The sequence below is a fragment of the Moschus berezovskii genome, chromosome 18 (genome assembly GCF_049115385.1).
Source record: "Moschus berezovskii isolate FMDL1 chromosome 18, NW_MosBer_1.0, whole genome shotgun sequence".
NCBI lineage: Eukaryota > Metazoa > Chordata > Mammalia > Artiodactyla > Moschidae > Moschus > Moschus berezovskii.
The window spans coordinates 37,215,961-37,288,049 of NC_142477.1; the positions used below are offsets into that span (position 1 = coordinate 37,215,961).

Sequence of the window (72,089 nt, forward strand, 5' to 3'; positions counted from 1 at the left end):
CAAACAACATGCAATTCAGGTTCTAAACTTTTTGGCAGAAAGGGGATATAAAGTCTCCCGTGCTAAGGCACAGATGGTCAAGACAATAGTCACTTACCTGAGAGTTCAAATTACACACGGGTCCAGGAGGCTGTCCTCTGATCAGGTACAAGGAATCCTCCAGTTGCCCTCCCCCATGACTCAAAAACAATTGCGAGCTTTCCTGGGGCTAACTTGGTATTGTAGAATCTAGATACCCAACTATGGTCTAATTGCCCAGCCCTTATATGAAAGCTTAAAGGGACAGGATGATTTCAATCCCACCGATGTGGGGAACTCCTCAAAAGAGGGCAGAGGCTACACTGAAGCAAGCCTTAACTCAAGCACCTGCCTTGAGGTTGCCAGACCCAGAAAAAGAATTCCAACTTTATGCCTACAAAAGAGAAGATATCTCTCCCTGCCTTCGAAACTTTACAGCTATTACAGCCCTGATAGAAGATGCTTTAAAACTCTCTCTTGAGGGCAAACTATTTTTACCAGCCACCAAGTGAAACAGCTCCTGAATCAGAGAGGCCATTTATGGATGTCTGATCAAAGGACCCTCAGGTATCAAGTAGTGCTGATGGAAAATCCAGGCCTCACTATATCCCCTTGTGAGGCTCTTAACCCAACTATCCTCCTGCCTACCCCCAAGGGCTCTCCCCCCTTTCACTCTTGCCTAGAAACCTTGGAGCACTAGACAAAACCCTGAGAGGGATTTCTGGAAGATTCTCTGACCAATCCTGAGGAAATATGGTACACTGATAGAAGCAGCTTTGCGTTGGATGGAAAAAGAAGAGCCGGATATGCAGTAGTCTCCAATTTTGAGACCATAGAGGCTAAACCTTTGCTACCAGGTACTTCAGCCCAACTGGCTGAGCTCATAGCCCTGACTCGAGCTTTAGAGCTGGGAAAAGGAAAAAGAGTAGCCATTTACACTGACTCCAAGCATGCCTTTCTGGTGCTACATGCACATGTTGCTGTTTGGAAAGAAGGAGGCCACTTGACCACCCAAGGGTCCCCAGTCAAGCATGGTGATCAAATCCTTAGACAATTGGAGACAGTCCATCCGCCTGCTGAGGTTTCAGTCTCCCACTGTAAAGGACAGCATGAAGGGAGCACAGAAGTGGCATGAGGGAACCAAGCAGCTGATTAGGCAGCTAAGAGAGCAGCGTTACAGAACAACAAATTAGTAAGCATTGCCACCTTAGTTCCACAGACTAATTTGCCAGAAACTCCTTCATATACTGAAGGTGAGACTCTTAAAGCTAAGAGTGAGGGCTTTCGAGAGGAATATATGGGCTGGTTCTAAAAGGAGGGACTCCTTTTTCTGCCTGGGGCCCTCTAGTGGAAAGTTGGTTAGCTCCTTACGTGCCACCACTTGTTTAGGGGAGAAGGCCCTCCAAAGATTACTAGAAAGGTCTTTCAGAGGAACAGGCCTCCAAACAACTACAAGGCAAGCAGTCTCCTCTTGTCCCACTTGCCAATTAAACAACCCCCAAGAAGCTCAAAAACTCCAGCAGGCCCAGCCCATCCAACAGTGTGGAGCCTACTCAGAAGAGGACTAGCAGATGGGCTTCACCCAGATGCCAGTTTCTCAAGGGTATAAATACCTACTGGTCATGATATATACATTCACAGGACGGATTGAAGGTTTTCCCACCTGGACTGAGAAGGCTGAGGAGGTGGTAAAAATATTGCTCCATGAAATCATTCTGAGATTTGGTCCACCCAGGTCATTACAAAGTGACAGTGGGCATCATTTACTTCTAAGGTCACCCAAGGGGCCTCTAAAGCATTGGCATTATTTATTGCCTCCATTGTGCCTGGAGGCCTCAGTCTTCAGGAAAAGTAGAAAGAACCAACCAATTCTTAAAATCAGCAAGAAAAACGGTAACCCAGGAGACCTCCCTCAGATGGAAGGAGGCTTTACCAATAGCTGTCCTCCACACACGTGTTGCCTCTAAGGAACGGGTTGGTCTTAGTCCTTATGAGATGCTATATGGGAGACCTTTTGTTTATGTCAATGACCTCTTCCTAGATCCAGAGGCTCAGACCCTCCAGTCTTATACCGTGGCCACTGGGCAGTTCCAACAGGATATACCCTTGTGGGGTGTGAACCAGGACCCAGAAGATTCTAAGGAGTCACCACTATATGCTCCAGGGACTCAAGTCCTAATTAATGTCCGGAAAGATGGGTCCCCAAAGGCTCAACTCCAGCTCACATGGAAGGGCCCCTACCCTTTAGTACTTTCTATCCCCACAGCAGTCAAGGTACCAGGGCAAGACTCCTGGATTCACTACTCATGAGTCAAGCCATGGAAGAAAACATAACAGCACAGTCAATACACCTGTGAGCCCCTGGGAGATTTCAGATACCTATTCAGGACTACAAATGAGTGCCATTCTAATGAACACCCCCAAAATTAAGTTTCTGGGGATAAGATTTCTTAGGATAGCTCTAAGGAGCTAACACAGCTTGGCAGGCGTTGTACTCCAAAATAGAGAGGAGACAGATCTCCTGATCCCTGAACAAGGAGGGACTTGAGGCATCTTGAATGAGACGTCCTGTTTCTGGGTAAATCAGTTCAGTTCAGGTCAGTTCAGTCGCTCAGTCGTGTCCGACTCTCCGCGACCCCATGAATCACAGCACGCCAGGCCTCCCTGTCCATCACCAACTCCCGGAGTTCACTCAAACTCATGTCCACAGAGTCGGTGATGCCATCCAGCCATCTCGTTCTCTGTCGTCCCCTTCTCTCCTGCCCCCAACCTTTCCTAGCATCAGAGTCTTTTCCAGTGAGTCAACTCGTCGCATGAGGTGGCCAAAGTATTGCAGTTTCAGCTTTAGCATCAGTCCTTCCAATGAACACCCAGGATTGATCTCCTTTAGAATGGACTGGTTGGATCTCCTTGCAGTCCAAGGGACTCTCAAGAGTCTTCTCCAGCACCACAGTTCAAAAGCATCAATTCTTCGGCGATCAGCTTTCTTCACAGTCCAACTCTCACAACCATACATGACCACGGGAAAAACCATAGCCTTGACTAGACGGACCTTTGTTGGCAAAGTAATGTCTCTGCTTTTTAATATACTATCAAGGTTGGTCATAACTTTTCTTCCAAGGAGTAAGCATCTTTTAATTTCCTGGCTGAAATCAGCATCTGCAGTGATTTTGGAGCCCCAAAAAATAAAGTCTGACACTGTTTCCACTGTTTTTCCATCTATTTCCCATGAAGTGATGGGACCAGATGCCATGATCTTTGTTTTCTGAATGTTGAGCTTCAAGCCAACCTTTTCACTCTCCTCTTTCACTTTCGTCAAGAGGCTTTTGAGTTCCTCTTCACTTTCTTCCATAAGGGTAGTGTCATCTGCATATCTGAGGTTATTGATATTTCTCCCAGCAATCTTGATTCCAGCTTGTGCTTCTTCCAGCCCAGCATTCCTCATGATGTACTCTGCATATAAGTTAAATAAGCAAGGTGACAATATACAGCCTTGACGTACTCCTTTTCCTATTTGGAACCAGTCTGTTGTTCCATGTCCAGTTCTAACTATTGCTTCCTGACCTGCATACAGGTTTCTCAAGAGGCAGGTCAGGTGGTCTGGGATTCCCATCTCTTTCAGAATGTTCCACAGTTTATTGTGATCCACACAGTCAAAGGCTTTGGCATAGTCAATGAAGCAGAAATAGATGTTTTTCTGGAACTCTCCTGCTTTCTCCATGATCCAGCAGATGTTGGCAATTTGATCTCTGGTGTCTCTGCCTTTTCTAAAACCTGCTTGAACATCTGGGAGTTCACGGTTCACATATTGCTGAAGCCTGGCTTGGAGACTTTTGAGCATGACTTTACTAGCGTGTGAGATGAGTGCAACTGTGGTAAATACCTGCAGCTAAATTAAAGAAAGTCTCATGGTCCTCAAGGAAAACATTCAGATCCACAGGATCTCAAAGAATGAGCTGGAGAGTTCTCGGGGTGGCTACAATCTCACTTTGGGGAATCCTTCACTTGGCAAGGGGGAATTTGGTGGTGGCTAATGTCCCTACTAATCCCTGTTATCACCATATTGATGCTGCTTATGATTGCTCCATGTATTATCAACTGTCTAACCTATTTTGTCTCTGCCCAGGTCAACAAGTTACAACATGCAGTGACAGTTCAACAAGTATATATAAAATTTTACCCGACCACAGGAAATATCACTCACCCTTAGATGAGACTAGCAAGAGGGGGAAACCCAATGCCCCTTGCCATCCCAGCTCAGCAGGAAGTACCAAGAGAGACCTCGATGCCTCTATTCCCAAGAATTGGGCCTCCCATCTCTTGAGGGAGAAATGTTATGTAGTTAGAATAGGAGAAGGGAATCCAAAATGGTGGTGGCTAAAAGACAAAGCAAGGAAAAACCCACGAAAAGGCAACAAAATAAAATCTTAGGACCTGAGTGAGAACCTCAGGTGAAACAAAGCCCTCCTGGCTAGCCTAATTTACATAGGGCAGGCTCAGGGGGAGGAGAAAAAACAAAAAAAGGAGCCAAAATGGAGCCTCTCTCTTCTTTTGGGTTGGCCTGCCCTCATGCCTTATGGATGTATTTTCCTTTGCTTGCCAAATAAAACTGAGCTGTAACCAAGCCGTAACACTGGTCTGCCATTTCAAATCTTTGCTGCATTGAGACAGAACCGAGAAATTACACACTCCTCCGATAAAACCATAGTGACTTATAATTACATGATTATTCAACTTAATTAAAAACATTCTAAAATAGTACATTTAACAAAAGTTGGTTTATTTCCATGTAATGCTTATTACATTTTTCTCACCTCAATTTTATTTAAAGCCAGGTCAATATCTTACTCTAAATCACTTTATTAGTAATGCATGCTTTTTAGATATAAAGTCCTTCTGGGAAACATGCAACATTCAATTATCTATTGGCAATGCACTTCAAGGAAAGTTTCGAAATTTTTAAAAAATAAACTTCAACCCCATGACCCCATACCAGGGTGGGGTGGGAGAGGGAAAATACACACAAAATCACAAAGACATTACAGTCAAGCACCTTAGAGCTAATATCCATTTCACTTTAAAATAACACTGCATATGGATTCAGGAAGAATTTCAAAATATTTGAAGATCAAAAGGAAAGAGTCAAAGACTGACATGAATGTGGAACACATTAAATTAGTTAACAGGGTAGCTCTCATTCATTATTTCCACTTCCATCTATAGGGGGTAATCAAATAAAAGTAAGCTTACAGTTAAAAAGCCTTTGTGAATATTCAAATTGTAAAAGAAAATAAATTTAAGAGATTGTTACTTCTAAGGGAATTCATTATGTAATATTTCTTAGATGGAAATCTCTGTAACACATTTTAAATATGATTCAACATCAAGGTAAATTCATATTCCAATAATTATTTGCTTAAAGTTCACTCATTTGGGGTTCTATCATCAGAACTTATGGCACATTCTCATGAGTATAGTTTTCGTGGCAAATTTAATCCTTTGAGAATTGATTTTGGGGGAGGAATAGACAAAAGTCTAGCTGCACAGCTGCTCTGTGAAAATTGATTAAATATGGTAAACAAAGAAGTCATATAACTTTTGGAAATATACAGCTTTTTAAAAATTCTTGGCCCCACTATGCAGCTTGTGGGATCTTAGTTCCCTGATCAGGGATTGAACCCAGGCCTGGCAATGAAAGCACTGAGTCCTAACCACTGGACCACCAGGTAATTCCCATATAATTTTCTATTTTTAAAAAAGCTTAAGCAATTGTATTATATGTCTGCTAAGTGAAATGCCCTTATATTTTGTACACATCAGTTTGACTGCATATGACTGAGTTTACAGTTCCTTAAATACTCCATGCCAGTGTGTGTAAAGAATATTAGGCTAATTTCTAAGCTGACAGAAAAGTAGGTGATTACATTTGCACAATATGAACCTACACTCACTGCAGGTCAGAGTCAACAGAGCTCTATCGTAATGTAAGAAATGCAATGGAAAAAGAGTCCATCCGAAAATCTAGACCCGATAAGAACAGTTTTGGATCATAGGAAAATTCTATTCCAAAAATACAAGCCATTAGAAGTCAAGATTTAATTATAGCAGTATCCTTATTAAAAAGGAGTCAATTATTTGTGAGCATTGTGAATACTTCTACTATCTAAAAGCTATCTGGAATTACTAAAAAATATCTACTTTATTCATGAATATTGACCCACTGGATCAAAGTGTTACTCCCCAGTATACACTTTACAAATATTTCTGGTACCTTGATCCAAGCAAGTGCCCCCTATTCTTTTCTTGTCCCCATCATAATCATTGCACCCAATTCTCTGAAATGCTCCAAACCTTAAGGGTTCCTGAAGGCTGTTATTAGAGCAGCCAAAACTCTTTGCAAATGACTTTTCTGATGGGAACAATCATGTCTAACCTATATGAAGAGGGGAATTCTCTTTTAGGTGCCTAGAAAAGAGCAATAAAGGTTGCTGGGTGTATTAGTCAAGGTCTTTTGGGAAGACTATTTTGTGGTTTATTCTTCTGAGCCCCTGAGTCATCCCACATTATTGATGTATCTGTACTGTGATTAGCAATGTAACCAATAAAAATGTTTTTAAATACAACATGTAGAGCCATCAACTCTAAAATCCCTTGGATCATGACAATACTATCTCAGGTATAAGTCTTCCCCAAAGTGGAGCTGGTCTATTCATAGTTTTACTTAGTTTCAAAGAGCAGGAAGCCTGCAAAGGTAGAGAAGCGCTGGTGGTCCCCATGAAGAGCACCATTGCCCATTCTCAGCCACACCTCATCCCCTTTGGCCAGCTTCAGCACTGCATGGTTGCTGGATGTATCTGATTTCCCCTTTGTTTCATAGCTAGAAGGAAAAAGAAAAAGCACCAACTACTTAGTCTTTGAAGAGAACAGTCAGCTCTTAACCAAAATCTATCCCCCTTCTCTCCCAGAGTCCCATACATTTAGGTATAATCTGGATTAGATTCTCTAAATGACATGTGAGCAGAAATTACATGTGCCACTTATAGAACTGGCCAGTAAAACTCCCACAAACAATCCCTCTTGATCTTTCCTCATTATGACTGTGTGGAATGCTAATGACAATGACCAGAATGAACTTGGAAACCTTTTGTTGAAGCTTGAAGATTGTGGCATGAAAAGAAAAGGAATTTCTATCATGTTCAAGCCCTTGGGTCAATGCTAGAGCAGTTCAATCCACCTTAACTAACTCTAGAATTTGTATGTAAAGAAGTGTGCTGCCCTAACCCAAACTAAAACATCTTGCATCAGTTCATGGTCAGGGATGGAACAATGAGGAAATAGATATTGTGGGCTTCAAAGCTGGAGATTCCTGTCATGTTAGAGAAAACCATTTGGGAAAATGTGGTGACTTGGGGTAGAATGTCTGATGCAAAAAATGTTCTACAAGCTTGTTGTTCTTTCCACCTTCTGACTGTGGCAATGGTAATGACCAGTGAAATTTTGGGAGTCAGTTTTACAGATGGCACAAAAGCTTTTACCAGCCCACATCCCTCAGAAACCGGTTGGAGCAATCCTCCACGCAACTTCTACACATCCCCCTCCTCTCTTTCTACTCCATCCTTCCCCAACCTGAAACCAGCCAAGAAAAATAGAATTCTAATATGTTCAAGCCACAATCTTCTAGATCTCTTTGCTGTAGCAGTTTCATCTATCTAACTCATCTTTTCTCTTTTGGCTTTTCAAATACACCATCTTACTAGAGGCCAGGTTCCAAAAGAAAAAAAAATGACAATCTCCACAAATCATCGAAAAAAAAAAAGATAGCAAACACAAAGTTTTTTCACAGTTTCTCAACACCCATTTATGTAATTATGGGAAAGGTGTTGGCTCTCTGACTCTGCTCTACATCTTAAGCTTACATCAGAGCAAAGTACATTTTTTCTTTTTTATATGGACTTTTTTCCAAGGAGCCTTAGGGCCAGGTTGCTAAGATAAATGTCAGAGTTGCAGCACAGCCTAAAGAGGGAGACTGGTTTCCAACTCTTAATCTGCCAGCTCCAGGGATGATAGAGAAGGCCATCAAGAGAGCTAAACTCTAGGCAACGGGAGCGGAGAGTAGGGAAGGAGAAGGAAAGACTGAGAGAGAAGGAAAGAAAGAAAGAGTTAAGAAAAGCATGCAAATAATTAGTTATGATGAGCATTGCTAGTAATTAGCTCAAGACCTCTTATCAACCTGCATATGCTCAAGTTTATCAGATTCACTGCCCCACAAAGAGTAATGATAATCTGACCATATACTGGTATATGGGAGCTCTGGATGACAACAAAGTTTGTGCTGGTCTCTGTTGAATCCTATTCACGTCCTGACATTGGCCATCCTTTGAGCAAACAATGGCAGCATGGATACCTACAATAGGAAAGACCGCTTACCTGTACATGCTGAAGACCGTGTTGCCATTGTGCATGAGGTATACATACACTTCCTCAACATCCTCATGCTTCATCATGCTGAAGGTGAAGAAATACACACCTGAAAGAGGCAGATATGAATCCACATTTATGTTAACTATTGAGCACTGGGGACTGGGGCTTCACATTCATGCCACTGGACTTCACATTTCATTTGCTGCTATTCTAAGGGGTATGTAGGTTCTTTTTTTTAAATTTTTTTTGAAAGTGTAAATGTTACTCGCTCAGTTCTGTCCGACTCTTTGCAACCACATGGACTGTAGCTCATCAGGCTCCTCTGTCCATGGAATTCTCCAGGCCATTTCCTTCTCCAGGGAATCTTTCCTTCCCAGCAATTGAAACTGGGTCTTTCATATTGAAAGGAGATTCTTTACCATCTGAGCCATCAGGGAAGCTCATTGTGTGTGTGTGCACATGTGTGTGGATGTGTTTTGGCTGTCCTTGGTCTTAGTTACAGCACTCAGGATCTTCAATCTTCATTGCGGCATGTGAGATCTTTAGTTTCAGCATGAGAACTCTTAGTTGTGCCATGCGGGATCTAGTTCCCTGACCAGGGACTGGACCTCAGGCCCCTGAACTGGAAGCACAGAGTCTTAGCCACTGGACCACTGGGGAATTCCTGATATGTAGGTTATTCTTGGCCTTTATTCCTATGAGTATCCGTTTATCTGCTTGCATCTTCAAACTGCTTTAAATTTTTATGAGACTTTCTCAGTGCATAGAATAAGGTATAAAAGCCTATGCCCCAGGTTTACAGTAACGACCAGCAGCACCTTCCTCATATATGGACACAGTAAAGAGCCCAGCATGGAGGCACCCGTGGCCTTCTGTGGCCTGACAAAATGACCCAAGGACAACACTGCCATTAACCAAAGATAAGGAAGTCATATAGCACAGAGAAATGTTCATCACTTCTAATGGCTGCAGCAATCTCTCATGTTATTCATTGTAAGTAGGTGAAATTATGTACAATAAATAGATTGAACTTTGAGCAGCATGACCTTGCTACTAAAAATGTGAACACTTTTCATTTAAAAAAGACCAACACACTTTATGTTAGTTTTCTTTTTAGGGCCTAGGGTTACTAACTGAAAGCAACTTAATATACCTAATTCACTTTAAATACCAGTTTAAAAAATATTTTCACTGAAAGATTAAGAGGAATTCAGTAGTAGAGAGACGAATGAAAAGGAAAATCTTCCTGACTTCAAATGATCTTGGTTTTGAGACTGCATTTTAGAAAGAGGAATAAACATAAAGCATCACATTCTTATTGATTTCCATGTTACAGGTTTAAACTAATGGCCTTGCCTTAATGCATTTGAGCTGCTATAACAAAATACAACAGACTGCTCGTGTTCAGTTGCTTAGACATGTCTGACTCTTTGTGACCCCATGGACTGTAGCCCGCCAGGGTCCTCTGTCCATGGGATTTCCCAGGCAAGAATATTGGAGTAGGTTGCCATTTCCTCCTCCAGAGGGTCTTCCCAACCCAAGGATTGAACCCAGGTCTCTTGCATCTCCTGCACTGGCAGGCAGATTCTGCCACTGCGCCACTTGAGAAGCCCCAAACAGACTAAGTATCTTAGAAATATTTCTCACAGTTTTGGAGGCTGGAGTTCCAGGACCAGGTGAGGGCCCTCTTACAGGTCACTGAGTTCTGGTTGTGTCCTCTCATAGCAGAATGGGTTAGGAAGTTCTGTGGGGTCTCTTCTCTGAGGGCACTAATTCAATTTATGAGAGTTCATTGTGATGCCTAATACCATCACCTTGGGCATCAGGTTTACAGTGTGTGAGTTTTGGGGGAACACAATCAGACCATAGTATACTTTGTGAAAGAAAAACCCAGAAACATCTGGAAGGAAGAAAAAGCACCACACAGTTCTATGCTGTTTTTAAAAAGTGCAATCAAGTAAAAGAGAAGCTATAAGGCTGCCATGTTGATCCATCTGCCTCTGAGTCAACTTGAACCACATACAGATGTATCAATTCAGTTGTTCAGTCACTCAGTCATGTCTGACTATTTATGATCCCATGGACTGCAATACACCAGGCCTCCCTGTCCATCACTAACTCCCGGAGTTTACCCAAACTTATGTCCATTGAGATGTATGATTTTGCTTAATTTAGAGCCAGGCTTGCATTTTCAATGTGCTGAGAATAAAGGATACAGTATAAAAATAAGCCATGCCCATTCATATGCCTAAAGATGGATCTACAGATGAAACATAAAGGCAGATAGAAATCAAAGACTCAAATAAAACAATTTCTATGTGTGCAGTTTTTTGCATTTTACAAACTTCTTATTACTTACACACACAATTTTCAATGCCTCAAGAAGATAAAGTGGGAATCAAAATGACAGAAAAAAAATTACTTTTCCTGAAAAAAAAATGATGACTGCTTTTAAAAAAATAGATGTAGAGTTATTTTTAGAAACACTAAAAAACCAGATGGCAAATAAATGAAATGACTAGAATTGGAAATATAAAAGTGCATCTATATTACATTCACACATGGCTTTTCTCTGCAAGGGAACATACTGAAACCAGAGACAATATATTTTCACTCTGGTTTTCACATCTTCATATGAAATTCAACCTTCTCTGTCCCATAACTCTCAAATGGTCATTTTATAATCAACTCAAAGTTTAAACAGTAAAGTGGGAGTCTAATGATGGTTGTTATTGTCCAAATTATGTCCAGCCCCCAAAAATTCTAAAAACCAACTAAATCCTTGAGCTTCAATTATAAAATCATTGAAAGCAATGGAACCACTCATTGGGCATATCTGGAAGTGTTTAACAAAACAGTTACAGGAAAATTTAACATAAATCTTCAGAGCAGAACATCACATAAGAAGGTTTAAAGCTGACTGAAGGGTGATGAAAGATTGCTTCTATCACTTCATAGGTCAGTTCATTTCTGACTTCATCTGGGTAGAAAAATAAATCAAGGCACACATTAAAAGCATTTGTGACAAATCTAACATGGCCACTGCCTCCATCAGAATTTTCTTCTTTTCCTTCTCAATGCCATAGACAGAGACAAAGAAAATTGAAAACAAGCACCAGAAATATCCATTCTCTGCAAAACTAGGAGACCAGAAAGAAAATCAATCAACTTAAAGTATCAGTTAAGTGCTGTCATATATCAGTGATAGCAGGCAGACTCACGTGGAGCAACATGGAGGTTGGGCAAGGAATTTTGAGGAGGCCAAGTGGCAGCAGCAGAGAAGGCAATGGCAACCCACTCCAGTACTCTTGCCTGGAGAATCCCATGGACGGAGGAGCCTGGTAGTCAGACACGACTGAGCGACTTCACTTTCACTTTTCACATTCATGCACTGGAGAAGGAAATGGCAACCCACTCCAGTATTCTTACCTGGAGAATCCCAGGGACAGCAGAGCCTGTTGGGCTGCCATCTATGGGGTCGCACAGACTTGGACATGACTGACGCGACTTAGTAGCAGCAGCAGTGGCAGCAGATCTCAAACAATTCCCAGAAAAGTGCCCTCCCCCCACCTCCAATACAGAAGGGTCACTCTGAAGTACTGATGTTGAAAAGAAGCTCCCTTGAGCAGAGCTGAAATAAAGCAAAAGTTATGTTTGGGAGGAAGTTTGCCAGATAAAGTACAGAAAGTGTGAAAAGTCCTTCTGCAGTGGTGGACCCTGGAATCTGCCAGCAAATAGGAGGCAAAGGAACTGGCAAGTGCAAGGCTGGCTTCATGTTTTTCTAGACCCGGTGTAGTCTGGAAAGGCAGAGGAGTGTGGCCACACAGAGTGGCTGTAGTTAAAAGAGATGGAGAGTACTCGCTTCGGCAGCACATATATTAGAATTGGAACAATACGGAGAACATTAACATGGACGCTGCGCAAGGATTACACATACATTTATAAAGCATTCTATATTAAAAAAGAGAGAGATGTGGAGTCCCCTGGCATCAAGGGAGGAACCATTGAATTACCAAGCCAGGAAGTATGCTGGGGTCCCTTCCCTTCTTTCAAGAAACTACAGCATAGTGCTGATCTAAGAAACCCATCAACCATCAGTTAATTTTAGAAAGTAGAAAAGAACAAAAATTATCAATAGATAAAGAATACTCAACAAGAAGAAATGTTGTCAGGTGGGAGATGAAAAATAAAACCAAAGATTCCATCATGGGTTTAAAAGTATGTTAATGAAGCAAATCCCTCTGTGAAAGAACATTGTAAAACAGAACGTGGAAACCCATGGTAGAAATGATCAGACAAGAGGCAGAACTGAAAACCAGAATGACAAGACTAATGTAAAACACAGAAAAGCTTAAAATAGCACCACAGAAACAAGGCAGAAGAGAGAAGGAACTGGGAGAAGCAAAAGGAGAATTAATCCTAGGAAGAAGCAATTAAGCATATGCAGGATATGTGTGTTGGCCGCTCAGTCATGTTTGACTCTTTGCAGCCCCATGGACTGTAGCCCATTAGGCTCCTCTATCCACAGGATTCTCCAGGCAAGAATACTGGAGTGGGCTGCCGGGACCTCCTCCAGGGGATCTTCCCAACCCAGAGATGGAACCTGCATCTCTTGGGTCTCCTGCATTGGCAGGTGGGTTCTTTGCCATTAGTGCCACCAATGGAAAAAAGCAAACATGAAATGGAAGTAAAGAACACCAAAAAATTAGAGAAAATAATACATGTAGAAGACAGACTAAGGAAAGTTAAAAACTTTAAAGAAAGTGTAATCACAGTTCTTAAAAAAGTTAACAAGTGTTGTACTAAGATGGACAAGGTACTGTTTGTGAGCACATAAGAGTATTTGATATCTGACATTGTTTGGAACCGCTAGTCTATGATGATAAAAATCTAGTTGACTTTTAATTGGTTTTATTATAAATGAAATATGCTATAGACAATATACCCCATTATTGATTTCCTAACACAAGACAAACTACTCCCAATGCCACCTCACCTTAGTACAACAATGAGAAGAAAAAACTGTATTTATATTTTAAGATATAATTCAAAGAAACTTTCCTGGGCAAAAAGAAGGGTTCCATACACATAATGAAAGGACACAGCAGGAAAATTTGATCCAGAATGATTAACATTTCTTCTAGAAAAAAATCACTAAACTTTGAAGATAAAGAATTTTTCGGGAAGTCAAGCAAAAATATTAAGTCATTTATAAGAGGAAAAAGTTCAGATTTATGTTCACCATCGGAGAAGGCAATGGCAAGCCACTCCAGTACTCTTGCCTAGAAAATCGCATGGACAGAAGAGCCTGGTGGGCTGCAGTCCATGGGGTCGCTATGAGTCAGACATGACTGAGCGATTTCACTTTCACTTTTCACTTTCACACTTGGAGAAGGAAATGGCAACCCACTCCAGTGTTCTTGCCTGGAGAACCCCAGAGACGGCGGAGCCTGGTCGGCTACCATCTATGGGGTTGCACAGAGTCGGACACAACTGAAATGACTTAGCAGCAGCAGCATGTTCTCCATAAAATGCCAGACCAAATGGTTCTCCAGACCAAATGCCAGAAAACAGGACCAGAAAAATATATATAAACTAAGATTTTTATTTGCAGCCAAGGTTATAACAGTTTAGAGCATGTAAAGTCTTAGAAAATACTGATGCCATAAGCTTTTTTGAGAAAATAATTAAAGGACAGGAATACTGGAGTGGGTAGCCTATCCTTTCTCCAGGGGATCTTCCCAACTGAGGAATCAACCCGGGGTTTGCTGCATTGCAGGCAGATTCTTTACCAACTGAGCTATTAGGGAATCTCTAATTAGAGGACAACATTTAGCTAATAAAGAGATGTCTGGGAAACTTTGGCAAAATGACTAATGGTGAACAATGAATATATATAACTACAGGATAAGTCAAATTATAGAAGAGGATAATGTTGGTAAACTAAAATGCAATTATTTTATACCTTGACAATGTACAAATTCAACCAGCAAAAGTTAAAAATTAAGAAAGCGAGAAAGAATAAGCTCATAGACTGGCTTATTTGTAATAATATATATAATATTACATGTTATATATGCATACATAATACTATCCAAAAGAAAACTGAAGAAGCTATAATGTATTAAACAAAGTCGTTTTGCTGTTTTAGTCGCAAAGTCGTGTCCAACCCTTTTGAGACCTCATGGACTGTAGCCTGCCAGGCTCTTCTGTCTATGGGATTTCCCAGGCAAGAATACTGGGTAGCCAGTCCCTTCTCCAAGGAATCTTCCTGACCCAGGGATCGAACCTATGTCTCCTGTTTGGCAGGCATTGGCAGGTGGATTCTTTAACGCTGAGCCACCAGGGAACAAACAAAGTAGACTTCAGAAATATTATTAAGGACAAATAGAAACATTATATGATGATAAAGGGCCAATTCACCAATAATCTAAATTGTTTTTTAACTCATGAATGGATAAACAAACTATCGCCACTCAGTGAAATACATAACAAGAAAAAGGAACACACTGCTGATTCATACATAGACATGGATAAATATTAAATTAATTTTGTTAAGTGATTTATATTCTACTATTTAATACCAAAAAACTGTATGACAATTCCATTTATATGATATTTTAGAGCTCTAGGGATGGATGGAGGAGCCCGGTGGGCCACAGTCCATGGGTTCGCAAAGAGTCAGACACAACTGAGCGACTTCACTCACTCAGGGATGGAAAATCAATTGGTCATTGTCAGGGGTTGCAGTTCACAGGGGTTAACTACAAAAAGACAGCACAAGGGAATTGGGGAGATGAAAGCTTGTTCTGTTTGAAACTATAGTGATGGAGACATGCCTCTATGCACTTGTCAAAACCCATAGAGCTGCACATCACAAAGAATACATTTTGCTGCCTGCAGAATTTTAAAAGCTCAAGTAGAATATCAGAGAATCTCAAAATAAGATTATGACAAATGAATCTAATTGTATTATAAAATCAATGAAGTAACACAACTAAAGGGTATGAGGAAAAAGATGATCAGTTTTAAGGGTTTCCCAGGTGGCTCAGCTCTCCCTGCCAATGCAGGAGATGTGGGTTTCATCCCTAATTAAGGAAGATCCCTTCAAGAAGGAAATGGCAACCCACTCCAGTATTCTTCCCTGGGAAATCCCATGGACAGAGGAGCCTGGTGGGCTACAGTCCATGGGGGTGCAAAAGAGTTGGAGACAATTTAGTCACTAAACAACAACAGCAAGGGTTTTAAAGATGGCATTTTTGAATAGATACCATAAAAACAAACAAAAAAAATGTACACAAAAATTACACCTTAGTTGGTAAATTTATTTTTCATGGGACATGGGTGTGCAATTTTTAAACTACTTTATTTGTATATGGCTGCTGCTGCTGCTAAGTTGCTTCAGTCCTGTCCGACTCTGTGCAACCCCATAGACAGCAGTTCAACAAATAAGTAAATATATTACAGATTAAGAGAGTTAGGGTTCTCCTTGTCAAAGAAAAAGTTACAAAGAAACAAAGAAGATGCTAGGATGAACCCAGGGGTGCTGGATTTGAGTCAGAGGTATCAGAATTAACTCATGTTTCTTTTTGTTTTTTAACACACAAGATAGATAGAAAAATAAATATAGTTATGCATGCACTCATGATTAGTATGTATGTATATTTCCCAGCCCTGCCCATGGATAGAACCCAGAAGCGGTGACATCTTCAGAGAATTGAGTATGTTTAGCATGGGTCTTTGTTTCTAAATACTACTCCCCGACAAAAGGAACCAGGGCTTCTTGGAAAAATGAGTATTGCCAGAGCTGGGACAGAAGAAAATGGAATATGAGCTTGAAGTAGCTCGTGGCACAAGAAGTAAGAAAGTTGTTGGTGACTGAATAATAACTTCCACATATGCTCATGTCTGGGCTTCCCGGATGGTACGAGCGGTAAAGAATCTGCCTGCTCATGCAGAAGGTAGATATAAAAGACCTGGATTTGATCTCTGGGTTGTGAAGATCCCCAGGAGGAGGGCAGGGCAACCTACTGCTGTATTCCTGCCTGGGAAATCCCATGGACAGAGGAGTTTGGTGGGCTATGGTTCATCGGGTCTCAAAGAGTTGGAAAAACTGAAGTGACTTAGCATGCACGCATGCATACTCATGTTCTAAAATCCCCAGGATCTGTGACTGTTGCCTTATATGGCAAAAGAGATTTTGCAGGTATGATTAAATTTAAGGTTTTATGATGGGGAGCTTATTCTAGATCGTCCAGATAGGCCCAAGGTAATCACACCATCTCTATGAAAGAGCCAAGGAGGTCAGAAACTGAGAAGACAAAGTGATGTGGCAATGGAAGCAGAGCCTGGGATGTTGTGGGGCTGGTGACAGCCTCTGGAGGTTGGAAGAGGCAAGGAACTAGAGCTTCCAGAGGAGCCAGCACTGCCCACACCTTGACTTTAGCCCAGTTGAACTGATTCTGAACTACCAATCTCCAGAACTGTAAAAGAATAATTTTATGTTGTTTTAAACATAGTTTGTGGTCATTTGTTTCAGCAGCAATAGGAACTGAGTACAGAAGTACTCAAAACAAATTTTTAATGTTTTTAAAAAATGATGCGACCTTCCTTGGGGGTCAAGGCGAAGGGATGAACACAGCCATGACATATTTAAATTGCAATTAACTCAGTTATGACATATTTAAATTGTGAGAATGTAATCTTAAGGGTTTTTCAAGTCGGAGATAACTGTGCCCTCTCATTGAACTCTCAGTTCAAATGAGCGTTAAGAATATAAGTAAACATGGTCGTCGTTTTTAAAAATGTTTTTGTCTTTTAAGATTCTAATTCATTTATTTTGAAATCCAACAGGGAAAAAAATTATCATTTTATATATATATATAGCATATATACACATATGGGTGTATGTATTTACACACACATATACATATGTGTATGTTTGAAAGTGAAAGTGTTAGTTTCTTAGTAATGTCCGCCTGTTTGCGACTCCATGAACTATAGCCTGCCAGGCTACTCTATCCACGCAGTTCACCAGGCAAGAATACTAGAGTGAGTTGCCATGTCCTTCTCCAGGGGATCTTCCTGACCCAGGGATCAAACCCGCATCTCCTCTGTCTCCTGCATTGGCAAGCAGGTTCTTTACCACTAGCGCCATGTGGGAAACCAGGAACTGCAGATTAACTGTACCTACAACAATCAAGATGATGTTGGCCAGATGACTAAAGATGACTGTCAGAGCTGACTGTGCTGTTTATGCAGGTAATCTCCTCCTTCTGTGTATACAAGCTCTTGCCCCACTGGTTGTCTGGGGTGGGGGTGGGGATGGGCAGTTGCTGGCATCTGAAATAAAGCTAACTTTCCTTTCCACCCCGGCCTGTTTATTGGTAGCAAGCAGCCAGACTCCCCCACCCCCCAACTCTTTCGGTAACAGGTTGACATTTCCTTCTCTAGAGGATCTTCCTGACCTAGGGATGAAACCTGAGTCTCCTGCATGGCAGGCAGATTCTTTATTGTCTAAGCCCCATGTATGTGTATATATGTGTATATTTATATGTGTGTGTGTATGTGTATACACATATATGTGTATGTGTGTATATATATGTTTTACATATATATGTATGTTTTAACCAGAATCACAGAGAACTCAACTCCCTTTATGTCTTTCTTTGTTCCCTCTCCCTTCCTTCCCTTTCTCCCCTCTTTCTCCCTTCCTTCCTTCCTTCCTTCCCCTTTTTGGTTGCTAGATTGATTAATCCACTCATTTATTTTTACCTCTCACCTGATACTGGGGCCCCAAATCTCCCGGTCATGACATCAAAGAAGTTTCCGATGTTGGTTTCAACACTGCTGAAAATTATCCCACTGTTCTGATTGGTGAAGTGAGTTGCCAGGGAAGCCATGAATGCAATCTAAGGAAAGAGTTAGAGGTTAATTAAAAGGCAATTTATCTAAGAGAAACAAGGTTTCAGGACAAGTATTATTTCGACATATTTGTAACAGCAAGAGTGGGAATAATATGAACATTAATCTATGGAGAAAAATTGAATCATGGTGATTTTTACCATTTTAATGCTATGCAGCCACTGGAATGACAGTATATATCAATAGCTGTGAGCACGGGTTTCAGTGAACATTAGACTTTAAAAGGCTTTTTGAGATATTAAAATTCTATTAGCAAATAATACTGGAAATTTTTGACAAAATCTTCTATGTACAGTTATTAAATGCCCATTGGCATATACTAAAGGATCTGAAAAGTCCTTCAGCCAAACAACTTTTTAATTTTGTTTACCCTGTGTTTTTTCCATAAAAGACACCTGTGACATTATGATTTATGATAAATATATATTTAATATTTGTCCCTCAGTTTTGACAGAGACCTCCTAAAATCCTCAGAATTTCCTAAGTGTTAAGGGCAATCAAGGTGTATTTTGTTATGTTAATGAGGTAACTTTGGAGGAGGGTCTGGTTGCCTGAGAGTTTTGAACTCTTAATGCCTCCTGATGAAAGTGAAAGAGGAGAGTGAAAAAGCTGGCTTAAAACTCAACATTCAGAAAACTAAGATCATGGCATCTGGTCCCATCACTTCACGGCAAATAGATGGGGAAACAGTGGAAACAGTGACAGATTTATTTTCTTGGGCTCCAAAATCACTGCAGATGGTGACCGCAGCCATGAAATTAAAAGACACTTGCCCCTTGGAAGAAAAGTTATGACAAACCTAGATAGCATATTAGAAAGCAGAGACATTACTTTGCAACAAAGGTTCATCTAGTCAAAGCTGTGGTTTTTCCAGTGGTCATGTATGGATGTGAGAGTTGGACCATAAAGAATGATGATCGCCGAAGAATTGATGCTTTTGAACTGTGGTGCTGGAGAAGACTCTTGAGAGTCCCGTGGACTGCAAGGAGATCCAACCAGTCCATCCTAAAGGAAATCAGTCCTGAATATTCATTGGAAGGACTGATGCTGAAGCTGAAACTCCAATACTTTGGCCACCTGATAGGAAGAATTAACTCATGGAAAAGACTCTGTTGCTGGGAAAGATTGAAGGTGGGAGGAGAAGGGGACAACAGAGGATGAGATGGTTGGATGGCATCACCACCTCAATGGACATGAGTTTGAGTAGGCTCTGGAAGTTGGTGATGGACAGGGAGGCCTGGCGTGCTGCAGTCCATGGGGTCGCGGAGAGTCGGACATGACAAGCGACTGAACTGAACTGAACTGAACTGAGCTGTGCCTCCCATCCCATACCTCTCCCCTCCCAGTCCTTCCCCGACAGATCTCTGTGGAGAAGACAGGGTCTGGACAGCGAATCCTGTAGCTAGTGATTTAATCATTTATGCCTGAATAATGAACCCTCCATAAAAACCCAAAAGACAAGTTTTGGAGAGTTTCCAGGTTGGTGAACACATGGAGATTTGAGGAGAGTGCCTCTCAGCCCCCTTTCTCCATACCTTGCCTTATGTATCTCTCCCATCTGACTTCTCTTCAGTTTCATCCTTCTATAATAAATTGGTGAGAAAGTAAGTAAAATGTTTCTCTGAGTTCTTCTGTGAGCCTCTTTAGTACCTTAATCAAACCCAATGAGGGGGTCATTTGGAACCTTTGATCTATAGCCAGACAGAAGCATAGGTGACAACCTGAACTTGGATTGGTGCCTAAAGTAGGGGAAGGGTGGAGCAGTCTCAAAGGGCTGAACTCTTAAGGGTCAGAATTGAGCTGAACTGTAAGACATCGGCTTCCCAGGTGGCGCTAGTGGTAAAGCATCCACCTGCCAATGCAGGAGACATGGGTTCAATCCCTAAATCAGGAAGATCCCCTGGAGAAAGGAATGGCAACCCACTCCAGTATTGTTGCCTGGAGATTCAGATGGACAGAAGAGCCTGGTGGGCTACAGTCCATGGGGTCACAAAGAGTCGGACACAACTGAGTGACTTAGCACACACGCACAGGACATCTAGGTGGTGTTGGAGAATTGCTTGGTGATGTGCGAACAACCCACACATGGAAACTGTACCACCACTGGAGAGTCACATTTGAAAGTCAACACCAATCCCCTGTCCAAAGGAGTATTGAAACTGAGTGTGAATTAAATCAATACATTCTTTTTTTAAAAAAAAAATTATTATTTCTTGGCTGTGCTGGTTCTTCATTGTTGCATGTTCTTTTCTCTAGTTCCAAGGACTGGGGTATACTCTCCAGTGTGGTGCATGAGCTTCACATTGCGATGTCTTCTCTTGTTGCAGAGCATGCGCTCTTGGGTGCACAGGCTTCAGTAGTTGCAAAAGGGGGCTTGGTAGTTGCGCCATGGGCTCTACAGTGCTGGCTCAGTAGTTGTGGAACACAGGCTGTTACTCTGTCACATGTAGGATCTTCCCAGGCCAGGGATCAAACCTTGGTCTCCTGCATTGGCGGGCAGATTCTTTATCACTGAGCCACCAGAGAAACCCCTAGATCAGTAAGTTCTTTAATTTGGGGGGATTATCTTCTTGAATGAATGGAAGTTTTAAGGGAGAAGAGTGAGAGAAGAAAGAGCAAATAACGTGAAGTTCTGAAAGACTTGGGGTAGAGTGGGAAGGTGGGCCTGGGAGAATCAACACGGAAAGGATTCGGGCAGTCAGAAGGACCACATGAGAGCACTGGATGCAGAAAGATGAAGGAGGGGAGACATCAGACGAAAGATTTAGGAATGGGGATCAAGGGGCCAGAAGTTACCCTCCTTTACAATCTGCCTAAGGTCAATCTTCTGTCCTCTTTAAGGCTTCCTTTAAAATGTGTGAATGTAGTTCTCCCAAAAGATCATATTATGGTTTTAGGGTTAAGAAGCTGACAGAGCAAAGGCAGCAGTTGCCAAGGTGTTCTCCCTTAAACTGGCTACTACAGGGCCACTTAACTGGAATATAACCATTCACAGATTTGGGTTAATTTCCAGCCTTGAGAATGTTTATCATCCATGGTATTAGGTACCTACAGCCTGGACAGGGAAGCCTGGTGTGCAGCAGTCCATGGGGTCACAAAGCGTCAGATACTGAGCAACTGAATATCAACAGCAATAACCTGGGCAGCTGTATCTGTGTCCTTTTCTTTCTAAATTTATCCTGGCACACAGACCCCAGGTGACTAAAATTATTAAACAACATTCATTAAAAAGTTATGGAGACGCAAACACTGGTTGAATAACACACAGGACCTCTTAGTTTACCCTTAAAAAAACCTGAGACCCAGAAAAATGATGGAATGTATCCAAGGGCAATCAACTACCACATGTGCTCAAATAAAGGGCAGTTTTCCCCTCTTTGATCTTTCAGATAGAGTTACTGTACTTTCTAGTTCTTTCAAAGTTTCTCATGCTACAGTATTGTCCAAGAAAACATTAATAATCTATGAAAGAAAGTGGAAAGTTTTATTAGAGCCAACCTGAGGATTCTAACCCAGGAGACAGTCTTTCAGAAAGCCCTGAAGACTGTTGTGAAGAGGTAAGGGGGTCGGGGGAGAGACCAGCGTGTATGTGGTTTTGGTGAAGGGGCACGTGTCATCAAGCACGCAACTCAGTAGAACGTGACTCCCATTCTCGAGGACCAGATGTCTTAGTCATTGGTTTCAGTGCTTTTCTAAGTGTGGGAAGATGTGGGAAACTGGGTCCATAAGATTCTCTCCTGGAAAGGTTTAACTGTCTGAGGGCCATCTGCCAGTTTTCCCAGAGCACTAAGTACTTCATCCTGATCTTCACCTTGAATTCCTTTCAGGGTATATTGTAGGTCAGCGACTGCAATGGCTAATAACTTGGTTCTTATAGAACTGGCTGGTGGGCAACACTCTTTATTTTACAGTCCTTTCCCTTTTGCCCTTAATTTCAACCAAGGTTTGGGAAGCATTTTGTGACAAACTGTCCCATTGCCCTAGGGATGCTCATTCCAAGGCCAAGCCAAGATTTCCTTGATAAGACACTCCATGTACTGTTACTGGATAAGGCCCACTTAACAGTAGCCAATAACCTCTGGACCACCTGCCTTACTAGTCTGTAATGGTCCAGGAAATGGTTCCTCCTTGTGGCTTCTTCCCGTATTTATTACAATCATTGATCTTCAGTTCAGTTCAGTTCAGTCGCTCAGTCATGTCCAACTCTCCGCGACCCCATGAATCACAGCACACCAGGCAGGCCCCCCTGTCCATCACCAACTCCCGGAGTACACTCAAACTCATGTCCACAGAGTCGGTGATGCCATCCAGCCATCTCATTCTCCGTCGTCCCCTTCTCCTCCCGCCCCCAACCTTTCCCAGCATCAGAGTCTTTTCCAGTGAGTCAGCTCATCCCATGAGGTGGCCAAAGTATTGCAGTTTCAGCTTTAGCATCAGTCCTTCCAATGAACATCCAGGATTGATCTCCTTTAGAATGGACTGGTTGGATCTGCTTGCAGTATAAGGGACTCTCAAGAGTCTTCTCCAGCACCACAGTTCAAAAGCATCAATTCTTCGGCGATCAGCTTTCTTCACAGTCCAACTCTCACATCCATACATGACCACGGGAAAAACCACTGATCTTACAGAACTGTTTATTTGATCAATTGTTTCAAGTTTCCTAGTCATCACTGCTTTTATCAGAGACTCAGTCACACACTGGTAATGCAAGAAACAATAATCTTGTAAAATAGGTGGAATACAAGTAATATAGCTAGTAACATTAAGGTTGTTAAGTAAGTAGTGTTATCTTCTAAGGAGTTACATGTCTGCTGTCAAAAGAAGAGAAATTGAGCTTTATGGTTGAGTAGGTATTTCTGCCACTGGCGTGGTCTGGTTAACGCATAATGCAGATGTACAATGCACACTAGATGGGAGAGAGGAGGCCCAAATTGGCAGAGAGAATACTATGTGTAAATTTTCCTTGACTTGCTTTAAAATATAAATTTTATTTCATTAGTATATTCTCTCAATTACTTAATTTTAATCACAAGTTACTAATCACAGGAAGACATTTCAGCCAGAAACAAGCAATATAAAATGCTAGTTTTCAGTGTTGATAGGTGTTTCTTGGAAGAATCCATTTTTAAAATATTAACTAAATAAATAAATAAACAACTCATACTTAGTAATTTTCTTGGTGTGACCTATCTCACATTTGCAAGTTTTAGGTGTTACTGACAACAAGAATTTTGGAAGATCACTTAAAAGAGAAATAACAGATAAATGGGTAGTTGGGCTTGAGATTAAAATGTCCAATGATAGCCTCATAAATGAATTTTTAAAACTTTAAGCTGAAGTGAATATGGTCTGGTCTGGAAATCTATAGGTGAAGGACTCAGAATGTCTTTAGTGATAAAGAAGATACTGATGAGAAAATTTAAATAAAAATTAATGCCAGAAAAGTCGATTTGATAAAAAGCAGTATTTGTGCATTAGTATCTATCTGTGTGACCTAAACATGAAAATGTAACAAAATTGAAAAATAAATGGGATGGTCAAATGTCTAATAATATGTCATGCATCTAAAAGTTTATATATTCAAGTTGCCAAAAATCTTTTTATTGCATATATCTTTTCATTTGGAAAACGGAAATTAGCTGATGCTCAGGGTTACTCTGTATTTGGTCTAAAGAGGGTGCTGAATTTCACCCTTCACACATTTCTCTTCTCCCTAAGAATGATTTCAAAGCATTTTGACAGCATCGGTCTTAGGCAAATATCCCGTGGTGAAAAAATTGAGACGAACAAATTGAGACAGGGTTTATTTACTCAACACCGAGGATGAAAAAACACTCAAACCTTCTGACTCCTGGACCCTAAGAGTCACTTGGAGACGTGTCAAGATGGTTTACCTGCAGTTCTGGTGGAATCCCTGGGTAGCCCTTCTCTCCTTTGGGGCCATGCTGCCCACGCTCCCCTCGTGGTCCCAGGTCACCTTTGTCTCCTTTCTCACCTTTGGCCCCTTCGTGGCCAGTGGCTCCATTATTGCCATTGTTCCCATGGTTTCCTTAAACAACCAGACATCATCACATGAGAAAGCCTAGTCACTCATACTCACTGTATATTTTTATAGAAACATAGTTCCTTTCTTCAAAAATACAGATTCAATGGCAAAAGGGGACCATTTGAAACAAGCCTAAACACAGCCATGAGGTCATCATGGAATAGGATCTCTCTCAAATGGAACAATGAAAACAGATTTAGATACTTTTAAGTCTCCAGATTCTAAAGCCTATTTTTCCTATAAAGCAAGACTTGGAAGAACAGTTGCATAGAAGACTGATTATCAAAGGATCCTTAATATCAGCAAAGGTTAGAAACTACCTAAATGTCCATCAATACTGAAAGGGTAAAATTTTAAAATGGTAGGGAATTCCCTAGTGGTCTAGTGGTTAAAACTCTGTTTTCACTACAGGGGGCATGAGTTCTATCCCTGGTCAGGGAACTATAATCCTGCAAGCTGTATGGCACAGCCAAAATAATAATAATAAACGACTTAGCGACTAAATAATAGCAATCTTTTTTCTAAGTGGATGTAACACAAGTGGTTTTTGTATCATCCTATATAATTTTCTGCATTTTTAAAAATTTCTACAAGAACATGTACCACTTTTGTAACTGAAGGAAAAGTAAAATCATTGATAAAAATTATAACAAAGCAAAATTTAGACAATGATTTCTACTCTTTACTCAGAGAATTTCTACACCTCTTCCTTTATTTTTACACTTGTTGAATTCCAGGCCCTTCTGCCATTTATTTTGTGTGCCACCTTTGTCAGGTTTCGTAACAAGCTTGCAATTCTTCCATACTGATGAACTTTGACTGTATTTGCAGGCTAATGTGCTGATGACAAAACTGTTTCTAATGGGAAACATGTAGTCAAAGCCAGTCCATCCTGTAGCCTCAGAAGAGTGTAGACCTAAGAAGAGTTTCGGAGGGTCTGAATGTTCCCTATCCCTAATCATTGCACCTGCTGCCTGCTGCCCGTGATGGTCAGTGACATAGGTTCCAAGCTACTAGTCATAAAGTCTAACACAGCACTTGCTTGTTCTATACTTGGTTTTGTTTGATAAGCCTCTCAAAGGTATGAAGAAATATTAAGTCTCATTGTTTTTTAACATCAATGGGAGTAAGAGAAGAGTAAGAGGACTTCTGCCAAACCTTGAGAAAAAGTTTTACTCCCGGGAATTGACCTGGAGACAACAGAATCAGATAGGTCCTCAGATTTGGAGGTTGTGGACACAGGGGACCTGGCTGCCCTCTCCTTGCCTGACCCAGGAGGCTAGTGAGATCCCCAAATGATCCATGCCTGGGATCCCACTTAGTAGAGATGGATGGCTCTAGAGGGGCCCAGTGGAACTCGACAGCACACCCTATGCCGCCATATGGTGCTGGAGCCCAAAAATGTTCCCATGAGTCCAAAAGAAGTACAAAGATCAGCTGAGAGACAGCTGAGCATGGAGTGCCTAGAGGCTAGGGGAAGACAAAGAGCTAGACCTAGAATCAGACAGAAGGATGCGTCATTCAGTGGAAAGGACTGTGAAGATGACTATAACCCAGGCCAGCAATCTCTCCTCCCCACCCTCACTTCCCAAATCCCCAGAAGGCTAGATCTAGAGTGCCCTATGGAGCACACAGTGGCAGAAACACTGAAACAAGAGTATGAACCTGTGAAGCTCCAGTGATTCCACATTCCACGCTGGTGAAGGGCCTCCTGGCGTGTAGGCTGGGGTCCCAGTATGCCTAATGCCTGTGGGATTCTGTGAGTGGTATGGATAATAAATACTATGTCTTATATACTTCTACCTCATGAACTCAGTAAGCTTAGTTGCCTACCCCACTCTCTTTTGGATTTTCCATGCGTGAGTTCTGGATCATACACAAGCGATCCCAGATCACTGAAGTTCACCCCTGGCTCCTAATTTGGTATGGTCTGCAAGTAGACTGGAAATAACGCATCTCTCTTATCCTTACCTGGAATGCCAGGGGGACCGGGAGGTCCAGGGGGGCCTTGGTAGCCTCGGAAGCTGTAGTCTCCATGGCAACACTTGCTGCAGTCTGGGGGCAGTCCTCCGGTTTGTGGAGACTTAAAAAATAAAAAGACACAAAGAGGAATTTCAAAGAAAGGTACATGTGAGTAATTAGAACTTTTGAATTTCCTCTGGCCTTGGTCCCTAGGTAAGTTTAATTCCAAACAACCCACAACAACATCAGAAAAGAAGGTGTGGGGTGGGTATGTCAACGGCAAAGGAATCAGGGAATAGCTCAGGTGAGGTGATGATCAGAAGGCAAAGGAAACAAGAGTGGACAGAATAGGCTCCTTGGAAAGTGGGAGTGGGAGTGGAGGATCGGAGTAGTGTTTCTAGAAAGTATGCTCTGGAAGCTATGGGAAAAGAGAAATCTTCTTCAGAAGTAGACTTGGAAACATTGCTTTTCTTTTCCAACTGTCTATAGTCTCAGACATAACTAGACTGAGTAGATGACCCACAAATGATAAAATTACCAGCATCAAATACAGTAATTAAGACTATGTATATTCATGATACTACTGCGTTAAAAGTCCTTAGAAATAATAAATTGCAACTCTATTTTTTCCAGTAGTCACAGAACACAAAAATTGCCTTAGAAAATTAAGATTCATGACTCCAAAAAGTTATTATTATTTAAAACTTGAAACAATTTCACTTTTTTAAACTTCTGCCTTTAACATGCAGGTCTGTTTCATATTCCACTTGAAAACTTAAGTGATTATTTCATTCCTTGAATCAAGATTGAATGTCCATTGAGTCAGTGATGCCATTCAACCATCTCATCCTCTGTCTTACCCTTTGCTTCCTGCCTTCAATCTTTCCCAGCATCAGGGTCTTTTCCATCAGTCAGTTATTTGCATCAGGTGGCCAAAGTATTAGAGCATCAGCATCAGTCCTTCCAATGGGATTGACTAGGTGGATCTCCTTGCAATCTAAGTGACTCTCAAGGGTCTTCTCCAACACCATAGTTCAGAAGAATCAATTATTTGGTGCTCAGCTTTCTTCATGGTCCAACTCTCACATCCATACATGACTATTGGAAAAACCACAGCTTTGACTAGATGGACCTTTGTTGGCAAAGTAATGTCTCGGCTCTTTAATATGCTGTCTAGGTTTGTCATAGCTTTTCTTCCAAGGAGCAAGCATCTTTTAATCTCATGGCTATAGTCACCATCTGCAGTGATTTTGGAGCCTAAAACTATAAAGTCTGTCACTGTTTCCATTGTTTCCCCATTTCCGTTTGCCTTGAAGTGATGGGACCAGATGCCATGATCTTAGTTTTCTGAATGTTGAGCTTTAAGCCAGCTTTTTCACTCCCCTCTTTCACTTTCATCAAGAGGCTCTTTCATTCTTCTTCGCTTTCTGCCATAAGGGTGGTGTCATCTGCATATCTGAGGTTATTGACATTTCTCCCAGCAATCTTGATTCCAGCTTGTGCTTCATCCAGCTCGGTATTTCATATGATGTACTCTATATATAAGTAAAATATCAGGGTGACAATATACAGCTTTGACGTACTCCTTTCCTGATTTGGAGCCAGTCTGTTGTTTCATGCCCAATTCTAACTGTTTCTTCATGACCTGCATACAAATTTCTCAGGAGGCAGGTAAGATGGTATGGTATTCCCATCTCTTAAAGAATTTTACACAATTTCTTGTGATCAACACAGTCAAAGGCTTTGTGGGTAGTCAATGAAGCAGAAGTAGATGTTTTTCTGGAACTCTCTTGCTTTTTCTATGATCCAATAGATGTTGGCAATTTGATCTCTGGTTCCTCTGCCTTTTCTAAATCCAGCTCGAACATCTGAAAGTTCTCGGTTCATGGACTGTTAAAGCCTTGCTTAATGAATATTCAGTTCAGTTCAGTCACTTAGTCGTGTTTGACTCTTTGTGACCCCATGAACCACAGCACCCCAGGCCTCCCTGTCCATCACCAACTCCCAGAGTTCACTCAAACTCATGTCCACAGAGTTGGTGATGCCATCCAGCCATCTCATTCTCTGTCATCCCCTTCTCCTTCTGCCCCCAATCTCTCCCAGCATCAGACTCTTTTCCAGTGAGTCAACTCGTTGCATGAGGTGGCCAAAGTATTGCAGTTTCAGCTTTAGCATCAGTCCTTCCAATGAACACCCAGGATTGATCTCCTCTAGAATGGACTGGTTGGATCTCCTTGCAGTATAAGGGACTCTCAAGAGTCTTCTCCAGCACCACAGTTCAAAAGCATCAGTTCTTTGGTGATCAGCTTTCTTCACAGTCCAACTCTCACATCCATACATGACCATGGGAAAAACCATAGCCTTGACTAGACGGACCTTGGTTGGCAAAGTAATGTCTGCTTTTTAATATGCTATCTAGGCTGGTCATAACTTTCCTTCCAAGGAGTAAGCGTCTTTTAATTTCATGGTTGCAGTCACCATCTGCAGTGATTTTGGAGCCCCCAAAAATAAAGTCTGACACTGTTTCCACTGTTTCCCCATCTATTTCCCATGAAGTGATGGGACCAGATGCCATGATCTTTGTTTTCTGAATGTTGAGCTTCAAGCCAACCTTTTCACTCTCCTCTTTCACTTTCATCAAGAGGCCTTTGAGTTCCTCTTCACTTTCTGCCATAAGGGTAGTGTCATCTGCATATCTGATGTTATTGCTATTTCTCCTGGCAATCTTGATTTCAGATGGTGCTTCTTCCAGCCCAGCGTTCCTCATGATGTACTCTGCATATAAGTTAAATAAGCAGGGTGACAATATACAGCCTTGATGTACTCCTTTTCCTATTTGGAACCAGTCTGTTGTTCCATGTACAGTTCTAACTGTTGCTTCCTGACCTGCTACAGGTTTCTCAAGAGGCAGGTCAGGTGGTCTGGTATTCCCATCTCTTTCAAAATGTTCCACGGTTTCTTGTGATCCACACAGTCAAAGGCTTTGGCATAGTCAATGAAGCAGAAATAGATGTTTTTCTGGAACTCTCTTGCTTTCTCCATGATCCAGCGGATGTTGGCAATTTGATCTCTGGTGCCTCTGCTTTTTCTAAAACCTGCTTGAACATCTGGAAGTTCATGGTTCACATATTGCTGAAGCCTGGCTTGGAGAATTTTGAGCATGACTTTACTAACATGTGAGCTTCCCCACGCCCAAGGTCAGGGCAGTGGCCAAGAGGAGCTGTCCCACGTCCAATAGGCAGTGGCTGCGCGGGCGCAGGAGGGCCGAGAGGAGCTACTCCACGTTCAAGGTCAGGGGGGCGGCCTTGAGTAGATACCCCTCGTCCAAGGTAAGGTAGAGCAGCTGCACTTTGCTGGAGCAGCTGTGAAGAGATACTCCACGACCAAGGTAAGTGAAACCCAAATAAGACGGTAGGTATTGGGAGGGGGCATTAGAGGGCAGACACACTGAAATCATAATCACAAAAAACTGGTTTATATGATTATATAGACCACAGCCCTGTCTAACTCAATGAAACTAAGCCATACCGTGTGGGGCCACCCAAGACGGGCATGTCATGGTGGAGAGTTCTGACAGAATGTGGTCCACTGGAGAAGGGAATGGCAAACCACTTCAGTATACTTGCCTTGAGAACCCCATAAACAGTTTCAAAAGGCAAAATGATAGGATACTGAATGAGGAATTCCCTAGGTCAGTAGTTGCCCAGTATGCTACTGGAGATCAGTGGAGAAATAACTCCAGAAAGAATGAAGGGATGGAGCCAAAGCGAAACAAATACCCATTTGTGGATGTGACTGGTGATAGAAGCAAGGTCCGATGCTGTAAAGAGCAATACTGCATAGGAACCTGGAATGTTAGGTCCATGAATCAAGGCAAATTGGAAGTGGTCAAACAGGAGATGGCAAGAGTGAATGTCGACATTCCAGGAATCAGTGAACTAAAATGGACTGGAATGGGTGAATTTAACTCAGATGACAATTATATCTATTACTGTGGGCAGGAATCCCTTAGAAGAAATGGAGTAGCCATCATGGTCAACAAAAGAGTCCGAAATGCAGTACTTGGATGCAATCTTAAAAATGACAGAATGATTTCTGTTCGTTTCCAAGGCAAACCATTCAATATTACAGTAATCCAAGTCTATGCCCCAACCAGTAATTCTGAAGAAGCTGAAATTGAACAGTTCTATGAAGACCTACAAGACCTTTTAGAACTAACACCCAAAAAAAATGTCCTTTTCATTATAGGGGACTAGAATGAAAAAAGTAGGAAGTCAAGAAACACCTGGAGTGACAGGCAAATTTGGCCTTGGAGCATGATATGAAGCAGGGCAAAAGCTAATAGAGTTTTGCCAAGATAACGCACTGGTCATAGCAAACACCCTCTTCCAACAATATAAGAGAAGACTCTACACATGGACATCACCAGATGGTGAACACTGAAACCAGATTGATTATATTCTTTGCAGCCAAAGATGGAGAAGCTCTATACCGTTAGCAAAAGCAAGACCAGGAGCTGACTGTGGCTCAGATCATGAACTCCTCATTGCCAAATTCAGACTGAAATTGAAGAAAGTAGGGAAAACCATTAGACCATTCAGATATGACCTAAATCAAATCCCTTATGATTATACAGTGGAAGTAATAAATAGATTTAAGGGTCTAGATCTGATAGATAGAGCGCCTGGTGAACTCTGGATGGAGGTTCGTGACATTGTGCAGAGACAGGGACCAAGACCATCTCCATGGAAAAGAAATGCAAAAAAGCAAAATGGCTGTCTGAGGAGGCCTTACAAATACCTGTGAAAAGAAGAGAAGCGAAAAGCAAAGGAGAAAAGGAAACATATAAGCATCTGAATGCAGAGTTCCAAAGAAGAGCAAGGAGAGATAAGAAAGCCTTCCTCAGAGATCAATGCAAAGAAACAGAAGAAAACAACAGAATAGGAAAAACAAGAGATCTTTTCGAGAAAATTAGAGATACCAAGGGAACATTTCATGCAAAGATGGGCTCGATAAAGGACAGAAATGGTGTGGACCTAACGGAAGCAGAAGATATTAAGAAGAGGTTGCAAGAATACACAGAAGAACTGTACAAAAAAGATCTTCACGATGAAGATAATCACGATGGCGTGATCACTCACTTGGAACCAGACATCTTGGAATGTGAAGTCAAGTGGGCCTTAGAGAGCATCACTACAAACAAAGCTAGTGGAGGTGATGGAATTCCCATTGAGTTATTTCAAATCCTGAAAGATGATGCTGTGAAAGTGTTGCACTTATATGCCAGGAAATTTGGAAAACTCAGCAATGGCCACAGGACTGGAAAAGGTCAGTCTTCATTCCAATCCCAAAGAAAGGCAATGCCAAAGAATGCTCACACTACCATACTAATGAATATTAAATGTATTCAAATATGACTCTGAGTTCAACACTTGCTTATTCAATGATAAATGTCTAAAATTTGGGCTTACTGTCAAGGAGGTAGAAATTTGGCAGAAGTTGAACGGCAGAAGAGTTAGAGTCACTCATAAAACTTTGAGTCTCTTCTAAATGGGCAACTTTTAATTATAGATAGCATAAAAAAAACTTGTGGAAACTTTCCTTGTCATCAATTAAAAATCAAAGGTTTTTTGAACATAGCATATTGTTGCTAAGGGATTCATTTTTTAAAAGGAAGGGATGGGGTGAGAGAGGAAGGAAGGGAGAGAGAGAAATGAAGAAAAGGAGGGAGGAAGTAGTCATTTAAAAATTCAAGTTTTCTCTGTCATTAGAAATCCAAGCAGAACAATGAATCAGTGCTTCACATTTTTGCACCTCTAGACTTTTATAGCACAGCAAATTCTGCTCTATACTCTGTAATGGCCTATATGGGAAAAGAATCTGAAAAAGAATGCATAGAACATCCCTTGTGGTCCAGTGGTTAAGACTCTGCCTGCCAATGCAGGAGACTGGTTTGATCCCTGGCCAGGGAAGATTCCATGTGCTGTGGGGCCTGTGGGTCACAACTACTGAGCCCATGGGCCTTAGAGCTGATGCTCTGCAACAAGAAAAATCCCCACAATGAGAAGCCCAAACACCACAACTAGAGAGCAGTCCCCACTCACAGCAACTAGACAAAGCCCGTGCACAGCAATGAAGACCCAGTGGAGCCAAAAGTAAAATAAATAAATAAATAAATAAAATTTGAAGAAAGAGTGTATGTGTGCCAAGTTGCTTCAGTCATAGCCTACTCTTTGCAACCCTACGAGCCCTCCAGGCTCCTCTGTCCATTGGATTCTCCAGGCAAGAATACTGGAGTGGGTTGCATTTTGTCCTCCAGGCCACCTTCCCAACTCAGGGCTTGAACCAGAGTCTCATATGTCTCTTGTATTAGTAGGCAGGTTCTTCACCATTATCACCCCCTGGAAAGCCCCATGTCTATGTGTATGTATTACTGATTTACTTTGCTGTACACCTAAAGCTAACACAACATTGCAAATCAACTCGACTCTGATAAAAATTATTTTAAAAATTTAAATTTGCATGAACAAAACATAAAACAAGCTAGAACTTTTTCCCTGACTCTTACTTTTTAAACAGGTTCCCACTTAGCTATAATATTAAGAAGCAAATGCCACATCTGTAGTCCAGCAACAGCTGCAACAGTTCAGAGCCCAAACTCAGGGTTTCAGGAGCTAGGGTTTGGACCAATCTGCTGGCCTAGTCTTCAGTCCCTCAGACCCAACCCTGGACAGGTATGGAAGTCTATGAAAACCTTCTACAAAACTGGTGGAGGAAAAGAAAATTAGCCAAAGCAATTGGTTAGAGACAATGGATTTCAGACACTTGGGAAGTCAGACACCACAGCACTGCCCCACCTTCTAATCCAAAGATGAAATCTGAGGAGTAAGTATTCTGTAATTTTCTGGTATGATTTTGCTAATATGAAATACAGATTTTCAAGCTCCAAGAAATTCTAAACTCTGCCAATAATGAATTTAAGGGACGGAGACGGGTGGTGATGAGGGAAAATCCTGAAGTGGAACCATTTATTTAAAAATAGAATTCAAAAACTGAGAAAACTAAGAATGTCAGAAAGAGAACTGGACTGGAACCAGAGCTCCCATTACAGATCCGTGTGACTTTCCTGAAGTCATTTTCTCCTAGACATCATTTTTCTTGTCCACTAAATTAGAGGACTGGGAAAAGTGGTCATGAAACTTCCTTCCAGCTCTATAATGCAAGCAATGATACTAAAGTCTCTCCCAAAGCCTCAGATGGTGACTTAGAAAGCTTTTGTTTTGAAGTCTAGTGTCTGGGCACAGGAAATTAGCTCCAAGAGATGAGGTACACACCCAAGCACTTTGAGAGCACAGTTGTTGTTTAGTCGCTAAGTTGTGTCTGATTCTTTTATGACTCCATGGACTGTAGCCCGCCAGGCTCCTCTGTCTGTGGGATTTCCCAGGCAAGAATACTGGAGTGGGTTGCCATTTCTCAAGGGGATCTTCCCCACCCAGGGACTATCTCCTGCATCTCCTGCATTGCTAGGCAGATTCTTTACCACTGAGCCATCAGGGAAGTTGAGAGCACAGGGCTGCCACCAAAACAGGAAGAGATTTCTGGTCACTATGTGGGCCCCCTCCTAAGAATCCCCTTGCAACATTTCACAACATGGTCCTCCCTCTGGCCTGGTCTTTCAAAAATCAATCAAATGGAACAATGTCTGTGAGCCTTAGAACAAGTTGGACAGGATGTGTTAGTTGAGAAGTTTTCTCCCAGGTAAGGGAGATTCACATACTAGGTAGTTCTATATATCACCTTGCTATCGACTCTTTTCCCAAAATTAGGTCAAATTTGAGCACGAAGTTCATGCAAATGTGTGGTATGGGAGGAAAAAGGTCCCTAAGACAAATTCTATCTATTCTGTAGATGGAGGCCTAGGGGCAGCTACCGAGAATGAAGCTCTACTATTGGGAAGTGACTTCAGGAAAGAGGGTCCACAGCTCCTTCTGGGGAAAGGGAAAAGCGAAGAGAAAGAAAGTGAAGGGAAGTGGAAGAGGGACAGACAGGCACCCAGGAAGAGCAGGGAAGGTTGGTAAAGGTGGAAATGGTGAAAAGCTGCAGAGAAGAAAATGCCAGGAAAAGGGAGTGAGGGGCTCCCTGGGAGAGTGGTCCCCCACCTCTGCACATCTTTGCACAAACCCTGTGGCCAGAATCCTCTTTTAGAATACAAACCTGACTTCACTGCCCTGCTATGCACGAACAAAACTCCTGCTTGCAAAATAAGGTCTAAGCTTTTTAACCGGTCAACAGAATCCATCAAATGGCACTAAAATCATGGGTGTCTTCCTCCCACAGCCCAGGCACGCCACCGACACCCACTCCTCCAGGCTCTCTCAAGGCTCTTCCTGTCACACAAATTTATTTTATCTTTTCTGTGAATAGCCATCTTTTTTGTCTCATCCTTTGAGATCTAACTCAACAGCCACTGCCATTCTGGCCCTTTCCTCCCAATAGTCTTTTGTGTGTGAACTTTATCACGTGGTATTGAATTCAGTTCAGTTCAGTCGCTCAGTTGTGTCCAACTGACTCTTTGCGACCCCATGAATCACAACACGCCAGGCCTCCCTGTCCATCACCAACTCCCGGAGTTCACTCAAACTCATGTCCATCAAGTCAGTGATGCCATCCAGCCATCTCATTCTCTGTCGTCCCCTTCTCCTCCCGCCCCCAATCCTTCCCAGCATCAGAGTCTTTTCTGTTAATTTATCCCCACAAGAGCCCTTCAGAACTGTTCAGCAGTAGAAGCTTGAGTGTATCTATCCCCATCCTAAAATGTGACTCACAGGAGAAGAACAGGGAAAAGATTGGTGAAGGAAAAAAAAAAAAAAAAGATTGCTAAAGGAGTGAATGAGGATTAAGAGAAGAGGCGGGGAGTGGGGGGAGTGAGGAAAGAAGGAAGCACACAGAAAAATCCTAAATTCAACATGGGGCTCCATATCCATGGGCAGAGAATTTTACTAAAACTTCTAGAGTATCAGTGGCTAAATCTCCACAGTAATTCCTGTTGGGGGCTTATTTGAAATACTGCAGGAATCCGAGGGAGTTTAAAAGCACCCCCCTTCAAAAAAAATTAAAAAAGGAAACCCCAAAGTGGCTCCTTACCCACCTCATCTGATTTTAATATGCTAGACGCCTAGGGCCACTAGCAGGTAGTATGGAACAGAAATGTAAATTGAATTTCATTGGCCTGCTGGATGCCAAGAAATAATGACCCATGACAGCCCACATCTGCCTTCTGCTGCCTCTAGAGGCTCACACCGCCGTGGCCAAAAAGGATCCAGCAGAGAGCCCATTTACTGAAGTGGAAAGTCCAGATCAAGGCTCAGACAAAAGCACAGATGTCTTCACCACTGATAAACACAAATCAGTATTAATCACTCTTCAGGCAAAAGACTGTCAGATGAAAGGACAATCTCTAAAAGTGGCTTTCAAAAAGCAGGACTGGGGACTTCCCTGGTGGTCCAGTGGTTAGGGCTTCTCAATTCCACTGCAGGGGGCACGATTCATCCCTGGTTGGGGAACTAAGATCTCACTTGCAGCACAGCATGGCCAAAAGAAAATAAATAAATAAACAGGATTGTGTTTAGAGGTTATCTTTTCTCCTGCAGCTCCACCAATTCAACCAGGCCCCACAGAACAGTTTGAACAACTACGTCTGTGGTCAAGTTAGAAGTCCCAGGTTTGTCTCAGATTCACAACTGCTTCTGCCTGTGATCTTGGTGTGATCATTCTACCAGTCTCAACCCACATGTTCAGTTTGTGTTTGAAAAGGTTTAGATTTCAACTGCATGGACGTTTTCAGGGCCTATCCAGTGCAAATGTGTGCGCATGCTCAATTGCTTTGCATGCTGTCACTTCACTCATGTCCCACTCTGTGACCCCGTGGACTGTAGCCCACCAGACTCCTGTGTCCATGGGATTCTCCTGGCCAGAAAACTGGAGTGGGTTGTCATTCCCTTCTCCAGGGGATCTTCCCAACCTGGAATCGAACTGGGTTCGATTTCAGGCAGGTTCTTTACCAGCTGAGCTACCAGAAGCAGTCAATTCTTAAAGTAAAATTTATCTGTTCAAAAATTGTATAATTCAGAGTAACTCTCCTTGCCCCCTCATCTGATTTCATCATGATGATTCCTGGAAGGCAAATCAAAAGCTGCTTCTTCCTTATGTTGTACAACTGAGACTAATATCATGTTATATATACCTCAATTAATTTTTTTTAATTAAAAATAATAGACATTTAAAAACCTGTTTCTTTCTGTTCTTAATGTTTTCAATGAAACTGAGTTTCATCAATTTGCTATTCACTACACTAAAACATTAACTCACTCCCACACCACCCTGAAAGAGTTAAAGATGCCTCCTTAGATGCTGAGCTTATACTCAGCATTTTACACAAATCCTCTGATTATCAGGCACTCGGTCATACAATAGCATGAGGTCTGCATTTTAAATACAGATATATATGTTTTTGTTTTAACTCTTTGGTCCTTTTTAAAACAAAGTGAAGACTTTGTAACCTAGAGTGCTACTAAATCAAATAATCAAGCCTGGCATGAAATGTCACAGTAAACTCACAAATCAAATGAAAAGCTCAAAGGGCAGCTTCTCTCTGCCAGGAAGAATTAAGAAAATCCAATTTATGATCTGTAAATGATTAACTCCAGCAACCCGGCTATTGGCAAAGGTCAGCTCTCCTCCTCCTTTCCACACCAACAGAGCAAGAAAGAAGCAAAATCACAGCAGAGCAGGGCTGATGCTCCACTCCCCTTTCTGATGGGGAGTCTGTGGCTTCTCTTTATCTCAGTAAATCAGTGCAACCTCTGCTGAGTGTCTAGCATACACTGCCAGCGCCCCTAGCACCCCACAGCAAGCCAGAGAGAGAGACCCGCGAGCAGTTCAGCCAGCTTCTGGAAAGCACTGCTCCCAGGAATCACAGCTGAAAAAAAAAAAAAAGAGCAAAGACAAGAAAACTCATGAAGCTTTGACAGTAACCCTTAAAAGAGAATTCCGAGTACCTGGCCCCAGAATGGGGTGATCTGGGCTAGGTCATCTACCTCGGGGGGCGGTAGCTCATCCGGCCTCAGGGATTTTAGGTCTGTAGAAGTGTTATTATCCACAGTCCCAGTTCTAGGATGGCTCCGCTCTCTCACTTTCTCCCTTCTGGAGCCGCTATGGCCAGTCTGCTGATGGCTTTGCACTATTCGCGCCACCACTTTATTAGCTCTTCCGCTCACCTCCATGTATTCATCTTGACACAGGCAAAAAGGGAGGAAAAGCAAAGCCAGAAGGTGCCAACAGACGAGCTGCCTCCCCAGCATGGTTCTCAACAGAGCCACAGAGCTTCCTGGGGAAGACGGCTGGGGCTCTGGGCGCCGTGGTCTCCTCGGGCAAGCGCCAGGGGCTGGAGATCAAGCTGCCTCCGACCGCGCGGTTTTTATAGTTCGGTGTGTAATAAATAAGGCAGCAGGCAAGCCAGAGGGAGAGCAGTCCTCCTCCGCGGGCAGAAGGGGCCCCATTCATCACTTTCCCACACCACAGGCAAAACGATTTGTGTGCACAGCTCCCAGTTGGTGGGGTTCATAAATGTCACACCTTGGCACGTTTTTTTTGTGAAAGTGTGAAGGGAACATACACAACCAGCTGGAAACAGGCAGCATTGTCCAGCGGTTTGCTTTTGCGATTAGACATGGAAAGGCTGCGCCTTTGCGGTCTAAGATGCCTTTTGGAAAAAACTCCTCCCGAGCTTGCCAGGAAATTCGGGCTTAACTGCATCAGTTCCGTCTGAAATGGCAGTGGGAATGTGTTCAGGGCCATCGAGAGAGCTATGCGCTCTCATTATACAGTTCATATTTCCCCCATTTAAAGGAACTCATTTCCCGTTCTGGCTCCGGCAGCAGAAGGCAGTTGGGTGACTCCAGAACACTGAGCTGGATTCAGGTTCAGAGTCTCTGGGTTTAGCAAAAGCATCTCCCCATCCTAGGTTTCATTTCCTTTTCCCTGGAGTTTTCAAAAGCCAGAGTTAGATCAAAGTGGATGAAGTCGCTTCTGGCCAGATGAATATCCGACATCCTGCTTCATATTAAAAGAAAATTGTCTCTGGCTCCTCTTCCTTCTGACACATTCTTGATTAAAATGAAAGAAATGCAAAGCTTCCAACCAAACACATGCCTCCAAGTAGATTAAGCTGGAGAAAACTATCATTGCCTTTAGGATACTTGCCACATTTTAATGAATTTAGCCAAAGAGAAGGTGGACTTTCCTCTTTTTTTTTTCTCTTGGCCTGCTGGGTCTTCCTTGTGGTGAGCTGGCTTCTCTAGTTGTGCCCTGCATCGTGTGGGATCTTAGTTCCCCAACCAGCAATTGAACTCACGTCCTCTTCGTTTCGGATTCTTAACCACTGGACCACCAGGGAAGTCTCGCTAAGCTCTTTGTGATAATGAAGAGAACTCATAGAGTTTTGCCGTTAAAAACCGCCTCTATTTCCACATCATTTTATTTAACAGTGCTCATTCACTCACATAACACAAAGTCACTATCCTCCCCCATGAGAAGAGACCCTGGGACTCAAAGGCAGTGAGTGGCCAGGATGCGTGATGCCAAGAGGACAAGGGCAGCACTGTCAGAAGCCACAGCGGGGAAGCCCGGCCTGAGGGCGAGGTGACAGAGCCGCTGGCGAGAGGGGAGAGGCCGCTCGCAGCTGTCCTCCTCACCCAGCGAAACAGCCCTGGGACCCAAAAGCCATCTCTCACTGCAGGACGCCTCATTCCTGCCTCTGCCAGAACAGAGGCTGCGAGAGCCCACATTTCGGCATAGAAAGTATTCGGTGTGGAGGATGGAGCAAGAGAGGCAGTCAGTAAAATGAAAGTTCTCTGGTTCACAAACACAGGGGGCTTGGGAGTAATGTTTCTTCCAAGCAGGCCGCTCCCCCTCAGTCAGTTCAGTCGCTCAGTCATGTCCGACTCTGCGGCACGCCAGGCTTCCCTGTCCATCGCCAACTCCTGGAGCTTGCTCAAACTCATGTCCATCAAGTCAGTGATGCCATCCAACCATCTCATCTTCTGTCATCCCCTTCTCCTCCTGCCTTCAGTCTTTCCCAGCATCAGGGTCTTTACCAGTGAGTCAGTTCTTCGCATCAGGTGGCCAAAGCAGTGGAGCTTCAGCTTCAGCATCAGTCCTTCCAGTGAATATTCAGGACTGATTTCCTTCAGGATTGACTGGTATGATCTCTTTGCAGTCCAAGGGACTCTCAAGAGTCTTCCCCAACACCACACTTCAAAAGCATCAATTCTTCGGTGCTCAGCTTTCTTTAGAGTCCAACTCTCACATCCATACCTGACTACTGGAAAAACCATAGCTTTGACTAGATGAACCTTTGTCAGAAAGGTAATGTCTCTGCTTTTTAATATGCTGTCTAGGTTTGTCATAGCTTTTCTTCCAAGGAGCAAGTATCTTTTAATTTCATGGCTGCAGTCACCATCTGCAGTGATTTTGGAGCCCAAGAAAATAAAATCTGTCACTGTTTCCATTGTGTCCCCATCTGTTTGCCATGAAGTGATGGGACCGGATGCTTGGATGTTGAGTTTTAAGCCAACTTTTTCACTCTCCTCTTTCACTTGCATTAAGAGGCTCTACCCTATTGGAGTGTAAGAAACTCAGGCATCCCTACTTCATAAGTCTTCCCTTAGATGTCCAAAATGTACCCCCTGGAGGACTTTTTTGACTTCTTTGATGAACAGTCTTGAGCAGATATCCCCAGGGAAGGCAGCACATCAAGCTATTATGTGACATTAATTCTTAGCAGAGTATTTTTGAACAGATCTGGAGCAGGAGACTGGGGAAGGACAGCTCTTAGGTCTTGCGGATGAGCAAGTGTATGGCAGATTACTGTGGGAGAAAAGGCCTAGGGTCTCTCAATGGGGATGCTCCATCATCAGGGAAGCCCGGAAAACATTCTACAGGGAGACTACAAGGCAAGACATGTCTCTGAAATCTAGGTCACCTCATTCACAAGTTTTCTAAGAGCTGTTTCTGGCAGCTCTGCTAATCTGGATAAGTAGCCTCAGGTCAACCTCTCCTGACTTTCAACTGCGTTGAGATTTTTCATTGGTATTTTCCACTCTTTCATTTATTCTTGTGGTTCTCAATCCTGTCTGCATAATAAAATAAACCAGGGATCTTCTAAATATATCATGCCTGGATCTCATCCCAGACCAATTGAGTCAGAATCTCTAGTGGGGCCTGGGCACTAAGAGTTTTTGAAAATTCCCTGAGATGATGCTAATGTGCAGTCAGGGTTCAGAATCGCTAACCCATCTTTTCCTTGACTCAATAGGAATGTTGTTGTTGTTTAGTGGATAAGTTGTGTCCAACTCTTTTGTGACCCATGAACTGTAGCCTGACAGTCTCCTCTGTCCATGGGATTTTTCCAGACAAGAATACTGGAGTGGGTTGCCATTTCCTTCTCCAGAGGATTTTCCTGACCCAGTGATCGAACCCGTGTCTCCTGCATTGGTCAGCAGATTCTTTACTGCTGAGTAGGAATAAATGACAATAATATCTCTCCTTTGTCGATCATTTACCATATGTCAACTGAGTACTTCTTTGCTTTAGCTCACTGACCTCTCTCAGTAAGCCTATTGTTCCCATTTTATAGATGAGGAAATAGAGGTTCAGAGAAATAAAATGACTTGCCTGGTATTCCATAGTTGGAAGGGGATCATTAGGCTATGCCTCCATCTGTCCTCCTGCCTTCCTACAGCAAAACAAAAGAAAACCAGTATCAGGCAGACTACAGAGAGAAGGCCAGATCCATAGCTTCCAGGACAAGAATTTGGGTCCGAGAATTATGAGTTGAATTGTAGCACCCCCAAAAGACATTGAGATCCTAACCCCCAGTACCTGTGAGTATGACTTTGTTTGGTGATAATCTTTTTAGACAATCAAGTTAAGATGAAGTAACTAGTGTGGGTCCAGATATGACTCTGTTCTTTTTTTTTTATTAGAGGCTAATTATTTTACAATATTATATTGATTGGTTTTGCCATACATTGACATGAATCAGCCCCTGGTGTACATGAGTTCCCCTTCCTGAACCCCCCTCCTACCTCCCTCCTCAAAGAACAAATATTAAAAGCAGCAAGGGAAAAGCAGCAAATAACACACAAGGGGATTCCCATAAGGATAACAGCTGATATTTCAACAAAAACTCTTCAGGTCAGGAGGGAATGACTCTGTTCTTATAAAAGGGGGGAAAACTAGACAAAGAAGCAGATATGGACACACGGAGAACACCATGTAGAGACTAAGGCAGAGATGGGGTGATGCATTTATAAACTAAGGAATGCTCAAGATTGCCAGCAAACCACCAGAAGCTAAAAGACGGGCATGGAGGAGATTCTCCCCACAATCCTCAGAAGGAACCACCCTACTGACAACTCCATCTCAGACTTCTAGCCTCCAGAACTATGAGACAATAAATTCCTGTTTAAGCCACCCAATTTGTGGAACTTTATGGCAGTCCCAGCAAACCAATAAAGAAAGCATGTAGAGAAGTTTTTTAAAAACCTCCAGACCTTATCATTTTATAGACATGGAGATGGCAGTCTAAAAGATTTAGCCAGTTGTTCAAGTTCATGGACAGAGAATAGCAAACCTGTCCCAGAGAAGATTCCCCAGCCCCTTAGTATGTCTTCTCAGGCACCTTCCCAGGAAATGCATTTTAAACCTTGGCTTATTATTAAACCTTATTTGGGTCCTCTGGCAACGTCCCTTGCTCAAAGATGTGTATCAGAGTCAGGTATAATTTCCTGTCTGTAGACTGAAGGTTGAGAACATCTGCCTTCAGAAAATTAATGGTAGGTACCAGAGTCCCAGGAGAAATATCAATAACCTCGATATGCAGATGACACCACCCTTATGGCAGAAAGTGAAGAGGAACTAAAAAGCTCTTGATGAAAGTGAAAGAGGAGAGTGAAAAGTTTGGCTTGAAGCTCAACATTCAGAAAACAAAGATCATGGCATCTGGTCCCATAACTTCATGGGAAATAGATGGGGAAACAGTGGAGGCAGTGTCAGACTTTATTTTTTGGGGCTCCAAAATTACTGCAGATGCTGATTGCAGTCATGAAATTAAAAAGTGCTTATTCCTTGGAAGGAAAGTTATGACCAACCTAGATAGCATATTAAAAAGCAGACATTATTTTGCCAACAAAGGTCCATCTAGTCAAGGCTATGGTTTTTCCAGTGGTCATGTATGGATGTGAGAGTTGGACTGTGAAGAAAACTGATCGCCGAAGAATTGATGCTTTTGAACTGTAGTGTTGGAGAAGACTCTTGAGAGTCCCTTGGACTGCAAGGAGATCCAACCAGTCCATTGTAAAGGAGATCAATCCTGGGTGTTCATTGGAAGGACTGATGCTAAAGCTGAAACTCCAATACTTTGGCCACCTCATGCGACGAGTTGACTCACTGGAAAAGACTCTGATGCTGGGAAGGATTGGGGGCAGGAGGAGACGGGGCCGACAGAGAATGAGATGGTTGGATGGCATCACCGACTCGATGGACATGAGTTTGAGTGAACTCTGGGAGTTGGTGATGGACAGGGAGGCCTGGCGTGCTGTGATTCATGGGGTCGCTAAGAGTCGGACACGACTGAGCAACTGAACTGAACTGAACCAGAGTCCCAGTACTGCACAGTGATCTCTGGCTTTGAAAGCCCACAGTAAATGCCTGGGGACAGCTGCCGCTGCTTGCTTGGTTGGCTCCTACAGTATAGTCAGGATGTTGGCACAGTGAAACAGGATGTAAGGGGCAGGGCACCACCTTTAAAAGAGTGACATGGCCATAGGACGTGACAAAGACTGGTTAGAACCGTGTCCAAGATGGTGGAAAATTAGGTTTTCAGTAGACCTTGAGCCTCATTATACACTCATTGTAATGCACTGTTGTTCAGTCTTCAAGCTGTGTCTGACTCTTTGCAACTCCATGGACTGCAGCACAGCAGGCCTCTTTGTCCCTCACCATCTTCCAGAGTTTGCCCAAGTTCATGTCCACTGAATCAGTGATGCCATCCAACCATTTCATCTTCTGTCACCCTCTTCTCTTTCTGCCCTCAATCTTTCCCTGCATCAGGGTCTTTTCCAATGAGCCAGCTCTTTGCATCAGGTGGCCAAAGTAGTCAAACTTCAGAATCAGTCCTTCCAGTGAGTATTCAGGATTGATTTCCTTTAGGATTGACTGGTTTGATCTCCTTGCTGTCTGAGGGACATTCAAGAGTCTTCTCCAGCACCATGTAAAACATTGAAAAAAATGCAACTGAAAGTCGCTCAGTCATGTCCAACTCTTTGCAAGAGTTAGACCCATGGACTGTAGCCCATCAGGCTCTGTTCATGGAATTCTCCAGGCCAGAGTACTGGAGAGGATAGCCATTCCCTTCTCCAGAGGATCTTCCCAACCCAGGGAATCTTCCCAACCCAGGGATTGAATCCAGGTCTCCCGCATTGCAGTTGGATTCTGTACAGTATAAGTCACCAGGGCAGCCCACGTAGCATATTAGCATATGCTAAACAATACACCTACAGGCACCACAACCAGTCTGAGACCAACTATAAAAGGTCAAAAAGTGGGCAGAATTCCTGCAAGTCCCTGCCTCTTCTCCCCAAATGATTGCAATAATCCCCCCACTCATTAGCCTATGAAACTACCCAGTCCATAAAAACTAACCACATCATATTTCAGGGCTCTCTTGCCTTCTGCAATGGCTCATACTCTGTCTGTGGAGTGTGTTTCTCTTTAAATAAATCCACTTCTTACTTATCACTTTGTCTCCAAATTCTTTCGAGATGAAGTGAGAACCTCAGATTCATGGGGAACACAGTCTTCACCATGAATGTAGAGGTGCAGACACTGCAAATACGTGTGAAAACTCAGCTCCACAGACCAGCTCTGCAAGCCAGAGGCAAATATTTGTTTAACTTCACAAAGATGGCTGTTATGAGATGTGTAGGTATCCTGTGGCTTCCCCCAGGGTGCCCCACTGTAGCCTTGGCCAAAAGGAGATCAGCTCTGGTCTGGCAAGGGTCAGTTGAGAATTGTGTGGGATTGAACATGTCTTTATATCAGTGCCAACTGAAACAGTAGCTGAGGAAGGCATATGTTTGCATGAGTTCTAGAAAGGATCAGTTGGAGTGTGCCCCGCCTCTCTCCTACCCCTTTCCACTGAAAAATTTCCCCTACACTCAGTTCAGTGAATTCTGAGGTTCTAAACTCAAGGCATGATCCCTTTAATGGGAACCAATTAGAGTCTGCATGCATGCCTGCGTGCTCAGTCACTTCGGCTGTGTCCGACTCTGTGACCATATGGCTTGGAGCCAGCCAGACTTCTCTGTCCATTGGATTCTCCAGCCTAGAATACTGGAGTGGTTTGCCATGCCCTCCTCCAGGAGCCATTTTATACCATTTGAATAAAAACAGGTTCATGCTTGGCACCAACATAAGGCAAAGTCAGAGAAGGAATAGGTCAACTAGTCAGAATGTCATCATCTTGGTGGAATTACACAGTTTATGGTCTGACCCTCATTAGGCAAGTGCAGGAGATCCTCATTAGGCAAGTGTCCCAGGAGAGGACAGGTCTCTATGACCAAAAGAAGGCTGTGAGAGACTGATGTTTAAAAATAGGCATTCAAACATTTTCACTCATAATGAAAAGTATGACTCTCAAATGAAGTATACTTGTTGTACTCATTTGCTAGACAGCAAATGTTCTCTGTAGAAATCTACAAAACAAGTCAAATTCTAATCAGAGAGCTGCGTGATAAGCATGAAATTGTGTGTGTCTGTGGGTGTGTGAATTGGAGAAGGAAATGGCAACCCACTCCAGTGTTTTTGCCTGGAGAATCCCAGGGACAGGGGAGCCTGGTGGGCTGCCGACTATGGGGTTGCACAGAGTCGGACATAACTGAAGCGACTTAGCAGCAGCAGCAGCAGCAGTGGGTGTGTGAAATGAAATTTGCTTGTTAGTATTAATGACTGGCATCATCAAGCATTTTTTATCAGAAATCAGAGTCCAAGCAGAAAATCAGAAACCACACCAGATATTTCAATAGAGGAGAATTTAATATCAGGAACGGGTTCAACACAGAGACAGTAATCACAAGTAACTATCTTTCTTATTACCCCTGGAGACTGCACCCGGATACCTGGACTGGATTAGAGATTCATAGATGACCTTTTGAGTCTTTCTCTTTCAGGGAATAGTGGACACTAACAGAACGACCTCCCCTAAGACAGCACAACCCCATTTTCTTCATTCAGAAACTGAGGTTTCACTTCTACCAATAGAGGCCAAATGAACTTGATCCAGATGCTGAAGAAGCCTGAGGCAGAAGCAGCTGACACTCAGGAATTCCATTTTCCAGCAGGGGCCAGGCCATACCATCCTCCTGGTCACTTGAGGCAAAGTATAGTCACATAATCAAGGTGAGACAAGTGTGGTTTCCTCAGCGATCTTGCTGGACTTAAAGCAAGATCAAGCAAACGGAATCAATGGATGCATATATACATATAGGTGTATATATATGTGTGTGTGTGTATACATGCATACATATATCTATGTATTCCTGCTGTGTGCATCTAAGTTGCTTCAGTCATGTCTGACTCTTTGCAACCCTATGGACTGCAGCCTACCAGACTCCTCTGTCTATGGGATTCTCCAGGCAAGAATACTGGTGTGAGCTACTATGGCCTCCTCCAGGGGATCTTCCCAACCTAGGAATCAAACGTGTGTCTCCTGCAGCTCCTGCATTACAGGTGGATTCTTTACCACTGGGGAAGCCCATATCTATGTATATCTGTGTATCCATGTGTATATACACAGATATACATGAGAGATTTGGATGCATATACACATAAAGAGTGGAGTAGGAAATGGCAAGCCACTCAGTATTCTTGCCTGGAAATGTCCATGGACAATGGAACCTGGTGGGCTCACATGGGGTCCATGGGGTCACAGTCAGACTTGATTGAGCGCGCGCACACACACACACACACATAAAGAGAGGGCTTCCCAGGTGGCACTAGTGGTAAAGAATCACCTGCCAATGCAGGAGACGTAAGAGACTCAGGTTTGATCCCTGGTTTGGGAGGATTCCCTGAAGGAGGGCATGCAACCCACTCCAGTATTCTTGCCTGGAGAATTCCATGGACAGAGGGGCCTGGTGGACTGCAGTCCATAGGATCACAAAGAATCAGACAGACTGAAGTGACTTAGCATGAAGTGCCCACACATACAGAGATTTACTTGAAGGAATTCCCACATGCAACCGTGGAGGCTGACAAGTCTGAGACCCACAAGACAGACAAGCAGTCTGGAAATTCTAGCAAGAGTCAATGCTGCAGTCTTGAATCCAAAGATGACGTGGAGGCAGAACTTCTGTCCTCCTTGTGGACCTCAGTCTTTTCTCTTAAGACCTTCAGCTGATTGGATGAGGCCCACCCACATTATGGAGGATGACCTACTTCACTCAGCACCTACTGATTTCGGTGTTAATCGCCTTTTTAAAAACACCCTCACAGCAATATCTACACTGGTATTTGACCCAGCAGTTGGGCACTAGGGCCTGGCCAAGTTGACCTGTAAAGTTAATCACTACAGATGTCATTATAAAAGCTGAATGAATAGATATCTCAGGAAAGCTGGGTGTCTTTGGTAACCACAAAGATCAATCCAAGCATATTTGAGATTCTGGAAGAGAATTTTCTCATCCTGAAATATTCCGGAGAGGATTAGCCCTTGGGCACAGGCCTGCGGGGGTCCCTCACCCTTCCTACCTCCAGTATCTCTAGGTCCAGCCTTCTTTAGCCTTCCAGAGATGACCTCGCCCCAACCTGACCCTTCCTTCCCATGCGCAACAGTCATACGTTCCTCTCTCCTGGTTAGTCTCCTTGCCTCAAAAGTCCTCCGTGATGGCAGTTTTTCATCATATTTTGCCAGTCTTAAGCAGATGACACTGGAACTGGTTCTCATACTGTTATAATAAATGTCTAAACATTCATTTCACACTTAGCATCATCTCCATGGCAGACACTATTTATCTGAGGCCCAACAACTACTATTCTCTTCTTTCTGAGGAAGCAAGTCTCAGTTACAGGTAATAAATCAGGATTGATGACATCTTTCTGCCTGTGATTACTTGGGGCGTCAACACAGACATAACCCAGTGGGAAAGGAATATGCTGGGGTACTTAGGGGAAGGACTCCTCACTCTTAAAAACAAACATGCAAAATGGAAAATACACTTCTTCTGTCTCTTCTTTCACTTAATCTTGTCATGTTTACAGATGAAGTGGAACCATATGGACAACCCCGAGAACAGCAGAAGGGAGAGATGTAAAGAACCTGATTCTTGAGGCTTCTGTGAGCCATTGATTCTAACCTCCATGCCACTCAACTGTCTTGTTCTGTGAGAGAATACATTTGTATTGTTTATGCCTTTGATAAATAGTACTGTCTTTATTATGTTATTTCTTAATACTCTTTGCACATTTGTCGTCTTTCAACTAGACAGAAGGGATCCTTGAGGGAAATAATAACACCATGTTTATTATTGTACAGAGCATTATTCTGCAACTTTCACATAGTAAACGCGCCATAAATGCCTTTCATTGGTAGAATAAGTAAATGGAAAATATAACCCAAACTAAGGTTACGTATGGACCAATCAGTGAAAGCTTGCTTTTAGTGGAGGTAAATAAACCAATTATAAAGAAACCAAGGAATTTGGAGGCTGGGAATTCTGTCCCTACTTGCAGGTCTCCCAGTACTTTCTAAAGAGGCAGTGTACCCCCACTTCATGTCAGTACCTTTTTCCTCAAAGAAGGCTTTTTATGACTTCTCACAGCAGAAACAGCCCTGTGTTGCCATTTCATTGTTCTCTTCCTAGACATTTCCCAGCCTCTCTTGCTGTACAGTTGGGACCAGGTGACTGGATTTTGGTCGATGGACATGGGTGAGGTAAGACACTTCTGAACTTGGCCTTGAAAATCTCCAGTGAGATTATCCTATTTTTCTTCTCCCACACTGACCTTGGAAGCCACGTGTTTCAGATGGAGGCTGTGATGGCAGAGCCTCTGTTAGCTGAGTGACTGGGTGGAGGAGAGCCCTGCTAACCCCTATAAATCATGTACTCTAAGTAAATGATGACCTTCATTGGGTTAAGCCACTGTATTTTGAGGATGAATTTATTCATATGGGTAGTGTGTATCCTACCCCACTTAATAGGCATCCTTAACTAGAGCAGTTCCTTCTCTCTATGTTCTTGGAACACTAAAATCTCTTCTTTGTAGTACTTTCCCAGTTAATATTTGTGTTTGTTTCTTGTATTCTTTTTATTGAAGTATAGTTGATTTGCAATGTTGTGTTAGTTTCAGGTGTACAACAAAGTGATCCATATGTGTATATATATAAGTATGTGTGTGTGTGTGTGTGTGTGTGTATATCTTCTTCTTCTTCTCTATATATATCAAGTACCACATCTTCTTTATCCATTCTTCGGTCTCTGGATATTTAGGTTGATTCCATGGCTATTGTAAATAGTGCTGCCATGAACACTGGGGTGCATGTATCTTCTTGAATTAGTGTTTTCCAGGTATATGATCAAGAATAGGATTGCTGGTTCGTATAATAACTCTAGTTTTAGTTTTTTAAGGAAATTTCATACTATTCTCCATAGTGGCTGTACCAATTTACATTCCTAACAATAGTGTAGGAAGGTTCCCTTTTATATGTACCCTCTCTAGCATTTATTATTTGTAGACTCCAATGATGTTGTATTCTTTTATTAATGTTGTTCTGTTCTCTAGAATCTATATTCCATGTGAGATCTTTTGTTTTCTATTTTTAGTATTTGATATAGCGCCAGGAATATAAGTGCAAATAAATATTTGCTAATGATGAACAGATGGATGAGTGGATGAATGATTGACGGATGGATGGGTAGATGGGTGAATGGATGGATGATGGATGGATGACAGATGGGTGGATTTGCAACTCTACGGACTGTAGCCCTTCAGGCTCCGCTGTCCATGGGATTCTCCTGACAAGAATACTGGAGTGGGTTGCCATTTCCTTCTCCAGGGGATCTTCCCAGCTGAGGGATCAAACCCACGTCTCTTATGTCTCCTGCGTTGGCAGGCAGGTTCTTTACCACTAGTGCCACCTGGGAAGGCCATGTATGAATGAAAGGATGGACAAATGGATGTTGATTTTGACTTCAGACCCAAGAGTTTGACTCCCAACTCCCAACTTTTAAGCTGTGTTTCCTTAGCCATTCTAAGCCTCAGGTTCCCCATTAGTAAAATGAGACTAATCCTGTTTACCTCTCATGGTGGTGGTAAAGATTAAACGAGATGGTTCTGTAGTGAGGCACTGTCTTCCCAGCACGTTGCTTGGCACCCACTAACTATTATTATAGCTCAGGGATAGAAAAAAGGAATGGAGCTGGAGGAAATTATTAGAAAGAAAACATCTGGTCAATATAAACTTTATTATACTTCCTGCTAGTGAGTAAGCAATTAAAAATAACATTTGAGTCATTAGACCTAGTAAGAGATTTCAGATCAATAAAAACAGTGTGTTTCTTTTTTTAAGTGCTGGGAGAAACGTTTCCTCCATTGAATTCAGCTTCAGGAACTATGGGATGTTGGTGTCCAGTAAATAGCTTGGAAGATTTGTGTAATTTTAAAAGATATTTCATTAACTTCTTTTATTTCTCAAAGATACATTTGAGGCAATGAGGATAGATTTCTCTTCTAGGAAGAAACAGAGACAAAGCTCCTGAAGGAATAAAGCTCTGAAGGTATATGAATAACTCATAGAACACTTTTAATCCACCTTGAAAATTAATCATTTGGTTCAGCAAATAATAGAGCAGCCCTGTCTTGCCTGCTTTCATGGTTTGCCACAGGCCATTCCAGGATCTTCTGGAGGTATTAAAGAGAAAAATGTTTCCACATGAGTAATGCTGATTCCAGACACTCCACCCCAACCACAGAGTGGAGTGGATCTGGGGTTGGCGTCCCAAATACATTTCTTTATTCCAAGCCTTCAAGTAGGCCATACAGGAAAGACATTCTTGGATTCTAAACCAAGAGTCTGCCCAGCCGTGTTGGCTGATGAGCATCCTCATCCCATTGGTCCCTGTCCTCTGGTGTGACATGGTGCTCTCATCTTTCAGAGCCATCTTTTCCTTCAGGCTGCAGGACTTCCCACGAAGCCAGTCGAATGCTCATGCCCATGACTACATCCTTGGCTGGCCCCACTGAGGATAAATTTGGATGCAAAATCAGCCAGCTTTTAAAAAAAAATAATTGTATTTATCTGTTTTTTTTTTTTAGCTGTGCTGGGTCTTCATTGCTGCTCGGGGTTTTCTCTAGTTGTGATAAGCGGAGTCTACTCTCTAGTTGCAGTGTGTGGGCTTCTCATTGAGGTGGCTTCTCTTGCTGCAGAGTATGAGCTCTAGGGCACATGGGCTTCAGTAGATTGCTGTTCCTGGCCTCTAGAGCACACTCATGCTCAATGGTACACGGACTTTTTTTTTTTTTGGTACACAGACTTTGTTGCTCCGCAGCATGTGGAATATTCCCTGACCAGGGATCGAACCCTTGTCTCCTGCTTTAGCAGGCAGATTCTTAACCACTGAGCCACCAGGGAAGCCCCAGATCAGCCAGTTTTTATGAACTTAGCTAGGTTGTGCATCGGTGGAGAGGTCACATGATTAATAGCAACAAGATCATCTTAAGAAAAGCAGATTTCATCTAATTCCCCCTGCTCTGTTATGTCTGAGCAGATAATGGCCCAGGAAAGGAGAAGCAACATGCCGAGGGAACTGAGCTAGTTAGTGGCAGAGTTAGGATGAAAGCACAGGTCTGCTGACTTCTAGATCAGTGACCTTCATGCTTCATGAATGGTGTGGTTTGTCTCTAGTACACTGAAATGCTGCTCTTCAGCACTTGGGTACTGAAGGGAGATGAAATCATGGTCTTGGCTTGGGTGGATCTCACGCTGGCTTCTAAGGGAGACTCAGCTCCCACCACCTCCTTTAAGTCTTCCCTGATGAACCAGAGTGACAGCAGAGAGGGTGCCAGTCTGTGTAGGAAGACTTGGCTTTGGGTCATAGTTCTCCACTAACCAGCCTGTGCTCTTTAGCATTTGGTTTCCCCACGCTGCCTCCAGAAGGGTCCAGGCCCCCAGGGAGCAAGGATGGAGAGCCGCTTCCGTAGTCTCTCCCTGGTTGGTTCCTATCCTTTAAGAACACGAATCCCAGGCCTCCGAAATAGGACAGGCTCCTTGAGTTAACCTTCAGCATGGGGAAAGTTTATACCTTGGGCACACTCCTCCTTTCCTAGGCCTTTATCTGCTCAGACATAACAGGGCGTGGGGGTGGAGGTGGGCGGCGCGGGGATTAGATGAAATAGACTGTAGCTGGCTCTGCTTTTCTTAAGATCCTTGGCTGGGCTGCTTTTGTTGCGCATAAAACTTGTGACCTCTCCATGGATGCACAGCTAGGTGCATAAAAACTGGCTGATTTTGCACCCAGATTCACCTTCAGTGGGGCTAGCCAAAGATGCACTCATGGGACTGTAAAGGGTGGGCCTCTAGGTAAATAGTGAAAAATAAGAGGAAAATATATTTCTGTACTTTAATTCCCAGAGATTCAGATGTTCTGGTCAAAGGACTGACAACCTCTTCTGGGAAGGGCCTTGGAGTAAGTATTTTAGGCTTTGCTGGCTGTATGATCTCTGTCTCAACCACTCATCTCTGCCTTTGCAACTTGAAAGCAGCCATGGACAATACGGGAATGAATCACCATTTCCTTGGTCTCCAAAATCACTGCAGATGGTGACTGCAGCCATGAATTAAAACACGCTTGTTCCTTGGAAGAATAAATATGACCAATCTAGACAGCATATTAAAAAGCAGAGACATTACTTTGCTGACAAAGGTCCATCTGGTCAAAGCTAGAGTTTTGCCAGCAGTCATGTATAGATGTGAGAGCTGGACCATAATGAAGGCTGAGCGCCAAAGAATTGATTCTTCTGAAATATGGTGTTGGAGAAGACTCTTGAGAGTCCTTTGGACTGTAAGAAAATCAAACCAGTCAATCCTAAAGGAAATCAACCCTGAATATTCATTGGAAGGACTGGTGTTAAAGCTGAAGCTCCAATACTTTGGCCACCTGATGCGAAGAATTGACTCATTGGAAAAGACCCTGATGCTGGGAAGGATTGAAGGCAGGAGGAGAAGGGAATGACAGAGGATGAGATGGTTGGATGGCACCACTGACTCCGATGGGCATGAGTCTGAGCAAGTTCTGGGAGTTGGTGATGGAGAGGGTGAGGGACATGAGTTTGAACAAGCTCCTGGTGTGCTGTAGTCCACGGGGTTGCAGAGAGTTGGACATGACTGAGTGACTGAACTGACTGACTGAATAGTTCTAGTAAACTATTTACAAAAACAAATGGAGGCCCACAGGTTGCAGACCCCTGGTTTATTCTAAGCCTGGTCTCTCCAGAGTCTTCTTGACTGAATTAGGGAACAGTTGTAATTTACCAGGAATGCTGTCAGTATTTGGAAAGATACAGTTTTTAAAAAATAAGGGATAACAGATGATGCTTCTAAAAGAGCTGTGGGAATCTAAATTTTTCATCTACTTCGTAACTTTTCTATTTTTTGTCTTCATCTATATGTTCATGGTTTCTCTCATAGCTCAGTTGGTAAAGAATCCACCTGCAGTGCAGGACACCCCAGTTTGATTCCTAGGTTGGGAAGATCCGTTGAAGAAGGGGTATGCTACCCACTCCAAGTATTCTGGCCTGGAGAATTCCAAGGACTGTATAGTTCTTGGGGTCGAAAAGAGTCAAGACACAACTGAGCGACTTGCACTTTCACTTTCACATCTTCATGATATTTTAATCATCTCCTCCTCCTCCTTTTTGATTGCCACTATGGGTAATCAAATCACTTGTTCCCCACCATAAGGAGACCAAAAGGCATGTGTATCAATCAGGGATGTGGGTGGAAGCAATGGAAACTATCACAGGATGTCTTAGGCAAAAAAGTTCACACTGGGAAACTGTGAGATGCTCATACAATGGACTGACAACTAGAGGACTTGACTTTGAAAACATGTCACAAAGGCACTATAGAGGCTCCTATACAGGAAGTGAACGAATTATCTTGCAGGAGGAAAAGTAAGGCTGCAGTGTCATTGTCTTGGGATCAGATCCTGGGTCCTCCTGGAGACCCATGAAGCCACCATGACTAAATTTTAACTGACCCTTCATTCTTTTTTGTTTAGTTGAAGTCCTGCCTGATTTTTAACCACATAAAACCCACTCCATAGTAAGCAGTGGGTAGGTAGGACAAGAGATCTCTATATTTCAAGTGTCCTAGTGGATAGCAGGCCATTGAGACCCACAAGCACTACACACAGTGGGGAATTCTCCCATATGGACAGGGTAGGGGCATGGGATAGCCAATGTGATGACAAATGTCAACTAGCACAGATGAGAAATTCAAAGCCAAATTTGACCCCTCTGTGAAATACCCAAGTCACATCTGTGGACTGACATCTGAGGGGTGGATTCTAAATTGACCAGAACATTGTTCCATGTGTTCTGCCTAAGGGCACAGGCATGAGTCGGGGGTATGGATTGTCAGTATAATCAGACTCACATTCCCTGAAGTAGAAGGATTTTCAAATCATGGAGGGAGCACAAGGCTACAGATTGATCACTGACATGGGATTATACCCCTGTCAATGCTGGGTGGGCCACATGTGTTTTCTAAGTCCACAGGGTCTTTACCAATAAATTGAAACTCCAGAGACAGACACAATGCCCGAGCAGTTATGCCTGTGAAAATCATCTTTTCCAGTGTGCAGTGGGGAATGTACGTATGTTCATCACTTTTCAATCCTGAAACACACAGCAGCTGAGAGACAGCTGCTCGGCCTGGGGATAACAGAGTTCATTGTCCCCTGACGGCCACTCTTCATTAGCTGGTCATTTTGCTCAAATGGTTGCAATTCTAGGTAACAAGCCACTCTGGGGATGTATCACCTAACCTGGTCATTGTCATTAGAATTTCTGGGATTGCTCTTCTCCAATTTAGGGGCAGCATTCCTCAATTTTACCTTGAAATGCATGATTTTTACAAAGCAAAAAGGAAACAAGTGTGTGTGCTCAGTCGGGTCTGACTCTTTGTGACCCCATGGACTGTAGCCTGCCAGGATGTTCTGTCCTTGGAATTTTCCAGGCAAGAATACTGGAGTGGGTTGCCATTTCCTACTCCAAGGAATCTTCCCAACCCAGGGATCGAACCTGAGTTTCTTGCTTCTCCTGCATTGGCAGGTGGATTCTTTACCACTGTGCCACCTGGGAAGCCACTGTGAGTTTTACACTTGTTCCCCCCAAATTTCATTAGTTTACATGAAAAGATTCTCTGCCTTGATTGAAAGTTATGAGAGACTTTGATGAGTTCTAACCCATTACTCTGTAGCTTCACAATAGACAACATATTGGAAAGGGAGAGAATATGGGGACTGAATGAACACAGAATAACAAAGCTCAATTGTAGGTATTCATCATGATACAGCCTCTTTGCCCTTCTCTTACAGTTTTTTGTGTACATTTATCACACTCATGATTTTACCTGTCCCAGAACACACACACTAATTAGTCACTATTTACCCAAGAGTCCTAGTTCACTTTTTTAAAAGCTTGACATTATTCTGGGTTGTAGAATTTTACTTGTTAATTTTTATCATGACTTTATAGTCTAGTGAACCTGTCCAGGTAATTAATGCACTTTTATGAATTGGGATATAATATAAATAAGAAAGAAAGAATAAGAAATAGTTAATTTAACAAGCACAAACAACAACTTACTCAATGCCACAACTTAACGTCATCAGCAGACTCCAATGTCATCTTTAACTGAACCTGAGCAGAGTCCAGTGGACCAAGCTCTACCTTCGGTTCCCTTACAAAGTATAACACTTAAAAAGGATGCTGTGGTGTTTCTGGGCTAATACTCCATCTAGTACCTCAAAATCTGTGACATTTTTATACATCCACTTATTTTTTTCTGAAACTGTCACACTACCTGATAACCACGTTATGGAGATGTGACAAACAGTTGTTTCAAAGACCATGCTTTGAAAAGTACTTGGCTTTCATGTTGATGAAATAAAAGTTATATCTGAAGGCAGGACAAGAAAAAGATTAAACCTAGAATTCTCTCTCTGAGTTTGTGTGGGCCTCCTCCCTCCCTTGCTCCCTAATATGCAATGTGCATCTGCATTCCATTAACCACAGCTCTTCAAAGTGCCTGCTTGACCATAAAGATTGATTTTTTGCCTTTTTTCTGACACTAGCGATGTAACTTCTTAAGAACAGTGTTCTTTCCCAGCTCTGTAAGGGGTAATGGTGCCTTGGTGGTCACTTTGTAAGTGCATCACTGGACTATGTATCCTTTGTGAAGTTTATGTAAAATATCAGTATGTCATTTTAATTATGATCATTTATCTGAAAAATGTGTATGACTGTGCCTTTGACTTCTAACAAGCAGAACCATTCTCAGAGCTTCTGAGAGTCTGTTTGCTGGGTCATGATCCTTGGTTTGGCTTGAACAAAATTCCCTTTTTCTTCTGAACTTGATAGTTCATTGAATTTTTGTCAACAGTGTCAAGTGGTAAGTAGAGCAAGTGGCATGGAAATATTTAGACCCTAAAATCATTGAGTTTTGGATTGAAAGGATCTCTAGGAATCATCCATAACACCACTGAAGTTCATGAGCTGTGTGAATGGCTGATTATATGTGTCAACTTATCTGCACCACAGTGCCCAGATATTTGGCCAAATATTATTTTGGATGTATCTATGAGTGTGTTTCTAAATTGGATTGACATTTAAATCAGTCTTTACTCAGACTTGGAGTAAAGCATGTGGCTCTCTATAATGTAAGTAGGCCTCGTCTGATCATTTGAAGGCCTTGAAAGAACAAAGACGGACTCCTCCCATCCTTCCCAAGTGAGAAGGAATTCTGGCAACAGATGACCTTGGACTTAACCATATTAAATTCCCTAGGATTTTAGCCTGACAGCCTACTGTCAGATTTTGGACATGTCAGTTTTCACAATTTGGTTAGTCAGTTCCTTATTTCATACTTTTGTTTGGTTGGTTTAGTGACATGTGCAGTTTCCCGTTATTAATGTTAGCTGATACCTGTGCTGTGTGCTTCAGTTGGGTCTGACTCTTTGTGACCCCATGGACTGTAGCCCACCAGTCTCCTCTGCCCGTGGGATTCTCCAGGCAAGAACACTGGAGTGGGTTGCCATGCCCTCCTCCAGGGGATGAGCCAATTCCTTAAATAAATCTCTGCCTCTCTCTCCATATATTGGTTCTGCTACTCTGGACAACCCTAACACAAATCACTAAGGGTGAATGTGTGAAACTGAGTCAAGCACAGGACAAAGGTGGCAATGAACTTATAGTGATAAGGTGTGACTGGCCTTCTTCTTCAGGAAATAGTTTGCGTGGACACAGATGACGCGCAGGAACGTTTATCTTCAGGCTACACACCATGAGGACAAAAATGTGCAGCTGTCTCCTAAGCCATTTATTCCCAGCTTACTTTTGCCAATTGACAGATCGTCCCTATAATCTTCTTTCCCATAATCCATTCTCCAGGAAGATATGCCCTTCAGCAATTCTAAAATATTTATAAATGTGCTTTCTCAATCTTTTAGCAGCAATCCTTTGCTGAATGTCTTTATTTTTTTGATGACTAGGGAAAGTTTCTCTGTATCCAGGAAATTTGTCTTCATAGCAATGAGGAAGACTGGAAACCTGAGGCATATGCTTCACATTGACCAGTTTAATTCAAGGATAATGAGGCCTTCCTGTCTGTGAGCTAAGGCAGAAGGTATCTTGAGTTCCTCGAATCCACAGCTCCTCCAACAGAGCCAGGTAAACACTTTTCTTCCCATTGTAAACATGCCAGTGGATACTTGAAGAAAATGCTTTTCAAATGAAGCCCTAAATTATTTTCCTGGGCAGGAGGCAGGCCTCCCTTGGCTCCTCAGACACCTGAGCTCCAATCTGGACCATTTTTGGTGAGAAGGAAGAGGCTTGCCTCTGGCTTACACACAAAGATGGCTCAGTCCACTGAAAGCATGTCTGTGAGTTTCTCCAGACACTCTTACAGAACAAAGAACAGAGTCAGTGATGGGGAACTTCCTTTGCAAAGTCTCAGCCTGATGTATTTTCCCATCATATGTGTTTCCCCTCTGTGAATATCATAGGAAGCTTCTTTTCACTTCAGACTTGGCTCCCCCACCCTTTATTTTGCCTATCTTCTCTGAAGTTTAAATGAAGGCTATGAGCTCTTTGTGAATTCTGACTCTGCCATCACTGAGTAAAAGTTGCTGATGTGATGTGGAGGGTAGAAGGAAAGTAATATAGTGGGAGAGAGAGAGAGAAATGAGGGGCAAGGCAGAGACCTGTTTAACCACTTTTCCTGCTAGAGTTCCTGCCAAAATCTGTAACTCACCCATACATTGTTTCCATGGCTGTTGAGCAGCTATTCTGCATGCATCCAAACAACCCAGGAGGCTCAGAGAAATGTCATTCTCATCAGAATATGATAGTTTTCAGCCCCAGTGAAAGCCTAAGTCAGACAAATGATGGGCTGGCAAGGGAGGCTTGGCCAGGTCTCAGTGCATACCAGAGCACGGAGGAGATGGAAATGTTGCTTGGCAGCTAGCTCTGCGTTTTTCCCCTTCCTCAGCAGTGGATCTAGCTCAAAGCCTGATACGATGCATTAAGTTGCAGAAAGTAGACTTTCAAAGCCCACTGTTGGAATCACAATTGTCCTAACATTCTATCTGCCATCCTACATGAGGCTCAGTCAACTGCCCCATTTATTTCAACCAGTCAATCTGAGAGAAGACCCTAAAGGCACACATAGGGGCCTCTACTTGCTCTCTTAAGAGTGGAAGACAGGCATGATTTACTTTCTTTCCCCACTGGAAAGAGAAAGGGAAAACAACAACAACAACAAATATATATATATACATACATATTTGATTTATGCCAGGCTGGATGAATCACAAGCTGGAATCAAGATTGCTGGGAGAAATATCAACAACCTCAGATATGCAGATGATACTGCACTAATGGCAGAAAGTGAGGAGGAACTAAAGAGCTTCTTGATGAAGGTAACAGAGGAGAGTGAAAAAGCTGGCTTAAACTCAGTATTCAAAATAAAAAAGGTGACAGCATCCAGTCCCATCACTTCATGGCAAATAGAAGGGGAAAAATGAACATAGTGGCAAACTTTATTTTCTTGGGCTCCAAAATCAATGTGGATAGTGACTGTAGCCAGGAAATTAAAAGATGCTTCATCCTTGGAAGAAAAGCTATGACAAACCTAGACAGTGTATTAAAAAGCAGAGATATCTCTTTGCCAACAAAAGTCCATCTAGCCAAAGCTATGGTTTTGCCAGTAGTCATGTATGGATGTGAGAGTTGGACCATAAAGAAGGCTGAGTGCCAAAGAATTGATGCTTTCAAACTGTGGTGCTGGAGAAGACTCTTGAGAGTCCCTTGGGCAGCAAGGGGATCAAACCAGTCAATCCTAAAGGACATCAACCGTGAACACTCAGACTGATGCTAAAGCTGAGGCTCTACTACTTGGGCTACCTGATTCAAAGAGCTGACTCATTGGAAAAGACCCTGATGCTAGGAAGAGGAGAAGGGGATGACAGAGGACTAAATGGTTGGATGGCATCACTGACTCAATGGACATGAATTTGAACAAACTCCGGGAGATAGTGGAGGACAGGGAAGCCTGGTGTGCTGCAGTCCATGGGGTCACAAAGAGTCAGACACAATTAGCGACTAACAAATAACAACAAGAATCTACATTATCACTCTAGGTTGCAAGAGTGACTGTGTGTTACTCTTTAAATGACCAAATAATTATTGGCCCAATAACTGAACAAATGAATAAATGTTCACATCTTCAGCATGACAGGCACAAAAGTCCCTAGTGATACTTCTCTCAAACCTTCGCGATGGAATCAAAGTGCTAGTTGTTAAAAATACAAGTGGACCAAAACAGTCCCTCCTCTTTAGGGACTCACAGTCAGAGGAGGAGGCTATGAGGAGAACAAAGAATTACAGCCATGTGAAAAGTTACAGTGAAGGTTTGCACCAGGTGCAGGAGAGCAGAGGGGAAGCTGGAGGAGCCAAGCGGCTCCCCACCTCTTAACAGCTCTATTGGTTGGCTTGAGCTGTCACAAGTACCACAGGCTGAGCAGTTTAAACAATAAGAATTTATTTTTTCAAAATTGTGGAACCTAGAAGTCTGAGGTCGAGGAGCCATCAGGTTTGGTTAACCCTGAGGCCTCTCTCCTTGGCTTGCAGATGGCTGCCTTCTTGATATGCCCTTACCTGGTCATCTGTTTGCATTCAAACTTCTTATAAGAACACTGGTCAGACTGGATTAGGGCCCACAGCAAAGGCCTCATTTTAATTCAATTATCTCTTCAAAGGCCCTTTCTCCATATATAGTCACATTCTGAGCTACTGGAGGCTAGAGCTTGAACATGTGAACTTTTGGGGAACATAGCTCAGATCATAACCAGAGCAATGGCTACTGAGGAGCCTGGCCCACACTTCAGGCCCCAGCATCCCAGTTTCCAAAATGTGCCAAGTCCACCACAACCACCAGAGCCCCTGTACTCTGTCTCTGCAACTCCATCTCCGAGGGTATTATTACACGATGGCGAGTGGCTGCCTTCTTCAGCTCCTGATGGAAGGGTTAGTCATGTCCTTAAGTGATACCCTTCTGAAGATGCAATCAGCCTGTAGAATGTGACTATTTATACCAGCTTGACCACAGGGGCTCTCGTGCAACTATTTCCTCACTGAAATGACCTCACCGTCTGACACTGTGGAAGTGGCCTAGAGCAACGTTAGAGAGATGACAACATGCTTCTCCACATCTGCCCTGGTCTTCGATTGACACTTCTTCTGTCTTATCCACAAAGGTCTGGTGTTTCCACATAGCCCGTTCCTCCATGTGAGAAGAGAAGCCCACCATGTTTATGGATAACCTGGCCACTGAGGCATCAACCTTCCCATGATGGCTACATTTAAAGAGGAAAGGACAGAGAAAATTTTAACTCAAAATGATACATGGCTATGACGCTTTTCACAAATTTCACCAAGTGCTTTTCCTAAACCTTAAGTATTCAAAGAACTCCCTTTTGAAATGCCTCAACGATCTTTCCTTCTTTAATTGCTCATTAGTCTCACTCATTAGAGGTGCTCATTTGTCATTGGTTTTGCTAGACTGCAAGAGGTTCCCTAATAGCATTTCGTGGATTTCATGAAACCCTGGACCTGTTTTAATATCTGCAATGTTACTTTGCAATCAGCTTGCCTGGCACTTGCCTGTTGCATGGGCTAAACCTCTGGGAGAGGCTGAAGACAGAGTTGTGAAGAGATGGATAGTGACAGACGTTAGTTAAGTGAGGAGAGAGAGATGGTGGGGGTGACATATCTATATAGGTAGGTCATTAGTGACCTCTAATTCCTTGTTTGGTGACTTAAATAAGGAGCATTTGGATAGTAAGGCTCCTCTGTATTTCCTTCACATCTTTCTGGGCATATCCACAGCTCACCAGACACGGCTTCCTCATCCTGCAATATGAGGAGTCAGAAGGAAAAGCAAAAATAATTTTAGATTTGGATCCAGAATGGACTACTGGTGTCACTATAGTATCTGTTCTCCTCTACTTCCTTTTTACTGAGAACATGCAGGGTATAATAGGCTTTCCTGGTGGCTCAGATGGTAAAGAATCCACATGCAATGCAAGAGAAAGTGAAAGTGAATTCGCTCAGTCGTGGCCGACTCTTTGAGACCCCATAGACTGTAGCCTTCCATAGACTGTAGCCTACCATAGACTGTAGCCTACAGGCTTCTCCATCCATGGGATTTTCCAGGCAAGAGTACCGGAGTGGGTTGCCATTTCCTTCTCCAGGGGCTCTTCCCAACCCAGGGATTGAACCCAGGTCTCCTGCATTGCAGGAAGATGCTTTACCCTCTGAGCCACCAGGGAAGAGATCTGGGTTCAATTCCTGGGTTGGGAAGATCCCTTGGAGAAGGAAATGGCTACCCATCCCAATATTCTTGCCTGGAGAATTCCATGGACAGAGGAGCCTGGCAGGGTATAGTCCAAGGAGTTTTAAAGAGTTGGACATGATTGAGTGACTGAACACACACACAAGGGCATAACGGCCACTTAGACTAGAGATTACATTTCCCAGGCTTCCTTGGGGTTTCTGCTACTGCTGCTGCTAAGTCGCTTCAGTCGTGTCCGACTCTGTGTGACCCCATAGATGGCAGCCCACCAGGCTCCCCCGTCCCTGGGATTCTCCAAGCACGAACACTGGAGTGGGTTGCCATTTCCTTCTCCAATGTGTGAAAGTGAAAAGTGAAAGTGAAGTCGCTCAGTCATGTCCGACTCTTTGAGACCCCGTGGACTGCAGTCTACCAGGCTCCTCCCTCCATGGGATTTTCCAGGCAAGAGTACTAAGGTAGCCATATGAGCAAATTTTGGCCAATGGGATAGAAAAGGTCTTAAGGGTGATGTCTCCATCCTTTCTCCTTCCTGCTGATGGGAATGTGGATGCCATGGCTAGAACTCAAGCAATTATTTTGTACCATGAGATGGAAACTGTATGGGGAAAGTACTGCAATTAAATAAAAAGAGCCTTGGTCCAAGACTACTCTGCAGTTGCTGTACCAGCTCTTGGATTCAACTTAATTCTGGATTTCATTGCTATGAGAGAAATGAACTTCAGTCTTAATTATGCCCCTTTACCTCTTTAAAGGTTAAATTGTCTCTCACCTGGAGTTGAGCCTAATTCTAAGTGATACAAGATGTTTCAAGGTACATTTTATTATTCCCCTCAATCCTCAATTCTACATTCTTGTGCACAGGGAGAACTAAGTGTCTTTTCCAAATGAAGATTACAGCTGTGGTCCTTGTTCTCACCATAAGAGTTAACCTCAGGATGGAGGAAATCTGGAATATGTAAGATATGACTTAAGGTAGAACAAAACAAACAGACTCATTGTAATGAATGCAATCTTATCTACAGCTAAGAGCAACATGAAACTGAAAGACCAGAAAAGTGAGACAATTTACATTTATAAAGCACCTACCTGTATGAGTATATCACACAAAGCACTGCAGCAGGTGGAACAGGCCCCAAAGATGTTCACACCATGATCCCTGGAACCTGGGAAGAAGCTCTATTCTGTGGAAAAGGGACTTTGCTGATATGACTTATATTACATACATAGAATGGGGGGGACCTTGGAGTTGGTTGGAGGCATAAGAAATGCAGCTGGAGGGGATGCTGGAGAAATTCCAAGTATGAGAAGGCCTTGACATACTTTTGCTCACTTGAAGATGAGGGGTCAGCTGACCAAGAAATGTAGGTGGCCTCAAGGAGCTGAGAATGGCTCCCAGCTAAGAGAGGTTCCTGTTTGATCACCAGGATGGAAGGGAAGGAGGGAGTAAATGATAATGTGGTTATTCAACAGATAGCCTGTGACTATGAAAAATGAAAACCTTTTCCTTGACACGGAAGATGCTCACCATACATTGTGTCAAGAAATGTCAGGTGAAGAAGGGACTTACACAATAAGCATATGTGTCTACAGTGCAAAATTTTTCAAAGTCACAAAACTCATCTGTAACACCTACTTTTAAAATTTGTTTCAAACTTAAACTAAATTTGTACCTTGAGCTTTCATTTCCTTTAGAAGCAATCCTGCCAGTGCAAGACATTTGGTGAAGTTAGTAATAATTCAATCACTTCATGTATGAAAATTTTCAACTTCAGGAAGCTCCCTGAAATTTTCCTATTTTTCCCCCTTAGCATGACAACTAAGTTCTTCAGAGAAAGACTATACCTCAAAACTACAGCTAAAAGACATCTTTAGGGGTGTTCCATGTCCCTCCGGGCCCAGGGCAGCCACTCATGGGATTCTCTCGGGCTCAGTTCCAGTATTATCCAGCAGCCATTTCTATTTTCTGCCACAGAATCTTCTCTTCTGGTGTGTGCTTCCATGTGGTTTGCCCTGGAAGTCAGACAGAGGGTTTCTCTATTTTCAGGAGGAGTGAGGGAAGGAAGGAAGGTTGGGTAGAAGCATTTGGGACTGTAGTACTTCCAGGGAAGTTTGGCAAGGCTGACAGGGAACCCTCAAACCTATCCCAGAAAAGAGCCCGCTTGCTGTCCTGCCACCACCAAGCAGCCCAGGGAAAGGTTGGTCTCCATGGGAACCCGATGATGGATTTCAACTACAGCAGCTGGGATGTTGGTCATTTATGAGATTAAATAATGAGATCTAAAAATGTCCAAAGCCTTAAAGGTCAGAATCTTGTTGAGAAAGCCATTTATAGCTAGGTAGGTCTGACTCTTTGTTATATGAATATATCAGCATGTTATGCATGAGTGCTAAGTTGCTTCAGCTGTGTCCAACTCTTTGTGACCCTATGGACTGTAAGCCGCCAGGCTCCACTGTCTATGGGATTCTCCAGGCAAGCATACTGGAGTGGGTTGCCATGTACTTCTCCAGGGGATCTTCCAGACCCAGGGATTGAACCCAGGTCTCCCGCAATGCAGGTGGATTCTTTACCACTAGCATCACCTGGGAAGCCAGGGCATGGTAAGAGGCTGAAAATATAATACATTTAATTGCTGGAAATTCTTCACTTGTTTAAAAAGTCATTCTTTTGTGAGCTCCAGTTGCCACTCAAGGAGGATTGCAGCTAGGTGGGGAGACAGATATGAATCAACACAGGTACAAATGCGAATATATTTACATATGCAAGTATGTATGCATATACATTTTTAAGATAATTGGGACCATGTTTTAGCCATTTTCTCTATATTCTTTTATTGAATTTTAAAAATTGGAGCAGATTCGTATCTTTGTAACTAAAAGTTCTTGCAATGATGACAATCAAATGCCTCTGTGCCTATGGAAATTACTTAAAATGCACAGCCCAGGGGGTCCACTTTCTTGTGATGACCACCTGAAAGATGCTGGTACATGGTTGAATTCCATGATAGCAAGGAACAGCATCAGAATATGCTGCTCCAAATATGCCACTTTGGCATAAAGATCATTTAGAGCTGAAAGCAATTGACAAAGAGCGGATTGACAGTCTCTCCTTAACCAGGCTTCCCAGGTGTTGCTAGTGGTAAAGAACCCACCTGCCAATGCAGGAGACCCGGGTTTGATACCTGGGTTGGGAAGTCCCCCTGGAGGAGGGCATGGCAGCCAACTCCAGTATTCTTGCCTGGAGAATCCTATGGACAGAGGAGCCTGGCAGGCTATCATCCGTAGGTCCCAAAGAGTCGGACACAACTGAAGTGACTTAGCACACATCCACTCTCCTTAATCAAACTTCAGTTAGGCTCTTCTGAGCATTGCTTGGCTAAATCTTGACTTTTGTTCTTGTGTTTTATCTCTACACTATCCAATTAGAAATCCTGCAGTCAGTTTAGTTAGAATCCCCACCTTCAATATCTGATTATCCTCCATATTTCATCAGGCTCCTTACCTCCACCAGTCCTGGTGATGTCTAATGACTTTGGCCTGCCTTCACCAAGAATCAACCTCCTCTTTCACGTTTCCTTAGGAATTTTCCTTCCACTGACCCCCACCCTGCTTCTTGGCTATAAATCCCCACTTGGCCTTACTGTAATTGGAATTGAGCCCAGTTCTGTACTGAGGTCTCTTTTCCCCTACTGGAGTAGTCCTGAATAAATCCTGTTTTTACCATTTTACTATCCAGTTATGATATTTCTTTAAAAAGACACAAACACTATTTGTCTAAAATCAGGGCATATATTTCCCTCTGTGGAGGTTTTCCCCATCCCTTTTGCATACCAAGAAGGACAGAACAATTCTAATTCACCATTAATCTCCAGAGAAGACTCTAGACTCTTATCAGCCCAGAGACACAAGGAGAGGAGTCTGCATAACAAATCTTACTGATTGACCCTTACCTCCCCTGACTCTCCTCCGTGTATTTACTTTTCCACGATTTCCTGCCTCTAAAACTTCAAACTCCTTTTCCAGTCTGTCCCATGGCTACAATGTATCTCATTAAGGTAAAAATGGTCTATAAGCTCTCAGGCTTAACCACCTCGGAGGGTCTTCATTTCTTTTATATGAAGGATTACAACTACACATAAAAATATTAACATCAAATAAAATATGTATGCCTTTTCTCCTGTTAATCTACCTTTGTCAGTTTAAGTTCTAGGGCTCCAGAGGCAGAATATAGGAGGGCAGGAAAGTCTTTTTTTTTTTCCTCCTCCAGAGTTTAAGGAGGCTGAAAATCAGCATGGAATGAGGAAGGGAAAAGGGCATCAGTTTCATCAGTGAGAAGCATTTTGCTGTGTTGCAGTCTAATGGTTACTAGCAAACTGAACTCTTCCTCAAATAGACTCTGACATTTGAACATGAGCATGGTCCTTAAATGTATCCTCTTGGTGTTGGGGCCTGGAACCTGGGGTTGATCTGCCCACAAGACCCTGGAAACAGATAGTTGCTGATTGGTTGGTTTGAACATGCCTTTGACCGTGGAAGTAAGAAATAGTTTTAAGGGACTAGATCTGATAGATAGAGTGCCTGATGAACTCTGGACGGAGGTTCGTGACATTGTACAGGAGACAGGGACCAAGACCATCCCCATGGAAAAGAAATGCAAAAAACCAAAATGGCTGTCTGAGGAGGCCTTACAAATAGCTGTGAAAAGAAGAGAAGCGAAAAGCAAAGGAGAAAAGGAAACATATAAGCATCTGAATGCAGAGTTCCAAAGAATAGCAAGGAGAGATAAGAAAGCCTTCCTCAGCGATCAATGCAAAGAAATAGAGGAAAACAACAGAATAGGAAAAACAAGAGATCTTTTCAAGAAAATTAAAGATATCAAGGGAACATTTCATGCAAAGATGAGCTCGATAAAAGACAGAAATGGTATGGACCTAACAGAAGCAGAAGATATTAAGAAGAGGTGGCAAGAATACACAGAAGAACTGTACAAAAAAGATCTTCACGATGAAGATAATCACAATGGCATGATCACTCACCTGGAGCCAGACATCTTGGAATGTGAAGTCAAGTGGGCCTAAGAGATCATCACTACGAACAAAGCTAGTGGAGGTGATGGAATTCCAATTGAGCTATTTCAAATCCTGAAAGATGATGCTGTGAAAGTGCTGCACTCAATATGCAAACAAACTTGGAAAACTCAGCAGTGGCCACAGGACTGGAAAAGGTCAGTCTTCATTCCAATCCCAAAGAAAGGCAATGCCAAAGAATGCTCAAACTACCACACAATTGCACTCATCTCACACGCTAGTAAAGTCATGCTCAAAATTCTCCAAGCCAGGCTTCAGCCATATGTGAACCGTGAACTCCCAGATGTTCAAGCAGGTTTTAGAAAAGGCAGAGGAACGAGAGATCAAATTGCCAACATCCGCTGGATCATGGAGAAAGCAAGAGAGTTCCAGAAAAACATCTATTTCTGCTTCATTGACTATGCCAAAGCCTTTGACTGTGTGGATCACAATAAACTGTGGAACATTCTGAAAGAGATGGGAATCCCAGACCACCTGACCTGCCTCTTGAGAAACCTGTATGGGGGTCAGAAAGCAACAGTTAGAACTGGTCATGGAACAACAGACTGGTTCCAAATAGGAAAAGGAGTACGTCAAGGTTGTATACTGTCACCCTGCTTATTTAACTTCTATGCAGAGTACCTCATGAGAAACGCTGGGCTGGAAGAAGCACAAGCTGGAATCAAGATTTCCGGGAGAAATATCAATAACCTCAGATATGCAGATGACACCACCCTTATGGCAGAAAGTGAAGAGGAACTCAAAAGCCTCTTGATGAAAGTGAAAGAGGAGAGCGAAAAGTTTGGCTTGAAGCTCAGCATTCAGAAAACGAAGATCATGGCATCTGGTCCCATCATTTCATGGGAAATAGATCGGGAAACATGGAAACAGTGTCAGACTTTATTTTTTTGGGCTCCAAAATCACTGCAGATGCTGATTGCAGCCAGGAAATTAAAAGATACTTTTGGAAGGAAAGTTATGACCAACCTAGATAGCATATTAAAAAGCAGAGACATTACTCTGCCAACCAAGGTCCGTCTAGTCAAAGCTATGGTTTTTCCCGTGGTCATTATGGATGTGAGAGTTGGACTGTGAAGAAAGCCGATCGTTGAAGAATTGATGCTTTTGAACTGTGGTGCTGGAGAAGACTCTTGAGAGTTCCTTGGACTGCAAGGAGATACAACCAGTCCATTCTAGAAGAGATCAATCCTGGGTGTTCATTGGAAGGACTGATGCTAAAGCTGAAACTCCAATACTTTGGCCACCTCATGCGACAAGTTGACTCACTGGAAAACAGTCTGATGCTAGGAGGGATTGTGGGTGGGAGGAGACAGGGACGACAGAGAATGAGATGGCTGGATGGCATCACCGACTTGATGGACATGAGTTTGAGTGAACTCTGGGAGTTGTTGATGGACAGGGAGGTCTGGCGTGCTGTGATTCATGGGGTCGCAAAGAGTGGGACACAACTAAGCGACTGAACTGAACTGAACTGAACTGAACTTGACCGTGGTTTAGTAAAATTGGTCTGTACAACATACACAGGCCCAGCATCCATTTGCTTTCACTTACTAAGGTGACAGCTATTCCCAGAGCCATCAGGGACCAGTTTTGTAGAACTTTTTATGTATCTGAATCCCCTGAGTCCAGTTCCTATGGGTTAGGGGTCCTGCCTTCTCCACCCTCCATGTATTTCCGCTGCCTGATCACTACCACCAGGTCAGAGAAAGCTGAGCCCCAACCACTTTACTGGGACAAGGAGGTGCTCTAATCTCCACTTTGTCACAGGCTTTGTTATCAGTGGAAGCTCACTTGTTGCATTTTGTTGGGGGAGGCTCTGTATAAACAGGCTTTCTGGCTCTCTGCAGCCATGAAGTCAGTTCTCAAATGTGATTCCCAGCTGCTCCCTTGGACTTGACCACAGGCCACATGGCAACTGGCTAACCCAGTATCAAAGCCAAGCCACTCTCAGCGACTCATCTGCGAATCTTATTCTCCTGGGATTATAGGAACATCTGCAAGGTTCATTTTATCCTGCAGAGTAAGGAAAAGAAAAATGCCACATACTGGCTTGTTTGTTAGAAAGGAAAGACTTTCCTTGGAGCTGAACCATTTGCTTCTGAAGAGCAATGCAAATGAAGTCGCTCTGCAGCTGGAGCCTTTGCCTTGGCCACTGGGCCCAAGTTCAGTGATCCTGGCATCCTGGCAGAAGGAAGGGTTTAAGGACAAGCATTCCCAGTCATCAGTGTCTGTCCTGAGACCCCCTACACTCAAAAAGGTGGGGTTAAAGTAAAACAGGAGACATATGAGATTTGAAGAACTCTCAGACAGAGCTGTAAAAGACGAAAGCAACAGCAAGTTCAGTTCAGCTCAGTTGCTAATTTGTGTCCAACTCTTTGAGATCCCATGGACTGCAGCACGCCAGGCTTCCCTGTCCATCACCAACTTCTGGAGCTTGCTCAAACTCATGTCCATCGAGTTGGTGATGCCCTCCAACCGTCTCATCCTTTGTCGTCCCCTTTTCCTCCTTCCCTCAATCTTTTCCAGCATCAGAGTCTTTTCCAATGAGTCAGTTCTTCACATCAGGTGGCCAAAGTATTGGAGCTTCAGCATCAGTCCTTCCAATGAATATTCAGTGTTGATTTCCTTCAGAATTGACTGGTTTGATCTCTTTGCAGTCCAAGGGACTCTCAAGAGTCTTCTCCAACACCATAGTTCAAAAGCATCAATTCTTTGGCTCATAGCCTTCATTATGATCCAACTCTCACATCTATCCACGACTACTGGAAAAAGAATAGCTTTGACTAGACAGATCTTTGTCCACAAAGTAATGTCTCTGCTTTCCAATATGCTGTCTAGGTTTGTTATAGCTTTTCTTCCAAGGAGCAAGCATCTTTTAATTTCATGGTTGCAGTCACCATCTGCAGTGATTTTGGAGCCCAAGAAAAAAAAGTCTGTCACTGTTTCCATTGTTTCCCCATTTCTCTTTGCCATGAAGTGATGGGACCAGATGCCATGATCTTTGTTTTTTGAATGTTGAGCTTTAAGCCAGTTTTTCACTCCCCTCTTTCACTTTCATCAAGAGACTCTTTAGTTCCTCTTCACTTTCTGCCATAAGGGTGGTATCATCTGCATATCTGAGGTGATTGATATTTCTCCCAGCAATCTTGATTCCAGCTTGTGCTTCATCCAGCTCAGCATTTCACATGATGTACTCTGCACATAAGTTAAATAATCAGGGTGACAATATACAGCCTTGAGGTACTCCTTTCCCCAATTTGGAACCAGTCCATTGTGCCATGTCTGGGTCTAACTATTGCTTCTTAACCTGCATATAGGTTTTTCAGTAGGCAGGTAAGGTGGTCTGGTATTCCCATCTCTTGAAGAATTTTCCACAGTTTGTTTTGATCTACACAATCAAAGGCTTTAGCTTAGTCAGTGAAGCAGAAGTAGATGTTTCTCTAGAATTCTCTTGCTTTTCCTATGATCCACTGGATGTTGGCAATTTGATCTCTGCCTTATCTAAGTCCAACTTGAACATCTGGAAGTTCTCAGTTCACATGCAATTGAAGCCTGGCTTGGAGAATTTTAAGCATTACTTTGCTAGCATGTGAGAGCTTTAAGATCTCATGACCCCCAGCATCCTCAAGAATTAACCCACTCTGTTCTCCCTCCAGAGGTAGCACCCACTGCCCTAAGACATTCATCTGTACATCATGGTCTTCTTTCTGGGTTCTTCTCTGGGGGCATTTCACTTGAGGTTTCTGAATTTATGCTGCAGGCCCATTCCTCCAGAAAATGATGTCTAACATAATAAACAGGTTTGAAGTGTCCAGAGATGGAAGCTAGCCTGTGAAAGGTGATCACAGCCATCAGGTGGGTAAACCTCTCAGTGGAGGATTGGCTTCTCACTGATGTAGAGTCTGAAATGAAGTCTCTCTCCTGCTATATACTGAAGAAGGTGTCCTATAAAATTATAAGTGTACCTGAATTGTGCCTCACAAAAAGATAGATTGGAGTCTTACCACCATCCTCTGTACCTATGAATGTGATGTTATTTGGAAATGAAGTCTTTGCAGATGTGGAGGAAGAATTAATTAATAGTCAATCAAACAAGAAATAGAAAATTTTATTAGAGCCAACCTGAGGATTCTAACCCAGGAGACAGTCTTTCAGAAAGCCCTGAGGACTGTTGTGAAGAGGTAAGGGGGTTGGGGGAGAGACCAGCATTTATGTGGTTTTGGTGAAGGGGTACATGCCATTAAGCACGCAACTCAGTAGAATGTGACTATTATTCTCGAGGACCAGACATCTTCATCAGTGGTTTCGGTGCTTTTTTAAGTGTGGGAAGATGCAGGAAGCTGGGTTCATAAGATTTTCTCCTAAAAAGGCTTAACTATCTGGGGACTAATTCTATCAGCTTTCCCAGAACACAAAATGCCTCATCTTGATCTTCACCCTGAATTCCTTTCAGGGTGTATTGTAGGTCAGCGACTGCAGTGGCTAATGGCTTGGTTCTTGTAGAACTGGCTGGTGGGCAACATTCTTTATTTTGCAGTCCTCTCCCTTTTACTCAATTTCAACCAAGGTTTGGGAGGCATTTTGTGACCAACTATCCCACCGTACTAGGAATACTCATTCTCAGGCCAGGTCAAGATTGCCTTGTTAAGACTCTTCATGTACTATTCCTGGGTCAGGCCCAGTTAACAGTGGCCGATAGCCTCTGGACCACTGTCTTACTAGTCTGTTATGATCCAGGAAATGGTTGCTGCCTGTTGCTTGTTCCCATATCTGCTGCTGCTGCTGCTAAGTCACTTCAGTCGTGTCCGACTCTGTGTGACCCCATAGACGGAAGCCCACCAGGCTCCCCCGTCCCTGGGATTCTCCAGGCAAGAACACTGGAGTGGGTTGCCATTTCCTTCTCCAATGTGTGAAAGTGAAAAGTGAAAGCGAAGTCGCTCAGTCGTGTCCGACCCTTAGCGACCCCACGGACTGCAGCCTACCAGGCTCCTCCATCCATGGGATTTTCTAGGCAAGGGTACTGGAGTGGCTTGCCATTGCCGTCTCCATCCTATATCTAGAGTTATGCTATTACAATCATTAATCTTACAGAACTGTTCATTTGGTCAATTGTTTCAAGTTCCTTAGTCATCATTACTTTTATGGGAGTCTCAGTCACACATTTGGTAATACAGGAAACAATAGCCTTGTAGAACAGGCAGAATACTGCTGACATTAGTAAGATCACAAGTATTTAAGCTCAGAACTTCCATTGCGTTGGTTCAGTATCTCCCCAGGTCATCTGATCCGGTCTGTTCCTTAACTAAATTCTAGTTTTTAAGGGAAATGACATACTGGACATTGCACATAAAGTTCATCAAAGATTTCTGCTCATACATGGAGA

At 42.9% G+C, this 72,089-nt stretch overlaps 1 protein-coding gene and 1 non-coding gene across 4 annotated transcripts; one reads left to right on the forward strand and one right to left on the reverse strand.

Annotated features, from left to right (window-relative positions):
- Positions 1–4,674: 4,674 nt before the first annotated feature.
- On the reverse strand, positions 4,675–38,103 carry C1QTNF3 (C1q and TNF related 3). 3 transcript variants are annotated; one of them, XM_055422203.2, is made up of 6 exons: positions 37,468–38,103; positions 26,381–26,492; positions 24,258–24,412; positions 18,221–18,350; positions 8,446–8,545; positions 4,675–6,895 (listed from the first exon to the last, which is right to left on the reverse strand). In XM_055422203.2, the coding sequence occupies exons 1-6, from the start codon at positions 37,729–37,731 to the stop codon at positions 6,736–6,738; spliced, it is 921 nt and encodes a 306-aa protein (XP_055278178.1). In that variant the 5' UTR covers positions 37,732–38,103; the 3' UTR covers positions 4,675–6,735. The 3 variants fall into 3 exon arrangements, with proteins under 3 accessions (XP_055278178.1, XP_055278177.1, XP_055278179.1); XM_055422202.2 differs by having other exon boundaries at positions 4,676–6,895; positions 37,429–38,102; XM_055422204.2 differs by having other exon boundaries at positions 4,681–6,895; positions 37,648–38,073.
- On the forward strand, positions 12,294–12,400 carry LOC129553456 (U6 spliceosomal RNA). The gene has a single exon (XR_008685478.2). It is a non-coding gene; the product is annotated as a U6 spliceosomal RNA (small nuclear RNA).
- Positions 38,104–72,089: the final 33,986 nt, after the last annotated feature.

What these genes read in the sequence shown, in the direction of transcription:
- C1QTNF3 (XM_055422202.2), bottom strand. Translation starts at nt 37,731, where the DNA reads ATGCTGGGGAGGCAGCTCGTCTGTTGGCACCTTCTGGCTTTGCTTTTC. An exon ending in CGGTCCCCCTGGCATTCCAG is followed by an intron (nt 24,413 to 26,380) that starts GTAAGGATAAGA and finishes TGGTTGTTTAAG; the next exon opens with GAAACCATGGGAACAATGGC. An exon ending in ACGGTCTTCAGCATGTACAG is followed by an intron (nt 6,896 to 8,445) that starts GTAAGCGGTCTT and finishes TTTTCCTTCTAG; the next exon opens with CTATGAAACAAAGGGGAAAT.